This window comes from Pelobates fuscus, chromosome 8 (assembly GCF_036172605.1).
Source record: "Pelobates fuscus isolate aPelFus1 chromosome 8, aPelFus1.pri, whole genome shotgun sequence".
Lineage (NCBI taxonomy): Eukaryota > Metazoa > Chordata > Amphibia > Anura > Pelobatidae > Pelobates > Pelobates fuscus.
In genome coordinates, this window is record NC_086324.1 from 178187827 (window position 1) to 178259915 (window position 72089).

The window sequence follows — 72089 nt, forward strand, 5'->3', positions numbered from 1 at the left end:
ACTCAGCTAGAGCAACATACTACTCCTGATCTTCCCAGTGCTACATAACCCTAACTCAGCTAGAGCAACATACTACTCCTGATCTTCCCAGTGTTACATAACCCTAACTCAGCTAGAGCAACATACTACTCCTGATCTTCCCAGTGTTACATAACCCTAACTCAGCTAGAGCAACATACTACTCCTGATCTTCCCAGTGCTACATAACCCTAACTCAGCTAGAGCAACATACTACTCCTGATCTTCCCAGTGTTACATAACCCTAACTCAGCTAGAGCAACATACTACTCCTGATCTTCCCAGTGCTTCATAACCCTAACTCAGCTAGAGCAACATACTACTCCTGATCTTCCCGGTGTTACATAACCCTAACTCAGCTAGAGCAACATACTACTCCTGATCTTCCCAGTGTTACATAACCCTAACTCAGCTAGAGCAACATACTACTCCTGATCTTCCCAGTGCTACATAACCCTAACTCAGCGAGAGCAACATACTACTCTTGATCTTCCCAGTGTTACATAACCCTAACTCAGCTAGAGCAACATACTACTCCTGATCTTCCCAGTGCTACATAACCCTAACTCAGCGAGAGCAACATACTACTCCTGATCTTCCCAGTGCTACATAACCCTAACTCAGCTAGAGCAACATACTACTCCTGATCTTCCCAGTGCTTCATAACCCTAACTCAGCTAGAGCAACATACTACTCCTGATCTTCCCAGTGCTTCATAACCCTAACTCAGCTAGAGCAACATACTACTCCTGATCTTCCCAGTGCTACATAACCCTAACTCAGCTAGAGCAACATACTACTCCTGATCTTCCCAGTGTTACATAACCCTAACTCAGCTAGAGCAACATACTACTCCTGATCTTCCCAGTGCTTCATAACCCTAACTCAGCTAGAGCAACATACTACTCCTGATCTTCCCAGTGTTACATAACCCTAACTCAGCTAGAGCAACATACTACTCCTGATCTTCCCAGTGTTACATAACCCTAACTCAGCTAGAGCAACATACTACTCCTGATCTTCCCAGTGTTACATAACCCTAACTCAGCTAGAGCAACATACTACTCCTGATCTTCCCAGTGCTTCATAACCCTAACTCAGCTAGAGCAACATACTACTCCTGATCTTCCCAGTGTTACATAACCCTAACTCAGCTAGAGCAACATACTACTCCTGATCTTCCCAGTGCTACATAACCCTAACTCAGCGAGAGCAACATACTACTCCTGATCTTCCCAGTGCTTCATAACCCTAACTCAGCTAGAGCAACATACTACTCCTGATCTTCCCAGTGCTACATAACCCTAACTCAGCTAGAGAAACATACTACTCCTGATCTTCCCAGTGTTACATAACCCTAACTCAGCTAGAGCAACATACTACTCCTGATCTTCCCAGTGCTTCATAACCCTAACTCAGCTAGAGCAACATACTACTCCTGATCTTCCCAGTGCCACATAACCCTAACTCAGCTAGAGAAACATACTACTCCTGATCTTCCCAGTGTTACATAACCCTAACTCAGCTAGAGCAACATACTACTCCTGATCTTCCCAGTGCTACATAACCCTAACTCAGCTAGAGCAACATACTACTCCTGATCTTCCCAGTGCTACATAACCCTAACTCAGCTAGAGCAACATACTACTCCTGATCTTCCCAGTGTTACATAACCCTAACTCAGCTAGAGCAACATACTACTCCTGATCTTCCCAGTGTTACATAACCCTAACTCAGCTAGAGCAACATACTACTCCTGATCTTCCCAGTGTTACATAACCCTAACTCAGCTAGAGAAACATACTACTCCTGATCTTCCCAGTGTTACATAACCCTAACTCAGCTAGAGCAACATACTACTCCTGATCTTCCCAGTGCTTCATAACCCTAACTCAGCTAGAGCAACATACTACTCCTGATCTTCCCAGTGCTTCATAACCCTAACTCAGCTAGAGCACTCTGGGCCTTATTCTAATTAATCCCTCTTCACATTTTAGCCTCGGATGCAGAATCCCCACTCGCCCATGCAGCATCCTTTCCTCCCCTCGGATACAGAATCCCCCTCTCCCCCCGGATACAGAATCCCCCATGCCCTCACCTCGGATACAGAATCCCCCATCGCCTATGCTGCCGCCCTGGATACGGAATCCCCCCCTCCCTCGGATACGGAATCCCCCCCTCCCTCGGATACAGAATCCCCCCCTCCCTCGGATACAGAATCCCCCATGCCCTCACCTCGTATACAGAAATCCCACCTCCCCCGCGGATACTGAATCCCCCTCCCAACACTGCAACCACTAGTAGTGAAATTAACTTTTTGGTCCCATAACCTATGCATTAATAAAGTGCAACACACAGTCCATGAAAGACTTATTCTGATATGGACCCCTTACAAAGCACAGGACTTCACCCTAATTTAACAGCCTCAACTCACTCATGAAAAGGTCTTCACTGAACCTCCATCTGGCCGGGCTCTCATCTATCCTTCCATCACTTCATTCCACCCTGCTCTCCACTGCGTATCACACTCCCCCCTACAAACTCTCGTCCCTGAGCCTCCCGCACACGCCCTCACTGCTACCCTCTAATTGTATTAGTATCCTCTTACTTGTCACCTTCTTGTGTGCCTTTTGCGTGCCAGTGTGCCTCCATTCCTCCATTTGCCCCTTCACCCTGTCCCCTTAGTGTTCTAGCCCTGCACCCCTGCCCAGTGGTTTCTTCCAGGTGGCCCAGTACTGAACACATACACAGAGAGTTCCGATCTAACCAAATAGTCCAGTTCTACCCAGATCCAACCCCTCTCCAGCGGGTCAGGGTTAGCAGCATCTCTTCACATGTGGTTTCCTCTTAGTCTTGGTTATGGTCACCACTTCGCTCGGCCGCAGCCTGGCCAGGTTCTCCCTCTTCATGTGCAAGACCAGGCGCGTAACAGACAGGAACATCTGCCGAAAAACATGCAATAACGTGAGCGGGTGCAATTGTCATTTTACTAATAAGAAACTCCTGTTACTATAATATTCTATGCAGCATCAAAATATGAATATCGAGTATCGAGAATACTAGGCTGAAATGAAATTACTTGTTCTGGCCTTACTCCAGCTAGTTTTCAGACACCCCACAGCACCAATACCGAATCACTGTTTAGCCATTATACCCCAAATGAAAATATTGTTGTATTTACTTTTAATTGTTTTTGGGGGCAGGTTGTGATGGATAAGGCCCAGCATCCATTTTGTATAGAAAAACTGGATTACACGTAGTCGGCATCTGCTATTTTGCTTTCTAGATAAATCCCTGACAAAAACACAATGTTCTAAAGAAATTCGCCTCCACACACTGTCCTTGAAAAGTAACAGCATCCTGTCCCAGGATACCAGGAACGTTATGTGCCAACTATGACGAGATAAGCTTGTGATGTCCTGCTTCAATATGTAGAGTCAGCTAACGCGTTTTGCCTTCTTTGTGTAAATTGCTTAAATAATAATTGCTCTCCCAAGTAAAAGGTAGGAAATCTACTGACTTGGTGTCTGTTTGAGTTATTTGCTCCTGAGCGCTCTTCTCCAATACAGATCTTGAAACACATTTCATACACTCTCAGGTGATTTCCCTGACCCGGTTTATTTAAAAATAGCTCATTAAAGCTGCATATCTCATGTCTGCAGCCTATGTAAGCCCTCCCCTTCTAGCCCCGCCCAGACTTTGTGACTGTCCAATCACAGACTTCCCAATGCAGCTCAATGAGAAGTCTTTGCAAGGCAGGTGCTCTTTGCAATTACTGCCTCTTGAGTTTATCTCCACTGAGATAACCAACCAGGAAGTAACCAGACCTGTTGTCTGATTAGAAAAATACCAATTTCTATTGAAATCTGCACTTTATGTCAAATTAAAAAAATCAATCAATAAATAAGTGAATAAATAAGGAGGACTCTTCACACACAGAGCTTTTCAGCAAGACAAAGTACTTTAGGTAGTGTATATTTCACAGTACTAAGACCGCTCTCAGCACACGATATATTTCACAGTACTATGACCGCTCTCAGCGCACGATATATCTCACAGTACTATAACCACTCTCTGTGCGCGATATATTTCACAGTACTATGACCGCTCTCAGCACACGATATATTTCACAGTACTATGACCGCTCTCAGCGCACGATATATTTCACAGTACTATAACCACTCTCTGTGCGCGATATATTTCACAGTACTATGACCGCTCTCAGCACACGATATATTTCACAGTACTATGACCGCTCTCAGCGCACGATATATTTCACAGTACTATAACCACTCTCTGTGCGCGATATATTTCACAGTACTATGACCGCTCTCAGCACACGATATATTTCACAGTACTAAGACCGCTCTCAGCGCACGATATATTTCACAGTACTATAACCACTCTCTGTGCACGATATATTTCACAGTACTATGACCGCTCTCAGCACACGATATATTTCACAGCACTATGACCGCTCTCAGCACACGATATATTTCACAGTACTATGACCGCTCTCAGCGCACGATATATTTCACAGCACTATGACCGCTCTCAGCGCACGATATATTTCACAGTACTATGACCGCTCTCAGCGCACGATATATTTCACAGCACTATGACCACTCTCTGTGCGCGATATATTTCACAGCACTATGACCGCTCTCAGCACACGATATATTTCACAGTACTATGACTGCTCTCAGCGCACGATATATTTCACAGCACTATAACCACTCTCTGTGCGCGATATATTTCACAGTACTATGACCGCTCTCAGCGCACAGTATTCCTTTTTTGAAAAATATATGCCACAGGCAGGCAGTCGCATGGCCAATATTATACACTCTGAAACAAAAAGTGTGCTATGCCTTTAAAACAATAAATTATATAAAATGTACACTATCATTGTCAAAAATAAAGTGCATATCATATATATATAAGTTCTTGTTGAAGTGCACTCACAGGACTCAATAATATTTCTAATCGTGCTGTTTATTCAAGCATCAAGTAATACAAAGAAGTATCAAGTCCGGCAAGGACTGAAACGTCGATACTTCTTTGTATTACTTGAGTGCACTTCAACAAGTACCTATATCTACTTATGGTCGGAGTTTGCACCGAGGCATTAACAAGACCGTGAGCAGTGAGTGCGGGACACGTGGAAAGTTATATATATATAGTGTGTGATACAAATATACTAGAAAAAAATGCATATAATAAATATTAGAAATGGATATAATACAATCTGTGCAATATCTGGAATGAGGGACTTATTAACCCTATAGTGCCAGGAAACAGCTTTGTTTTCCTGGCACTATAGGATCCCTTTAATAAAATTCACATAATTATGTTTACATTTACTTTAAAGAAATGCACAAAGAATAAAAAAAAATAATAATAAATAATTGCAAGAGAACCTACCTGCCCAGCCTGCAAATCTTTAACCCAACAGGGTCACTTACTGAAGAGAGAACTATTGGAAACGCAAAGTGAATTTCAAAAAGAAACTGTCCAAAATGGGAAATTCACACTGAATTCCTAACAGCATGCAGTGAATCTGACACGGTGTAACCGCACGCTCTCTGCATGCAGTGAATCTGACACGGTGTTACCGCACGCTCTCTGTATGCAGTGAATCTGACACGGTGTAACCGCACGCTCTCTGCATGCAGTGAATCTGACACGGTGTAACCGCACGCTCTCTGCATGCAGTGAATCTGACACGGTGTTACCGCACGCTCTCTGCATGCAGTGAATCTGACACGGTGTAACCGCACACTCTCTGCATGCAGTGAATCTGACACGGTGTAACCGCACACTCTCTGCATGCAGTGAATCTGACACGGTGTAACCGCACACTCTCTGCATGCAGTGAATCTGACACGGTGTAACCGCACACTCTCTGCATGCAGTAAATCTGACACGGTGTAACCGCACGCTCTCTGCATGCAGTGAATCTGACACGGTGTAAACGCACACTCTCTGCATACAGTGAATCTGACACGGTGTAACCGCACACTCTCTGCATGCAGTGAATCTGACACGGTGTAACCGCACACTCTCTGCATACAGTGAATCTGACACGGTGTAACCGCACGCTCTCTGCATGCAGTGAATCTGACACGGTGTAACCGCACACTCTCTGCATGCAGTGAATCTGACACGGTGTAACCGCACGCTCTCTGCATGCAGTGAATCTGACACGGTGTAACCGCACGCTCTCTGCATACAGTGAATCTGACACGGTGTAACCGCACGCTCTCTGTATGCAGTGAATCTGACACGGTGTAACCGCACGCTCTCTGCATACAGTGAATCTGACACGGTGTAACCGCACACTCTCTGCATGCAGTGAATCTGACACGGTGTAACCGCACACTCTCTGCATGCAGTGAATCTGACACGGTGTTACCGCACACTCTCTGCATACAGTGAATCTGACACGGTGTAACCGCACGCTCTCTGCATGCAGTGAATCTGACACGGTGTAACCGCACACTCTCTGCATACAGTGAATCTGACACGGTGTAACCGCACGCTCTCTGCATGCAGTGAATCTGACACGGTGTTACCGCACGCTCTCTGTATGCAGTGAATCTGACACGGTGTAACCGCACGCTCTCTGCATGCAGTGAATCTGACACGGTGTAACCGCACGCTCTCTGCATGCAGTGAATCTGACACGGTGTTACCGCACGCTCTCTGCATGCAGTGAATCTGACACGGTGTAACCGCACACTCTCTGCATGCAGTGAATCTGACACGGTGTAACCGCACACTCTCTGCATGCAGTGAATCTGACACGGTGTAACCGCACACTCTCTGCATGCAGTGAATCTGACACGGTGTAACCGCACACTCTCTGCATGCAGTAAATCTGACACGGTGTAACCGCACGCTCTCTGCATGCAGTGAATCTGACACGGTGTAAACGCACACTCTCTGCATACAGTGAATCTGACACGGTGTAACCGCACACTCTCTGCATGCAGTGAATCTGACACGGTGTAACCGCACACTCTCTGCATACAGTGAATCTGACACGGTGTAACCGCACGCTCTCTGCATGCAGTGAATCTGACACGGTGTAACCGCACACTCTCTGCATGCAGTGAATCTGACACGGTGTAACCGCACGCTCTCTGCATGCAGTGAATCTGACACGGTGTAACCGCACGCTCTCTGCATACAGTGAATCTGACACGGTGTAACCGCACGCTCTCTGTATGCAGTGAATCTGACACGGTGTAACCGCACGCTCTCTGCATACAGTGAATCTGACACGGTGTAACCGCACACTCTCTGCATGCAGTGAATCTGACACGGTGTAACCGCACACTCTCTGCATGCAGTGAATCTGACACGGTGTTACCGCACACTCTCTGCATACAGTGAATCTGACACGGTGTAACCGCACGCTCTCTGCATGCAGTGAATCTGACACGGTGTAACCGCACACTCTCTGCATACAGTGAATCTGACACGGTGTAACCGCACGCTCTCTGCATGCAGTGAATCTGACACGGTGTAACCGCACACTCTCTGCATGCAGTGAATCTGACACGGTGTAACCGCACGCTCTCTGCATGCAGTGAATCTGACACGGTGTAACCGCACACTCTCTGCATACAGTGAATCTGACACGGTGTAACCGCACGCTCTCTGCATACAGTGAATCTGACACGGTGTAACCGCACGCTCTCTGTATGCAGTGAATCTGACACGGTGTAACCGCACACTCTCTGCATACAGTGAATCTGACACGGTGTAACCGCACGCTCTCTGCATACAGTGAATCTGACACGGTGTAACCGCACACTCTCTGCATGCAGTGAATCTGACACGGTGTAACCGCACACTCTCTGCATGCAGTGAATCTGACACGGTGTTACCGCACACTCTCTGCATACAGTGAATCTGACACGGTGTAACCGCACGCTCTCTGTATGCAGTGAATCTGACACGGTGTAACCGCACGCTCTCTGTATGCAGTGAATCTGACACGGTGTAACCGCACGCTCTCTGCATACAGTGAATCTGACACGGTGTTACCGCACACTCTCTGCATACAGTGAATCTGACACGGTGTAACCGCACACTCTCTGCATACAGTGAATCTGACACGGTGTTACCGCACGCTCTCTGCATACAGTGAATCTGACACGGTGTTACCGCACGCTCTCTGCATACAGTGAATCTGACACGGTGTAACCGCACGCTCTCTGCATACAGTGAATCTGACACGGTGTAACCGCACACTCTCTGCATGCAGTGAATCTGACACGGTGTAACCGCACACTCTCTGCATGCAGTGAATCTGACACGGTGTTACCGCACACTCTCTGCATACAGTGAATCTGACACGGTGTAACCGCACGCTCTCTGTATGCAGTGAATCTGACACGGTGTAACCGCACGCTCTCTGTATGCAGTGAATCTGACACGGTGTAACCGCACGCTCTCTGCATACAGTGAATCTGACACGGTGTTACCGCACACTCTCTGCATACAGTGAATCTGACACGGTGTAACCGCACACTCTCTGTATGCAGTGAATCTGACACGGTGTAACCGCACGCTCTCTGTATGCAGTGAATCTGACACGGTGTAACCGCACGCTCTCTGTATGCAGTGAATCTGACACGGTGTAACCGCACACTCTCTGTATGCAGTGAATCTGACACGGTGTAACCGCACACTCTCTGCATACAGTGAATCTGACACGGTGTAACCGCACACTCTCTGCATGCAGTGAATCTGACACGGTGTAACCGCACGCTCTCTGCATACAGTGAATCTGACACGGTGTAACCGCACACTCTCTGCATACAGTGAATCTGACACGGTGTAACCGCACGCTCTCTGCATACAGTGAATCTGACACGGTGTAACCGCACACTCTCTGCATACAGTGAATCTGACACGGTGTAACCGCACACTCTCTGCATACAGTGAATCTGACGCGGTGTAACCGCACGCTCTCTGCATACAGTGAATCTGACACGGTGTAACCGCACACTCTCTGCATACAGTGAATCTGACACGGTGTTACCGCACGCTCTCTGCATGCAGTGAATCTGACACGGTGTAACCGCACACTCTCTGCATACAGTGAATCTGACACGGTGTAACCGCACGCTCTCTGCATACAGTGAATCTGACACGGTGTAACCGCACACTCTCTGCATACAGTGAATCTGACACGGTGTTACCACACGCTCTCTGCATGCAGTGAATCTGACACGGTGTAACCGCCCGCTCTCTGCATGCAGTGAATCTGACACGGTGTAACCGCACGCTCTCTGCATACAGTGAATCTGACACGGTGTAACCGCACGCTCTCTGCATGCAGTGAATCTGACACGGTGTAACCGCACGCTCTCTGCATACAGTGAATCTGACACGGTGTAACCGCACGCTCTCTGTATGCAGTGAATCTGACACGGTGTAACCGCACGCTCTCTGCATACAGTGAATCTGACACGGTGTTACCGCACGCTCTCTGCATGCAGTGAATCTGACACGGTGTAACCGCACACTCTCTGCATACAGTGAATCTGACACGGTGTAACCGCACGCTCTCTGCATACAGTGAATCTGACACGGTGTAACCGCACACTCTCTGCATGCAGTGAATCTGACACGGTGTAACCGCACACCCTATGCATGCAGTGAATCTGACACGGTGTAACCGCACACCCTATGCATGCAGTGAATCTGACACGGTGTTACCGCACACTCTCTGCATGCAGTAAATCTGACACGGTGTAACCGCACGCTCTCTGTATGCAGTGAATCTGACACAGTGTTACCGCACGCTTTCTGCATGCAGTGAATCTGACACGGTGTTACCGCACACCCTATGCATGCAGTGAATCTGACACGGTGTAACCGCACGCTCTCTGCATACAGTGAATCTGACACGGTGTAACCGCACGCTCTCTGCATACAGTGAATCTGACACGGTGTAACTGCACACTCTCTGCATGCAGTGAATCTGACACGGTGTAACCGCACACTCTCTGCATGCAGTAAATCTGACACGGTGTAACCGCACACTCTCTGCATACAGTGAATCTGACACGGTGTTACCGCACACCCTATGCATGCAGTGAATCTGACACGGTGTAACCGCACGCTCTCTGTATGCAGTGAATCTGACACGGTGTAAACGCACACTCTCTGCATGCAGTGAATCTGACACGGTGTAACCGCACGCTCTCTGCATACAGTGAATCTGACACGGTGTAACCGCACACTCTCTGCATGCAGTGAATCTGACACGGTGTAACCGCACACTCTCTGCATGCAGTAAATCTGACACGGTGTAACCGCACACTCTCTGCATGCAGTGAATCTGACACGGTGTTACCGCACACCCTATGCATGCAGTGAATCTGACACGGTGTAACCGCACGCTCTCTGTATGCAGTGAATCTGACACGGTGTAACCGCACACTCTCTGCATACAGAGAATCTGACACGGTGTTCCCGCACGCTTTCTGCATGCAGTGAATCTGACACGGTGTTACCGCACACCCTATGCATGCAGTGAATCTGACACGGTGTAACCGCACGCTCTCTGCATACAGTGAATCTGACACGGTGTAACCGCACGCTCTCTGTATGCAGTGAATCTGACACGGTGTAACCGCACGCTCTCTGCATACAGTGAATCTGACACTGTGTTATCGCACGCCCTCTGCATGCAGTGGATCTGACACGGTGTAACCGCACGCTCTCTGCATGCAGTGGATCTGACACGGTGTTACCGCACACCCTATGCATGCAGTGAATCTGACACGGTGTTACCGCACACCCTATGCATGCAGTGAATCTGACACGGTGTTACCGCACACCCTATGCATGCAGTGAATCTGACACGGTGTTACCGCACACCCTATGCATGCAGTGAATCTGACACGGTGTAACCGCACACCCTATGCATGCAGTGAATCTGACACTGTGTAACCGCACGCTCTCTGCATGCAGTGGATCTGACACGGTGTTACCGCACACCCTATGCATGCAGTGAATCTGACACGGTGTTACCGCACGCTCTCTGCATGCAGTGAATCTGACACGGTGTTCCCGCACGCTCTTTGCATGCAGTGAATCTGACACGGTGTTCCCGCACGCTCTTTGCATGCAGTGAATCTGACACTGTGTTACCGCACGCTCTCTGCATGCAGTGAATCTGACACGGTGTTACCGCACGCTCTCTGCATACAGTGAATCTGACACGGTGTAACCGCACACTCTCTGCATACAGTGAATCTGACACGGTGTAACCGCACACTCTCTGCATGCAGTGAATCTGACACGGTGTAACCGCACGCTCTCTGCATACAGTGAATCTGACACGGTGTAACCGCACACTCTCTGCATACAGTGAATCTGACACGGTGTAACCGCACGCTCTCTGCATGCAGTGAATCTGACACGGTGTAACCGCACGCTCTCTGCATGCAGTGAATCTGACACGGTGTAACCGCACGCCCTCTGCATGCAGTGAATCTGACACGGTGTAACCGCACGCTCTCTGCATGCAGTGAATCTGACACGGTGTAACCGCACGCTCTCTGCATGCAGTGAATCTGACACGGTGTAACCGCACGCTCTGTGCATGCAGTGAATCTGACACGGTGTAACCGCACGCTCTCTGCATACAGTGAATCTGACACTGTGTTATCGCACGCCCTCTGCATGCAGTGAATCTGACACGGTGTAACCGCACGCTCTCTGCATGCAGTGAATCTGACACTGTGTTACCGCACGCTCTCTGCATGCAGTGAATCTGACACGGTGTTACCGCACGCTCTCTGCATACAGTGAATCTGACACGGTGTAACCGCACACTCTCTGCATACAGTGAATCTGACACGGTGTAACCGCACACTCTCTGCATGCAGTGAATCTGACACTGTGTAACCGCACGCTCTCTGCATGCAGTGAATCTGACACTGTGTAACCGCACGCTCTCTGCATGCAGTGAATCTGACACGGTGTAACCGCACGCCCTCTGCATGCAGTGAATCTGACACGGTGTAACCGCACGCTCTCTGCATACAGTGAATCTGACACGGTGTAACCGCACGCTCTCTGCATGCAGTGAATCTGACACGGTGTAACCGCACGCTCTCTGCATGCAGTGAATCTGACACGGTGTAACCGCACGCTCTCTGCATGCAGTGAATCTGACACGGTGTTATCGCACGCCCTCTGCATGCAGTGAATCTGACACGGTGTAACCGCACGCTCTCTGCATGCAGTGAATCTGACACGGTGTAACCGCACGCTCTCTGCATGCAGTGAATCTGACACGGTGTAACCGCACGCTCTCTGCATGCAGTGAATCTGACACTGTGTAACCGCACGCTCTCTGCATACAGTGAATCTGACACTGTGTTATCGCACGCCCTCTGCATGCAGTGAATCTGACACGGTGTAACCGCATGCTCTCTGCATGCAGTGAATCTGACACGGTGTAACCGCACACCCTATGCATGCAGTGAATCTGACACTGTGTTATCGCACGCCCTCTGCATGCAGTGAATCTGACACTGTGTTACCGCACGCTCTCTGCATGCAGTGAATCTGACACTGTGTGACCGCACGCTCTCTGCATGCAGTGAATCTGACACGGTGTAACCGCACACCATTCACATACAGTAAATCTGACACTGTGTAAACGCACGCTCTGTGCATGCAGTGAATCTGACACGGTGTTACCGCACGCTCTCTGCATGCAGTGAATCTGACACGGTGTTACCGCACGCTCTCTGCATGCAGTGAATCTGACACGGTGTTACCGCACGCTCTCTGCATGCAGTGAATCTGACACGGTGTAACCGCACACTCTCTGTATGCAGTGAATCTGACACGGTGTAACCGCACGCTCTCTGTATGCAGTGAATCTGACACGGTGTAACCGCACGCTCTCTGTATGCAGTGAATCTGACACGGTGTAACCGCACACTCTCTGTATGCAGTGAATCTGACACGGTGTAACCGCACACTCTCTGCATACAGTGAATCTGACACGGTGTAACCGCACACTCTCTGCATGCAGTGAATCTGACACGGTGTAACCGCACGCTCTCTGCATACAGTGAATCTGACACGGTGTAACCGCACACTCTCTGCATACAGTGAATCTGACACGGTGTAACCGCACGCTCTCTGCATACAGTGAATCTGACACGGTGTAACCGCACACTCTCTGCATACAGTGAATCTGACACGGTGTAACCGCACGCTCTCTGCATACAGTGAATCTGACACGGTGTAACCGCACACTCTCTGCATACAGTGAATCTGACACGGTGTTACCGCACGCTCTCTGCATGCAGTGAATCTGACACGGTGTAACCGCACGCTCTCTGCATGCAGTGAATCTGACACGGTGTAACCGCACGCTCTCTGCATACAGTGAATCTGACACGGTGTAACCGCACGCTCTCTGCATGCAGTGAATCTGACACGGTGTAACCGCACGCTCTCTGCATACAGTGAATCTGACACGGTGTAACCGCACGCTCTCTGTATGCAGTGAATCTGACACGGTGTAACCGCACGCTCTCTGCATACAGTGAATCTGACACGGTGTTACCGCACGCTCTCTGCATGCAGTGAATCTGACACGGTGTAACCGCACACTCTCTGCATACAGTGAATCTGACACGGTGTAACCGCACGCTCTCTGCATACAGTGAATCTGACACGGTGTAACCGCACACTCTCTGCATGCAGTGAATCTGACACGGTGTAACCGCACACCCTATGCATGCAGTGAATCTGACACGGTGTAACCGCACACCCTATGCATGCAGTGAATCTGACACGGTGTTACCGCACGCTCTCTGCATGCAGTAAATCTGACACGGTGTAACCGCACGCTCTCTGTATGCAGTGAATCTGACACGGTGTTACCGCACACTCTCTGCATGCAGTGAATCTGACACGGTGTTACCGCACGCTCTCTGCATACAGTGAATCTGACACGGTGTAACCGCACACTCTCTGCATACAGTGAATCTGACACGGTGTAACCGCACGCTCTCTGCATACAGTGAATCTGACACGGTGTAACCGCACACTCTCTGCATGCAGTGAATCTGACACGGTGTAACCGCACACCCTATGCATGCAGTGAATCTGACACGGTGTAACCGCACACCCTATGCATGCAGTGAATCTGACACGGTGTTACCGCACGCTCTCTGCATGCAGTAAATCTGACACGGTGTAACCGCACGCTCTCTGTATGCAGTGAATCTGACACGGTGTTACCGCACACTCTCTGCATGCAGTGAATCTGACACGGTGTTACCGCACGCTCTCTGCATACAGTGAATCTGACACGGTGTAACCGCACACTCTCTGCATGCAGTGAATCTGACACGGTGTAACCGCACACTCTCTGCATGCAGTAAATCTGACACGGTGTAACCGCACACTCTCTGCATGCAGTGAATCTGACACGGTGTTACCGCACACCCTATGCATGCAGTGAATCTGACACGGTGTAACCGCACGCTCTCTGTATGCAGTGAATCTGACACGGTGTAACCGCACACTCTCTGCATACAGAGAATCTGACACGGTGTTCCCGCACGCTTTCTGCATGCAGTGAATCTGACACGGTGTTACCGCACACCCTATGCATGCAGTGAATCTGACACGGTGTAACCGCACGCTCTCTGCATACAGTGAATCTGACACGGTGTAACCGCACGCTCTCTGTATGCAGTGAATCTGACACGGTGTAACCGCACGCTCTCTGCATACAGTGAATCTGACACTGTGTTATCGCACGCCCTCTGCATGCAGTGAATCTGACACGGTGTAACCGCACGCTCTCTGCATGCAGTGAATCTGACACGGTGTTACCGCACGCTCTCTGCATACAGTGAATCTGACACGGTGTAACCGCACACTCTCTGTATGCAGTGAATCTGACACGGTGTAACCGCACGCTCTCTGTATGCAGTGAATCTGACACGGTGTAACCGCACGCTCTCTGTATGCAGTGAATCTGACACGGTGTAACCGCACACTCTCTGTATGCAGTGAATCTGACACGGTGTAACCGCACACTCTCTGCATACAGTGAATCTGACACGGTGTAACCGCACACTCTCTGCATGCAGTGAATCTGACACGGTGTAACCGCACACTCTCTGCATACAGAGAATCTGACACGGTGTTCCCGCACGCTTTCTGCATGCAGTGAATCTGACACGGTGTTACCGCACACCCTATGCATGCAGTGAATCTGACACGGTGTAACCGCACGCTCTCTGCATACAGTGAATCTGACACGGTGTAACCGCACGCTCTCTGTATGCAGTGAATCTGACACGGTGTAACCGCACGCTCTCTGCATACAGTGAATCTGACACTGTGTTATCGCACGCCCTCTGCATGCAGTGAATCTGACACGGTGTAACCGCACGCTCTCTGCATGCAGTGAATCTGACACGGTGTTACCGCACGCTCTCTGCATACAGTGAATCTGACACGGTGTAACCGCACACTCTCTGTATGCAGTGAATCTGACACGGTGTAACCGCACGCTCTCTGTATGCAGTGAATCTGACACGGTGTAACCGCACGCTCTCTGTATGCAGTGAATCTGACACGGTGTAACCGCACACTCTCTGTATGCAGTGAATCTGACACGGTGTAACCGCACACTCTCTGCATACAGTGAATCTGACACGGTGTAACCGCACACTCTCTGCATGCAGTGAATCTGACACGGTGTAACCGCACACTCTCTGCATACAGTGAATCTGACACGGTGTAACCGCACACTCTCTGCATACAGTGAATCTGACACGGTGTAACCGCACGCTCTCTGCATACAGTGAATCTGACACGGTGTAACCGCACACTCTCTGCATACAGTGAATCTGACACGGTGTAACCGCACACTCTCTGCATACAGTGAATGTGACACGGTGTAACCGCACGCTCTCTGCATACAGTGAATCTGACACGGTGTAACCGCACACTCTCTGCATACAGTGAATCCGACACGGTGTTACCGCACGCTCTCTGCATGCAGTGAATCTGACACGGTGTAACCGCACACTCTCTGCATACAGTGAATCTGACACGGTGTAACCGAACGCTCTCTGCATACAGTGAATCTGACACGGTGTAACCGCACACTCTCTGCATACAGTGAATCTGACACGGTGTTACCGCACGCTCTCTGCATGCAGTGAATCTGACACGGTGTAACCGCACGCTCTCTGCATGCAGTGAATCTGACACGGTGTAACCGCACGCTCTCTGCATACAGTGAATCTGACACGGTGTAACCGCACGCTCTCTGCATGCAGTGAATCTGACACGGTGTAACCGCACGCTCTCTGCATACAGTGAATCTGACACGGTGTAACCGCACGCTCTCTGTATGCAGTGAATCTGACACGGTGTAACCACACGCTCTCTGCATACAGTGAATCTGACACGGTGTTACCGCACGCTCTCTGCATGCAGTGAATCTGACACGGTGTAACCGCACACTCTCTGCATACAGTGAATCTGACACGGTGTAACCGCACGCTCTCTGCATACAGTGAATCTGACACGGTGTAACCGCACACTCTCTGCATGCAGTGAATCTGACACGGTGTAACCGCACACCCTATGCATGCAGTGAATCTGACACGGTGTAACCGCACACCCTATGCATGCAGTGAATCTGACACGGTGTAACCGCACGCTCTCTGCATGCAGTAAATCTGACACGGTGTAACCGCACGCTCTCTGTATGCAGTGAATCTGACACGGTGTTACCGCACACTCTCTGCATGCAGTGAATCTGACACGGTGTTACCGCACGCTCTCTGCATACAGTGAATCTGACACGGTGTAACCGCACACTCTCTGCATGCAGTGAATCTGACACGGTGTAACCGCACACGCTCTGCATGCAGTAAATCTGACACGGTGTAACCGCACACTCTCTGCATGCAGTGAATCTGACACGGTGTTACCGCACACCCTATGCATGCAGTGAATCTGACACGGTGTAACCGCACGCTCTCTGTATGCAGTGAATCTGACACGGTGTAACCGCACACTCTCTGCATACAGAGAATCTGACACGGTGTTCCCGCACGCTTTCTGCATGCAGTGAATCTGACACTGTGTTACCGCACACCCTATGCATGCAGTGAATCTGACACGGTGTAACCGCACGCTCTCTGTATGCAGTGAATCTGACACGGTGTAACCGCACACTCTCTGCATACAGAGAATCTGACACGGTGTTCCCGCACACCCTATGCATGCAGTGAATCTGACACGGTGTAACCGCACGCTCTCTGCATACAGTGAATCTGACACGGTGTAACCGCACGCTCTCTGTATGCAGTGAATCTGACACGGTGTAACCGCACGCTCTCTGCATACAGTGAATCTGACACTGTGTTATCGCACGCCCTCTGCATGCAGTGAATCTGACACGGTGTAACCGCACGCTCTCTGCATGCAGTGGATCTGACACGGTGTTACCGCACACCCTATGTATGCAGTGAATCTGACACGGTGTTACCGCACACCCTATGCATGCAGTGAATCTGACACGGTGTTACCGCACACCCTATGCATGCAGTGAATCTGACACGGTGTTACCGCACACCCTATGCATGCAGTGAATCTGACACGGTGTAACCGCACACCCTATGCATGCAGTGAATCTGACACTGTGTAACCGCACGCTCTCTGCATGCAGTGGATCTGACACGGTGTTACCGCACACCCTATGCATGCAGTGAATCTGACACGGTGTTACCGCACGCTCTCTGCATGCAGTGAATCTGACACGGTGTTCCCGCACGCTCTTTGCATGCAGTGAATCTGACACGGTATTCCCGCACGCTCTTTGCATGCAGTGAATCTGACACTGTGTTACCGCACGCTCTCTGCATGCAGTGAATCTGACACGGTGTTACCGCACGCTCTCTGCATACAGTGAATCTGACACGGTGTAACCGCACACTCTCTGCATACAGTGAATCTGACACGGTGTAACCGCACACTCTCTGCATGCAGTGAATCTGACACGGTGTAACCGCACGCTCTCTGCATACAGTGAATCTGACACGGTGTAACCGCACACTCTCTGCATACAGTGAATCTGACACGGTGTAACCGCACGCTCTCTGCATGCAGTGAATCTGACACGGTGTAACCGCACGCTCTCTGCATGCAGTGAATCTGACACGGTGTAACCGCACGCCCTCTGCATGCAGTGAATCTGACACGGTGTAACCGCACGCTCTCTGCATGCAGTGAATCTGACACGGTGTAACCGCACGCTCTGTGCATGCAGTGAATCTGACACGGTGTAACCGCACGCTCTCTGCATACAGTGAATCTGACACTGTGTTATCGCACGCCCTCTGCATGCAGTGAATCTGACACGGTGTAACCGCACGCTCTCTGCATGCAGTGAATCTGACACTGTGTTACCGCACGCTCTCTGCATGCAGTGAATCTGACACGGTGTTACCGCACGCTCTCTGCATACAGTGAATCTGACACGGTGTAACCGCACACTCTCTGCATACAGTGAATCTGACACGGTGTAACCGCACACTCTCTGCATGCAGTGAATCTGACACTGTGTAACCGCACGCTCTCTGCATGCAGTGAATCTGACACTGTGTAACCGCACGCTCTCTGCATGCAGTGAATCTGACACGGTGTAACCGCACGCCCTCTGCATGCAGTGAATCTGACACGGTGTAACCGCACGCTCTCTGCATACAGTGAATCTGACACGGTGTAACCGCACGCTCTCTGCATGCAGTGAATCTGACACGGTGTAACCGCACGCTCTCTGCATGCAGTGAATCTGACACGGTGTAACCGCACGCTCTCTGCATGCATTGAATCTGACACGGTGTTATCGCACGCCCTCTGCATGCAGTGAATCTGACACGGTGTAACCGCACGCTCTCTGCATGCAGTGAATCTGACACGGTGTAACCGCACACCCTATGCATGCAGTGAATCTGACACTGTGTTATCGCACGCCCTCTGCATGCAGTGAATCTGACACTGTGTTACCGCACGCTCTCTGCATGCAGTGAATCTGACACTGTGTGACCGCACGCTCTCTGCATGCAGTGAATCTGACACGGTGTAACCGCACACCATTCACATACAGTAAATCTGACACTGTGTAAACGCACGCTCTGTGCATGCAGTGAATCTGACACGGTGTTACCGCACGCTCTCTGCATGCAGTGAATCTGACACGGTGTTACCGCACGCTCTCTGCATGCAGTGAATCTGACACGGTGTAACCGCACACCCTATGCATGCAGTGAATCTGACACGGTGTTACCGCACGCCCTCTACATGCAGTGAATCTGACACGGTGTAACCGCACACCCTATGCATGCAGTGAATCTGACACTGTGTGACCGCACGCTCTCTGCATGCAGTGAATCTGACACGGTGTAACCGCACACCCTATGCATGCAGTGAATCTGACACGGTGTTACCGCACGCTCTGTGCATGCAGTGAATCTGACACGGTGTTACCGCACGCTCTCTGCATGCAGTGAATCTGATACGGTGTTACCGCACGCTCTCTGCATGCAGTGAATCTGACACGGTGTTACCGCACGCTCTCTGCATGCAGTGAATCTGACACGGTGTAACCGCACACCCTATGCATGCAGTGAATCTGACACAGTGTTACCTCACACCATTCACATACAGTAAATCTGACATATCTTTGTTAAGGTGGATATAAATGTTACCTCCTCTACATTGCGGTTCTCTTTGGCACTTGTCTCAAAAAGCTTGACTCCCATCTGATCACTGAACCTTTTAGCATCCACAGACTCCACACGTTTCCGAGATGGATCGTCATCCTTGTTGCCCACTGAGGAGAGAGGAGACTATAGTTAAATGGTTACTCCATGTTTTTTGCTTTCCCTTTACCTACACGGCTAATTAGGTTTCCAGTTAAAATGCTGAAAATATAGAATTCACTTTGCTGAAATCCAGCACCAGGAGAAACTCCCTGAGCTGCTTTCGCTACCATAATCAACGTCTTAGCCTGCTTCTCCATGGTTCTCATAGCGAGTCACTCTGAGCCAGCACGTCCAGAGTCCTACCACCACGGCCACGTCTAAAAGCAGTAATAGTAATGGTTTCACTCTGCGGGGATGGCCCTCACAGGACAGAATGCAAGGGACAACGATTTGTGGATTAGAACTGGTTAAAAGAGACAAAAGGAAAGGCGACAATGATTTTGGTCTTTCGATCTTTCTTTACCACGCTCAGGTTAGGTTTTATCACTTTATACCTTCTGCAGCTTTCCTACATTTAATAATGACACGCGTCACGGTTTATCTGGATCTTTATTTTTTTTTGTCCTTTTGCAGCTAGTTTGAACTTTTTTACCTTTGCCTTTAGGTGTGTGTTATGGATGATCTTTGTGTCATTACAGACATTCCATTGACTCTGAGGAAGGTGTAAACACTTTAAGAAATGGATATGTATACCGCTTTAAGAAATGGATATGTATACCGCTTTAAGAAATGGATGTGTATACCACTTTAAGGGATGGATTTGTTTAATGCTTACCGATAGAAAGGCAGTGGTGTCCCGCTGTGAGTTACCTGGGTATTGTTCCACGTAATGGATCTTTAAACACATCTTTGGGCTGTCTGCATGTTTTTTTGAATTCTGTTTTTCTAGGACTCTGTTATATTGATACAGTTTGGGGTTTCCCTCCCTATCGTGGGGTTATATATCTCAGTGGACTGTGAAATCAGTGTATTAAGGAGATTTCCATCCTGGGGGGGGTTTTGACGGGGGCATTAGATCCGTGAGCTTGTGTGTTCAATGTGATCTGTTCGGGTTTTTAAAATTGATGGAGCCGGACAGCTCGTTGGATACTTGTCTCTGTTACTAAAGGGGGTATATTTGGAGACTGTACCTCCTTTCAGGAATGGCCGTCTCAGGGGGATGGATAAAAAGGGAACGAGTTTCTACTAAATGGGGAGGAGGCACTTCCTTTAAATGTTGTGCCCATTCACAAGAAAGGTAGTAGGGATGAGTCGGGCAACTATAGGCCAGTAAGCCTTACTTCAGTAGTGGGGAAAGTGATGGAAACCATGTTAAAGGATAGGATTGTTGAACATCTAAAAACACATGGATTTCAAGATCAGAGACAACATGGGTTTACTTCAGGGAGATCATGCCAAACTAATCTTATTGATTTTTTTGATTGGGTAACTAAAATTATAGATCAGGGTGGTGCAGTAGACATTGCTTACCTAGATTTCAGTAAGGCTTTTGACACTGTTGCACATAGAAGGCTAATCAATAAACTACAATCTTTGAGTTTGGATTCCAATATTGTTGAATGGGTAACGCAGTGGCTGAGTGACAGGCAACAGAGGGTTGTAGTCAATGGAGTATATTCGAAGCTTGGGCTTGTCACCAGTGGGGTACCTCAGGGATCTTTACTTGGACCCATTCTCTTTAATATTTTTATTAGTGATATTGCAGAAGGTCTTGATGGTAAGGTGTGTCTTTTTGCGGATGATACTAATATATGTAACAGGGTTGATGTTCCAGGAGGGATAAGCCAAATGGCAAATGATTTAGGTAAACTAGAAAAATGGTCAGAGTTGTGGCAACTGACATTTAATGTGGATAAGTGCAAGATAATGCATCTTGGACGTAAAAACCCAAGGGCAGAGTACAGAATATTTGATAGAGTCCTAACCTCAACATCTGAGGAAAGGGATTTAGGGGTGATTATTTCTGATGACTTAAAGGTAGGCAGACAATGTAATAGAGCAGCAGGAAATGCTAGCAGAATGCTTGGTTGTATAGGGAGAGGTATTAGCAGTAGAAAGAGGGAAGTGCTCATGCCATTGTACAGAACACTGGTGAGACCTCACTTGGAGTATTGTACGCAGTACTGGAGACCGTATCTTCAGAAGGATATTGATACCTTAGAGAGAGTTCAAAGAAGGGCTACTAAACTGGTTCATGGATTGCAGGATAAAACTTACCAGGAAAGGTTAAAGGATCTTAACATGTATAGCTTGGAGGAAAGACGAGACAGGGGGGATATGATAGAAACATTTAAATACATAAAGGGGATCAACACAGTAAAGGAGGAGACTATATTTAAAAGAAGAAAAACTACCACAACAACAGGACATAGTCTTAAATTAGAGGGACAAAGGTTTAAAAATAATATCAGGAAGTATTACTTTACTGAGAGGGTAGTGGATGCATGGAATAGCCTTCCAGCTGAAGTGGTAGAGGTTAACACAGTGAGGGAGTTTAAGCATGCGTGGGATAGGCATAAGGCTATCCTAACTATAAGATAAGGCCAGGGACTAATGAAAGTATTTAGAAAATTGGGCAGACTAGATGGGCCGAATGGTTCTTATCTGCCATCACATTCTATGTTTCTATGCTGCAGGGGATCCACTGCTTAGATTCGCTTTGGTTCCCGACAAAGGAACATCTTCGCGCTGAGACGTGCGTTGAAACTATGCTGCTTTTAATTTTCTTCACACCTGAGTGGACTGGAGGGGTGCAGTCTGAGCGTTGGGGCATTCACTCAGCAGCTTACAGGGTTATTGGAGTCGGCTGAGGCTGTATATCTGGTGATTGAATCTTTAGTCGAGAGATACTGTGATAGTATCCCCTGTCTAGGCTATCCTACTTTATCCTATCCTCTAAGCAGTGAGATCTATTTAGACGCCTAAACAAATTGGCCTGTACACTCTTCATCTATATCCGCCTCTTTTCTTCAACCTCTAAAAGGCTTCTATTGCTGTGGACATTGTTCCACGTGCAAATACCAAAAAAGGAAAATAACTAGCTTTGCAAGTACTCAAACTAAAAAAACATATTCTATCAAAAAACATATCCAGTGTTCCACTACTTTTGTGGTTTATTTACTTCAATGTGGTTGTGGAGCCCAATATGTGGGCCGCACCACTAGAAAACTTCACATTAGACTTTTGGAACCCTTTAATAACATCAAGAAAGGGAAACTTGACCACAGTGTTCCAAAACATTGCAATACTTGTCCTCTTTTCCATTGGGAACATTTTCAAGCTTTTGGTATAGAACATATCATATTAGGATGCAGAGGAGTGGACAAACTTCAAGAATTAATTTGTCAAGATGCTTTCTGGATATATACTTTACAAACATTACACTATGGCCTTAATGCTGAAATAGATTTACAAGGTTTGATATAATATTCAATTTGAACACTGGATTTATTGTTTGGATTTTGGGTGTATTTATTTCTCTTTTTTCTCTTTCTTTCTTTTTTGCATTTTGTGTGTTTTTTTTTATTTTCCATATACTGTCATGTATGCACATATATATTGGCAGTTTTTTTAAGTATCTCATTATGTTACTTTTTATATTACTGTATGGGTTTTACATATACCGGTAGATCTATTTATTGGATATATTTCATATTGTCCATTAGTGCATTGGCTAATTTACGTTTTTTATGTTCACATTTTGATATATACATTATCTATGTTTTTCCCTACCCTATATGCTTTTCAGATCACATATTCCATTTTTTTGTTCTATTAACCTATGTGGCGACATTTCGCCGGTTGTGTATACATTTTTCTTTGGTATTTAGGTCTCTACGCATGCGCTATGATGCGCCCGATTTTCGAGCGCCTAGAACTCTGACCTTCTTTACACATGCGCATTTTGACGGATGGACGTCACAGGAAGTGCGTCTTTGCGTTCCAGCTTGGAACGCACTCTGCCGGTGAACGGCGTTAGAGAAAATTACGATGGGTATAAGAAGTCCTTCTACACAAGAACTCGTACATATCCCTGAAGAAGTCCTCTATATATTTCGGACGAAACGCATTGGATATCGGACTTTCTTATTGTTTCTATTTGTTTTTATTATTTGTGCATTCATTTATTGTCTCTGTGGTCTCTGCTGCTCCAATTGGATTTGTGCCTCCAGTTTCTACACTGCCATCCAGTTCCACCGAGAGTGGAGTCATGCCTACCACTTATTTATGTCTGTAAGTGATACCAATAAATCTCTTTTGTATAATTTTATACGTACTTCACCATATGTGGCTCTTTTTATCCATTTCTTTGAAGATACACATATGTTTGGATCTACTATGAAGTCCAACACTACATATACCCCAGGGGGGTGAGAGGCCTGATTTTCACTTCCGTTTGTGAGTTTATTACTTGCATCACATTTCCACTACTATATTTGTACTGTGTTACGCTATGATATATATGCTTTATCATTCCAGATTTCACTATATTCTCACATAGAATATTCGTATTTTGGATATATTTTCCAGGTTGTATTTTTTATTGTATGCTTATTTCAATGTGGTTTCCACTTTTTTGTTTCTTGTTTTACTACTTTGGGTGTTAGTGAGGTTCACCTGGGACCCTTTCAATCTAGCAGATTAACTATTTGTGGTTAGTTGGTATACTACTAATCATACATTTTATCCCTGTGATATAATTATGGCTTCTAAAAATGTATATGACGAAATAAGAAATGAGAGAAAAAAAGAGAATTGACTCCTTATTTAAGGGGTTCTCCCCCTACAGAAAGTTCACTAAACAGAAAATGTGTTCAATTCGAACATCTTTTAGAAAAAGAAACCCGTAAGTGGTGGGAAATAACTTCATTAGAGCAATACTTGGCTTCAAACATTATACCTCGAGGACTGAGGGTTTTAAAGGTTCCAGCTTTTGGTTTAGAGGACCAATTATTGTTAAAGGACCACTCTAGGCACCCAGACCACTTCAGCTTAATGAGGTGGTCTGGGTGCCAGGTCCAGCTAGGGTTAACCCAATTTTTTTATAAACATAGCATTTTCAGAGAAACTGTTATGTTTATTAATGGGTTAAGCCTTCCCCAAATCCTCTAGTGGCTGTCTCACTGTGAGAGCACGCAAGCGTCCATAGGAAAGCATTATAAATGCTTTCCTATGCGACCGGCTGAATGCGCGCGCAGCTCTTGCCGCGCATGCGCATTCAGCCGACGGGGCTGAACGGAGGAGGATCGGAGGAGGAGAGCTCCCCGCCCAGCGCTGGAAAAAGGTAAGTTTTACCCCTTTCCAGAGCCGGGCGGGAGGGGGTCCCTGAGGGTGGGGGCACCCTCAGGGCACTATAGTGCCAGGAAAACAAGTGTTTTCCTGGCACTATAGTGGTCCTTTCAGTCAATGTTCTACCCAAGAACAAGAATATTCATCTAGACCAATTTCTTTTAGTTTGAAGACTAACCTATTGTGAGGAACCGTATCAAATGCCTTGGCAAAATCCAAGTAGATCACATCCACTGCAACACCCTGATCTATATTTCTACTTACTTCTTCGTAGAATGCAATTAGGTTAGTTTGACATGACCTATGTTTCATAAAACCATGCTGATTATTGCTAATAACACAGTTCTTCCCAATGAATTCCTGAATATTATCCCTTAATAGCCGTTCAAATTATTTCCCAGTCACAGAAGTTAAGCTCACAGGTCTATAATTTCCAGGCAAGGATTTTGAACCCTTTTTAAATATAGGAACAACATCTGCATTCCTCAAATCCTCCGGTAAAATACCTGAAACAAAAGAATCTTGAAAAAGTAAATACAGAGGTTCACTTATTTCCCCACTTAGCTCCTTAAGTACTCGTGGGTGGATACCGTCAGGCCCCGGAGCTTTATTTACATTAATTTTCTTTAATAGCTATAGCACCTTGTCTCGAGTTATCCAATCACAAGTTATCTGCAAGTTTGTTGCAGCAATCATATGCATATCTCTTGCCATAGGATCCTCATTAATATATACCGAAGAAAAATAGTTATTTAAAATTTCTGCCTTTTCCTGGTCTTCATTGACTACCAGACCCATCTCTGTTTTCAGTGTACCTACACTTTCATTTTTTGTTTTTTTAGAATTGATGTACTTGAAAAAATGTTTGGGGTTGGTTTTGCATTCTTTGGCTATCAATTTCTCATTTTGTAGTTTAGTCACTTTAACTGCCTTTTTGCAAGCGTTATTTGCTTCCTTATATCTTATATAGGATGCCTCTGCTTTGTCAGATTTAAATGCTTTAAAAGCCCTTTTCTTATTTTTAATCTCTTTTTTACTTCTCTACTAATCCACATTGGTTTTAATTTGTTTCTTTTATATTTATTACCCAATGGTACATACTGAGAAATGTACCTTTCTAATATTTGTTTCCATTTATCCTCAGTGTTTTTATCACTAAGGCGTTTATGCCAGTCGATATGTTGTAGAGCTGCCCTAATCTTATTAAAATTGGCTTTTTTTAAATTATACGTTTTAGTATACCCCACGTGCATTTGCTTTTTTGAGTTTATTTCAAAAGTTACCATATTGTGATCACTATTTCCCAAATGCTCCCCTACTTGAATGTTGGTTAAAAGATTAACATTGTTTGTTATAACGAGATCCAGACAAGCGTCCTTTCTAGTTGGTGCTTGTACCAGTAGTGACATAAAGGTGTCATTTAACATTCAAAAAACGGATTCCCCTAGCTGAAGTACTAGTCCCTCTATCCCAATTTATGTCCGGGTAATTAAAATCTCCAATAATTAACGTGTTACCCAGATTTGCAGCTTCACCAATTTGCTCTAACAGCAGTTCTTCCTCATTAATATTAACATTAGGTGGTTTATAACATATCCCAACCAATAGTTGTTTTCCCTTCTTTTTCCCCAAGCAGATATTTACCCATAAAGCCTCCACATTTTCCTCGTCACACTCCACATGCCTAAGATTTGGCTTTCACTCATGGTTGACATACAAACATACCCCACCACCCTTCTTGTTTTTCCTATCCTTCCTAAATAACGTGTACCCATTTAAGTTAACTGCCCAGTCATGTGTCTCATCCCACCATGTTCCAGTTATGCCTATTATATCATATTGTTTAGTGTATGCTATTGCCTCTAGTTCCCCCATTTTGTTATTTAGGCTCCTTGCATTAGTAAGCATACATTTAATATCATGAGTCACTTGTACTTCTTGTGAATTATCAATATTACATAGCTTCTAAGCTTCCCCCTCCCCCCATCTCCACCCTCCTTATACTGAGCTAAAGCCCATCTCATTTCTATCCTATCTCCATTTTCTAGAGCAATATCAGTAATAAACATGGCAGGCCTGGTCCAAGCAATGTCAGTAATAAACATGGCAGGTATGGTCCAAGCAATGTCAGTAATAAACATGGCAGGTATGGTCCAAGCAATGTCAGTAATAAACATGGCAGGTATGGTCCAAGCAATGCCAGTAATAAACATGGCAGGTATGGTCCAAGCAATGCCAGTAATAAACATGGCAGGCCTGGTCCAAGCAATGTCAGTAATAAACATGGCAGGCCTGGTCCAAGCAATGCCAGTAATAAACATGGCAGGTATGGTCCAAGCAATGCCAGTAATAAACATGGCAGGCCTGGACCAAGCAATGTCAGTAATAAACATGGCAGGTATGGTCCAAGCAATGCCAGTAATAAACATGGCAGGTATGGTCCAAGCAATGCCAGTAATAAACATGGCAGGCCTGGTCCAAGCAATGTCAGTAATAAACATGGCAGGCCTGGTCCAAGCAATGCCAGTAATAAACATGGCAGGTATGGTCCAAGCAATGCCAGTAATAAACATGGCAGGCCTGGACCAAGCAATGCCAGTAATAAACATGGCAGGTATGGTCCAAGCAATGTCAGTAATAAACATGGCAGGCCTGGTCCAAGCAATGTCAGTAATAAACATGGCAGGTATGGTCCAAGCAATGTCAGTAATAAACATGGCAGGCCTGGTCCAAGCAATGTCAGTAATAAACATGGCAGGCCTGGTCCAAGCAATGTCAGTAATAAACATGGCAGGCCTGGTCCAAGCAATGCCAGTAATAAACATGGCAGGCCTGGTCCAAGCAATGTCAGTAATAAACATGGCAGGCCTGGTCCAAGCAATGCCAGTAATAAACATGGCAGGCCTGGTCCAAGCAATGTCAGTAATAAACATGGCAGGCCTGGTCCAAGCAATGTCAGTAATAAACATGGCAGGTATGGTCCAAGCAATGCCAGTAATAAACATGGCAGGCCTGGTCCAAGCAATGTCAGTAATAAACATGGCAGGCCTGGTCCAAGCAATGTCAGTAATAAACATGGAAGATCTGGTCCAAGCAATGCCAGTAATAAACATGGCAGGTATGGTCCAAGCAATGCCAGTAATAAACATGGCAGGCCTGGTCCAAGCAATGTCAGTAATAAACATGGCAGGTCTGGTCCAAGCAATGTCAGTAATAAACATGGCAGGTATGGTCCAAGCAATGCCAGTAATAAACATGGCAGGCCTGGACCAAGCAATGCCAGTAATAAACATGGCAGGTATGGTCCAAGCAATGTCAGTAATAAACATGGCAGGCCTGGTCCAAGCAATGCCAGTAATAAACATGGCAGGTATGGTCCAAGCAATGCCAGTAATAAACATGGCAGGTATGGTCCAAGCAATGTCAGTAATAAACATGGCAGGCCTGGTCCAAGCAATGTCAGTAATAAACATGGCAGGCCTGGTCCAAGCAATGCCAGTAATAAACATGGCAGGCCTGGTCCAAGCAATGCCAGTAATAAACATGGCAGGCCTGGACCAAGCAATGTCAGTAATAAACATGGCAGGTATGGTCCAAGCAATGCCAGTAATAAACATGGCAGGCCTGGTCCAAGCAATGTCAGTAATAAACATGGCAGGCCTGGTCCAAGCAATGTCAGTAATAAACATGGCAGGCCTGGTCCAAGCAATGTCAGTAATAAACATGGCAGGCCTGGTCCAAGCAATGTCAGTAATAAACATGGCAGGCCTGGTCCAAGCAATGTCAGTAATAAACATGGCAGGCCTGGTCCAAGCAATGCCAGTAATAAACATGGCAGGTCTGGTCCAAGCAATGCCAGTAATAAACATGGCAGGTCTGGTCCAAGCAATGCCAGTAATAAACATGGCAGGCCTGGTCCAAGCAATGCCAGTAATAAACATGGCAGGTATGGTCCAAGCAATGTCAGTAATAAACATGGCAGGTCTGGTCCAAGCAATGTCAGTAATAAACATGGCAGGCCTGGTCCAAGCAATGCCAGTAATAAACATGGCAGGTATGGTCCAAGCAATGTCAGTAATAAACATGGCAGGCCTGGTCCAAGCAATGCCAGTAATAAACATGGCAGGTATGGTCCAAGCAATGTCAGTAATAAACATGGCAGGCCTGGACCAAGCAATGCCAGTAATAAACATGGCAGGTCTGGTCCAAGCAATGTCAGTAATAAACATGGCAGGTATGGTCCAAGCAATGCCAGTAATAAACATGGCAGGCCTGGTCCAAGCAATGTCAGTAATAAACATGGCAGGTATGGTCCAAGCAATGCCAGTAATAAACATGGCAGGCCTGGTCCAAGCAATGTCAGTAATAAACATGGCAGGTATGGTCCAAGCAATGCTAGTAATAAACATGGCAGGCCTGGTCCAAGCAATGTCAGTAATAAACATGGCAGGTATGGTCCAAGCAATGTCAGTAATAAACATGGCAGGTATGGTCCAAGCAATGTCAGTAATAAACATGGCAGGTATGGTCCAAGCAATGTCAGTAATAAACATGGCAGGTATGGTCCAAGCAATGCCAGTAATAAACATGGCAGGTATGGTCCAAGCAATGTCAGTAATAAACATGGCAGGCCTGGTCCAAGCAATGTCAGTAATAAACATGGCAGGTATGGTCCAAGCAATGCCAGTAATAAACATGACAGGCCTGGACCAAGCAATGCCAGTAATAAACATGGCAGGCCTGGTCCAAGCAATGTCAGTAATAAACATGGCAGGCCTGGTCCAAGCAATGCCAGTAATAAACATGGCAGGCCTGGTCCAAGCAATGTCAGTAATAAACATGGCAGGTCTGGTCCAAGCAATGCCAGTAATAAACATGGCAGGCCTGGTCCAAGCAATGTCAGTAATAAACATGGCAGGCCTGGTCCAAGCAATGCCAGTAATAAACATGGCAGGCCTGGTCCAAGCAATGCCAGTAATAAACATGGCAGGCCTGGTCCAAGCAATGTCAGTAATAAACATGGCAGGCCTGGTCCAAGCAATGTCAGTAATAAACATGGCAGGTATGGTCCAAGCAATGCCAGTAATAAACATGGCAGGTATGGTCCAAGCAATGTCAGTAATAAACATGGCAGGCCTGGTCCAAGCAATGTCAGTAATAAACATGGCAGGCCTGGTCCAAGCAATGTCAGTAATAAACATGGCAGGCCTGGTCCAAGCAATGTCAGTAATAAACATGGCAGGCCTGGTCCAAGCAATGTCAGTAATAAACATGGCAGGCCTGGTCCAAGCAATGCCAGTAATAAACATGGCAGGTCTGGTCCAAGCAATGCCAGTAATAAACATGGCAGGCCTGGTCCAAGCAATGTCAGTAATAAACATGGCAGGTCTGGTCCAAGCAATGCCAGTAATAAACATGGCAGGCCTGGTCCAAGCAATGTCAGTAATAAACATGGCAGGCCTGGTCCAAGCAATGTCAGTAATAAACATGGCAGGCCTGGTCCAAGCAATGCCAGTAATAAACATGGCAGGTCTGGTCCAAGCAATGCCAGTAATAAACATGGCAGGTATGGTCCAAGCAATGCCAGTAATAAACATGGCAGGTCTGGTCCAAGCAATGCCAGTAATAAACATGGCAGGCCTGGTCCAAGCAATGTCAGTAATAAACATGGCAGGCCTGGTCCAAGCAATACCAGTAATAAACATGGCAGGTCTGGTCCAAGCAATGCCAGTAATAAACATGGCAGGCCTGGTCCAAGCAATGCCAGTAATAAACATGGCAGGTCTGGTCCAAGCAATGTCAGTAATAAACATGGCAGGCCTGGTCCAAGCAATGCCAGTAATAAACATGGCAGGTCTGGTCCAAGCAATGTCAGTAATAAACATGGCAGGCCTGGTCCAAGCAATGCCAGTAATAAACATGGCAGGCCTGGTCCAAGCAATGTCAGTAATAAACATGGCAGGTCTGGTCCAAGCAATGCCAGTAATAAACATGGCAGGTATGGTCCAAGCAATGTCAGTAATAAACATGGCAGGTATGGTCCAAGCAATGTCAGTAATAAACATGGCAGGCCTGGTCCAAGCAATGTCAGTAATAAACATGGCAGGCCTGGTCCAAGCAATGTCAGTAATAAACATGGCAGGTATGGTCCAAGCAATGCCAGTAATAAACATGGCAGGCCTGGTCCAAGCAATGTCAGTAATAAACATGGCAGGCCTGGTCCAAGCAATGCCAGTAATAAACATGGCAGGTCTGGTCCAAGCAATGTCAGTAATAAACATGGCAGGCCTGGTCCAAGCAATGTCAGTAATAAACATGGCAGGCCTGGTCCAAGTAATGCCAGTAATAAACATGGCAGGTATGGTCCAAGCAATGCCAGTAATAAACATGGCAGGCCTGGACCAAGCAATGCCAGTAATAAACATGGCAGGCCTGGTCCAAGCAATGCCAGTAATAAACATGACAGGCCTGGACCAAGCAATGTCAGTAATAAACATGGCAGGTATGGTCCAAGCAATGCCAGTAATAAACATGGCAGGTATGGTCCAAGCAATGCCAGTAATAAACATGGCAGGTCTGGTCCAAGCAATGCCAGTAATAAACATGGCAGGCCGGGTCCAAGCAATGCCAGTAATAAACATGGCAGGCCTGGTCCAAGCAATGTCAGTAATAAACATGGCAGGCCTGGTCCAAGCAATGCCAGTAATAAACATGGCAGGTCTGGTCCAAGCAATGTCAGTAATAAACATGGCAGGTCTGGTCCAAGCAATGTCAGTAATAAACATGGCAGGCCTGGTCCAAGCAATGCCAGTAATAAACATGGCAGGCCTGGTCCAAGCAATGCCAGTAATAAACATGGCAGGTCTGGTCCAAGCAATGTCAGTAATAAACATGGCAGGCCTGGACCAAGCAATGTCAGTAATAAACATGGCAGGCCTGGTCCAAGCAATGTCAGTAATAAACATGGCAGGTATGGTCCAAGCAATGCCAGTAATAAACATGGCAGGCCTGGTCCAAGCAATGCCAGTAATAAACATGGCAGGCCTGGTCCAAGCAATGTCAGTAATAAACATGGCAGGCCTGGTCCAAGCAATGTCAGTAATAAACATGGCAGGTCTGGTCCAAGCAATGCCAGTAATAAACATGGCAGGTATGGTCCAAGCAATGTCAGTAATAAACATGGCAGGCCTGGTCCAAGCAATGTCAGTAATAAACATGGCAGGCCTGGTCCAAGCAATGTCAGTAATAAACATGGCAGGTATGGTCCAAGCAATGCCAGTAATAAACATGGCAGGCCTGGTCCAAGCAATGTCAGTAATAAACATGGCAGGCCTGGTCCAAGCAATGCCAGTAATAAACATGGCAGGTCTGGTCCAAGCAATGTCAGTAATAAACATGGCAGGCCTGGTCCAAGCAATGTCAGTAATAAACATGGCAGGCCTGGTCCAAGTAATGCCAGTAATAAACATGGCAGGTATGGTCCAAGCAATGCCAGTAATAAACATGGCAGGCCTGGACCAAGCAATGCCAGTAATAAACATGGCAGGCCTGGTCCAAGCAATGCCAGTAATAAACATGGCAGGCCTGGTCCAAGCAATGCCAGTAATAAACATGACAGGCCTGGACCAAGCAATGTCAGTAATAAACATGGCAGGTATGGTCCAAGCAATGCCAGTAATAAACATGGCAGGTATGGTCCAAGCAATGCCAGTAATAAACATGGCAGGTCTGGTCCAAGCAATGCCAGTAATAAACATGGCAGGCCGGGTCCAAGCAATGCCAGTAATAAACATGGCAGGCCTGGTCCAAGCAATGTCAGTAATAAACATGGCAGGCCTGGTCCAAGCAATGCCAGTAATAAACATGGCAGGTCTGGTCCAAGCAATGTCAGTAATAAACATGGCAGGTCTGGTCCAAGCAATGTCAGTAATAAACATGGCAGGCCTGGTCCAAGCAATGCCAGTAATAAACATGGCAGGCCTGGTCCAAGCAATGCCAGTAATAAACATGGCAGGTCTGGTCCAAGCAATGTCAGTAATAAACATGGCAGGCCTGGACCAAGCAATGTCAGTAATAAACATGGCAGGCCTGGTCCAAGCAATGCCAGTAATAAACATGGCAGGTCTGGTCCAAGCAATGTCAGTAATAAACATGGCAGGCCTGGACCAAGCAATGTCAGTAATAAACATGGCAGGTATGGTCCAAGCAATGCCAGTAATAAACATGGCAGGCCTGGTCCAAGCAATGTCAGTAATAAACATGGCAGGTCTGGTCCAAGCAATGCCAGTAATAAACATGGCAGGTATGGTCCAAGCAATGCTAGTAATAAACATGGCAGGCCTGGTCCAAGTAATGCCAGTAATAAACATGGCAGGCCTGGTCCAAGCAATGTCAGTAATAAACATGGCAGGCCTGGTCCAAGCAATGCCAGTAATAAACATGGCAGGCCTGGTCCAAGCAATGCCAGTAATAAACATGGCAGGCCTGGTCCAAGCAATGTCAGTAATAAACATGGCAGGTCTGGTCCAAGCAATGCCAGTAATAAACATGGCAGGTCTGGTCCAAGCAATGTCAGTAATAAACATGGCAGGCCTGGTCCAAGCAATGCCAGTAATAAACATGGCAGGCCTGGTCGAAGCAATGTCAGTAATAAACATGGCAGGTCTGGTCCAAGCAATGCCAGTAATAAACATGGCAGGTCTGGTCCAAGCAATGCCAGTAATAAACATGGCAGGCCTGGACCAAGCAATGTCAGTAATAAACATGGCAGGCCTGGTCCAAGCAATGCCAGTAATAAACATGGCAGGTATGGTCCAAGCAATGTCAGTAATAAACATGGCAGATCTGGTCCAAGCAATGTCAGTAATAAACATGGCAGGTATGGTCCAAGCAATGCCAGTAATAAACATGGCAGGCCTGGTCCAAGCAATGCCAGTAATAAACATGGCAGGCCTGGACCAAGCAATGTCAGTAATAAACATGGCAGGTCTGGTCCAAGCAATGCCAGTAATAAACATGGCAGGTCTGGTCCAAGCAATGCCAGTAATAAACATGGCAGGCCTGGACCAAGCAATGTCAGTAATAAACATGGCAGGTCTGGTCCAAGCAATGCCAGTAATAAACATGGCAGGCCTGGACCAAGCAATGCCAGTAATAAACATGGCAGGCCTGGTCCAAGCAATGCCAGTAATAAACATGGCAGGCCTGGTCCAAGCAATGTCAGTAATAAACATGGCAGGTCTGGTCCAAGCAATGCCAGTAATAAACATGGCAGGTCTGGTCCAAGCAATGCCAGTAATAAACATGGCAGGTATGGTCCAAGCAATGTCAGTAATAAACATGGCAGGTCTGGACCAAGCAATGTCAGTAATAAACATGGCAGGCCTGGTCCAAGCAATGTCAGTAATAAACATGGCAGGCCTGGTCCAAGCAATGTCAGTAATAAACATGGCAGGTCTGGTCCAAGCAATGTCAGTAATAAACATGGCAGGTCTGGACCAAGCAATGTCAGTAATAAACATGGCAGGTCTGGTCCAAGCAATGTCAGTAATAAACATGGCAGGTCTGGTCCAAGCAATGCCAGTAATAAACATGGCAGGTCTGGTCCAAGCAATGCCAGTAATAAACATGGCAGGTCTGGACCAAGCAATGTCAGTAATAAACATGGCAGGCCTGGACCAAGCAATGTCAGTAATAAACATGGCAGGCCTGGTCCAAGCAATGTCAGTAATAAACATGGCAGGCCTGGTCCAAGCAATGTCAGTAATAAACATGGCAGGTCTGGTCCAAGCAATGCCAGTAATAAACATGGCAGGTATGGTCCAAGCAATGCCAGTAATAAACATGGCAGGTCTGGTCCAAGCAATGCCAGTAATAAACATGGCAGGTCTGGACCAAGCAATGTCAGTAATAAACATGGCAGGCCTGGACCAAGCAATGTCAGTAATAAACATGGCAGGTCTGGTCCAAGCAATGCCAGTAATAAACATGGCAGGTCTGGTCCAAGCAATGCCAGTAATAAACATGGCAGGTCTGGTCCAAGCAATGCCAGTAATAAACATGGCAGGTCTGGACCAAGCAATGTCAGTAATAAACATGGCAGGTCTGGTCCAAGCAATGCCAGTAATAAACATGGCAGGTCTGGTCCAAGCAATGCCAGTAATAAACATGGCAGGTCTGGTCCAAGCAATGCCAGTAATAAACATGGCAGGTCTGGACCAAGCAATGTCAGTAATAAACATGGCAGGCCTGGACCAAGCAATGTCAGTAATAAACATGGCAGGCCTGGTCCAAGCAATGTCAGTAATAAACATGGCAGGCCTGGTCCAAGCAATGTCAGTAATAAACATGGCAGGTCTGGTCCAAGCAATGTCAGTAATAAACATGGCAGGTCTGGTCCAAGCAATGCCAGTAATAAACATGGCAGGCCTGGTCCAAGCAATGTCAGTAATAAACATGGCAGGTCTGGTCCAAGCAATGCCAGTAATAAACATGGCAGGTCTGGTCCAAGCAATGCCAGTAATAAACATGGCAGGTCTGGTCCAAGCAATGTCAGTAATAAACATGGCAGGCCTGGTCCAAGCAATGTCAGTAATAAACATGGCAGGTCTGGTCCAAGCAATGTCAGTAATAAACATGGCAGGTCTGGACCAAGCAATGCTAGTAATAAACATGGCAGGTCTGGTCCAAGCAATGTCAGTAATAAACATGGCAGGCCTGGTCCAAGCAATGTCAGTAATAAACATGGCAGGTCTGGACCAAGCAATGCTAGTAATAAACATGGCAGGTCTGGACCAAGCAATGTCAGTAATAAACATGGCAGGTCTGGACCAAGCAATGTCAGTAATAAACATGGCAGGCCTGGTCCAAGCAATGTCAGTAATAAACATGGCAGGTCTGGTCCAAGCAATGTCAGTAATAAACATGGCAGGTCTGGTCCAAGCAATGCCAGTAATAAACATGGCAGGTCTGGTCCAAGCAATGTCAGTAATAAACATGGCAGGCCTGGTCCAAGCAATGCCAGTAATAAACATGGCAGGTCTGGTCCAAGCAATGTCAGTAATAAACATGGCAGGCATGGTCCAAGCAATGTCAGTAATAAACATGGCAGGCATGGTCCAAGCAATGTCAGTAATAAACATGGCAGGTCTGGACCAAGCAATGTCAGTAATAAACATGGCAGGTATGGTCCAAGCAATGCCAGTAATAAACATGGCAGGTCTGGACCAAGCAATGCTAGTAATAAACATGGCAGGTCTGGACCAAGCAATGTCAGTAATAAACATGGCAGGTCTGGACCAAGCAATGTCAGTAATAAACATGGCAGGCCTGGTCCAAGCAATGTCAGTAATAAACATGGCAGGCCTGGTCCAAGCAATGTCAGTAATAAACATGGCAGGTATGGTCCAAGCAATGCCAGTAATAAACATGGCAGGTCTGGACCAAGCAATGCTAGTAATAAACATGGCAGGTCTGGACCAAGCAATGTCAGTAATAAACATGGCAGGTCTGGACCAAGCAATGTCAGTAATAAACATGGCAGGCCTGGTCCAAGCAATGCCAGTAATAAACATGGCAGGCCTGGTCCAAGCAATGCCAGTAATAAACATGGCAGGCCTGGTCCAAGCAATGTCAGTAATAAACATGGCAGGTCTGGTCCAAGCAATGTCAGTAATAAACATGGCAGGTCTGGACCAAGCAATGTCAGTAATAAACATGGCAGGTCTGGACCAAGCAATGTCAGTAATAAACATGGCAGGCCTGGTCCAAGCAATGCCAGTAATAAACATGGCAGGCCTGGTCCAAGCAATGTCAGTAATAAACATGGCAGGTCTGGTCCAAGCAATGCCAGTAATAAACATGGCAGGTATGGTCCAAGCAATGTCAGTAATAAACATGGCAGGCCTGGTCCAAGCAATGTCAGTAATAAACATGACAGGCCTGGTCCAAGCAATGCCAGTAATAAACATGGCAGGCCTGGTCCAAGCAATGCCAGTAATAAACATGGCAGGCCTGGTCCAAGCAATGTCAGTAATAAACATGGCAGGCCTGGACCAAGCAATGTCAGTAATAAACATGGCAGGCCTGGTCCAAGCAATGTCAGTAATAAACATGGCAGGTCTGGTCCAAGCAATGTCAGTAATAAACATGGCAGGTATGGTCCAAGCAATGCCAGTAATAAACATGGCAGGTCTGGACCAAGCAATGCTAGTAATAAACATGGCAGGTCTGGACCAAGCAATGTCAGTAATAAACATGGCAGGTCTGGACCAAGCAATGTCAGTAATAAACATGGCAGGCCTGGTCCAAGCAATGTCAGTAATAAACATGGCAGGCCTGGTCCAAGCAATGTCAGTAATAAACATGGCAGGTCTGGTCCAAGCAATGTCAGTAATAAACATGGCAGGTCTGGTCCAAGCAATGTCAGTAATAAACATGGCAGGTCTGGACCAAGCAATGTCAGTAATAAACATGGCAGGTCTGGACCAAGCAATGTCAGTAATAAACATGGCAGGCCTGGTCCAAGCAATGCCAGTAATAAACATGGCAGGCCTGGTCCAAGCAATGTCAGTAATAAACATGGCAGGTATGGTCCAAGCAATGCCAGTAATAAACATGGCAGGCCTGGTCCAAGCAATGTCAGTAATAAACATGGCAGGTCTGGACCAAGCAATGTCAGTAATAAACATGGCAGGTCTGGACCAAGCAATGTCAGTAATAAACATGGCAGGTCTGGACCAAGCAATGTCAGTAATAAACATGGCAGGCCTGGTCCAAGCAATGTCAGTAATAAACATGGCAGGCCTGGTCCAAGCAATGCTAGTAATAAACATGGCAGGTCTGGTCCAAGCAATGCCAGTAATAAACATGGCAGGTATGGTCCAAGCAATGTCAGTAATAAACATGGCAGGCCTGGTCCAAGCAATGTCAGTAATAAACATGGCAGGCCTGGTCCAAGCAATGCCAGTAATAAACATGGCAGGCCTGGTCCAAGCAATGCCAGTAATAAACATGGCAGGCCTGGTCCAAGCAATGTCAGTAATAAACATGGCAGGCCTGGACCAAGCAATGTCAGTAATAAACATGGCAGGCCTGGACCAAGCAATGTCAGTAATAAACATGGCAGGCCTGGTCCAAGCAATGTCAGTAATAAACATGGCAGGTCTGGTCCAAGCAATGTCAGTAATAAACATGGCAGGTCTGGTCCAAGCAATGTCAGTAATAAACATGGCAGGTCTGGTCCAAGCAATGTCAGTAATAAACATGGCAGGCCTGGTCCAAGCAATGTCAGTAATAAACATGGCAGGCCTGGTCCAAGCAATGTCAGTAATAAACATGGCAGGCCTGGTCCAAGCAATGTCAGTAATAAACATGGCAGGCCTGGTCCAAGCAATGTCAGTAATAAACATGGCAGGCCTGGTCCAAGCAATGCCAGTAATAAACATGGCAGGCCTGGTCCAAGCAATGCCAGTAATAAACATGGCAGGTATGGTCCAAGCAATGTCAGTAATAAACATGGCAGGTATGGTCCAAGCAATGTCAGTAATAAACATGGCAGGTCTGGTCCAAGCAATGTCAGTAATAAACATGGCAGGCCTGGTCCAAGCAATGTCAGTAATAAACATGGCAGGTCTGGTCCAAGCAATGTCAGTAATAAACATGGCAGGTCTGGTCCAAGCAATGTCAGTAATAAACATGGCAGGTCTGGTCCAAGCAATGTCAGTAATAAACATGGCAGGTATGGTCCAAGCAATGTCAGTAATAAACATGGCAGGTATGGTCCAAGCAATGCCAGTAATAAACATGGCAGGTCTGGTCCAAGCAATGCCAGTAATAAACATGGCAGGTATGGTCCAAGCAATGTCAGTAATAAACATGGCAGGTATGGTCCAAGCAATGTCAGTAATAAACATGGCAGGTCTGGTCCAAGCAATGTCAGTAATAAACATGGCAGGCCTGGTCCAAGCAATGTCAGTAATAAACATGGCAGGTCTGGTCCAAGCAATGTCAGTAATAAACATGGCAGGTCTGGTCCAAGCAATGTCAGTAATAAACATGGCAGGCCTGGTCCAAGCAATGTCAGTAATAAACATGGCAGGCCTGGTCCAAGCAATGTCAGTAATAAACATGGCAGGCCTGGTCCAAGCAATGCCAGTAATAAACATGGCAGGCCTGGTCCAAGCAATATCAGTAATAAACATGGCAGGTATGGTCCAAGCAATGTCAGTAATAAACATGGCAGGTATGGTCCAAGCAATGTCAGTAATAAACATGGCAGGCCTGGACCAAGCAATGTCAGTAATAAACATGGCAGGCCTGGTCCAAGCAATATCAGTAATAAACATGGCAGGTATGGTCCAAGTAATGCCAGTAATAAACATGGCAGGTCTGGTCCAAGCAATGTCAGTAATAAACATGGCAGGTCTGGTCCAAGCAATGCCAGTAATAAACATGGCAGGTCTGGACCAAGCAATGTCAGTAATAAACATGGCAGGTATGGTCCAAGCAATGCCAGTAATAAACATGGCAGGTCTGGTCCAAGCAATGTCAGTAATAAACATGGCAGGTCTGGTCCAAGCAATGCCAGTAATAAACATGGCAGGCCTGGTCCAAGCAATGTCAGTAATAAACATGGCAGGTATGGTCCAAGCAATGTCAGTAATAAACATGGCAGGCCTGGTCCAAGCAATGTCAGTAATAAACATGGCAGGCCTGGTCCAAGCAATGTCAGTAATAAACATGGCAGGTCTGGTCCAAGCAATGTCAGTAATAAACATGGCAGGCCTGGTCCAAGCAATGTCAGTAATAAACATGGCAGGTCTGGTCCAAGCAATGCCAGTAATAAACATGGCAGGTCTGGACCAAGCAATGTCAGTAATAAACATGGCAGGTCTGGACCAAGCAATGTCAGTAATAAACATGGCAGGCCTGGACCAAGCAATGCCAGTAATAAACATGGCAGGTCTGGTCCAAGCAATGTCAGTAATAAACATGGCAGGCCTGGACCAAGCAATGCCAGTAATAAACATGGCAGGTCTGGTCCAAGCAATGTCAGTAATAAACATGGCAGGTCTGGTCCAAGCAATGTCAGTAATAAACATGGCAGGTCTGGTCCAAGCAATGTCAGTAATAAACATGGCAGGTCTGGTCCAAGCAATGTCAGTAATAAACATGGCAGGCCTGGTCCAAGCAATGTCAGTAATAAACATGGCAGGTATGGTCCAAGCAATGCCAGTAATAAACATGGCAGGTATGGTCCAAGCAATGTCAGTAATAAACATGGCAGGTATGGTCCAAGCAATGCCAGTAATAAACATGGCAGGTCTGGTCCAAGCAATGTCAGTAATAAACATGGCAGGTATGGTCCAAGCAATGCCAGTAATAAACATGGCAGGCCTGGACCAAGCAATGTCAGTAATAAACATGGCAGGCCTGGTCCAAGCAATGTCAGTAATAAACATGGCAGGCCTGGTCCAAGCAATGTCAGTAATAAACATGGCAGGCCTGGTCCAAGCAATGTCAGTAATAAACATGGCAGGCCTGGTCCAAGCAATGTCAGTAATAAACATGGCAGGCCTGGACCAAGCAATGCCAGTAATAAACATGGCAGGCCTGGTCCAAGCAATGTCAGTAATAAACATGGCAGGCCTGGACCAAGCAATGCCAGTAATAAACATGGCAGGCCTGGTCCAAGCAATGCAGTAATAAACATGGCAGGCCTGGTCCAAGCAATGTCAGTAATAAACATGGCAGGTATGGTCCAAGCAATGCCAGTAATAAACATGGCAGGTCTGGACCAAGCAATGTCAGTAATAAACATGGCAGGCCTGGTCCAAGCAATGCCAGTAATAAACATGGCAGGCCTGGTCCAAGCAATGTCAGTAATAAACATGGCAGGCCTGGTCCAAGCAATGTCAGTAATAAACATGGCAGGTCTGGTCCAAGCAATGTCAGTAATAAACATGGCAGGTCTGGTCCAAGCAATGTCAGTAATAAACATGGCAGGTCTGGTCCAAGCAATGTCAGTAATAAACATGGCAGGTCTGGTCCAAGCAATGTCAGTAATAAACATGGCAGGTCTGGTCCAAGCAATGTCAGTAATAAACATGGCAGGTCTGGTCCAAGCAATGTCAGTAATAAACATGGCAGGCCTGGTCCAAGCAATGTCAGTAATAAACATGGCAGGTATGGTCCAAGCAATGCCAGTAATAAACATGGCAGGTATGGTCCAAGCAATGTCAGTAATAAACATGGCAGGTATGGTCCAAGCAATGCCAGTAATAAACATGGCAGGTCTGGTCCAAGCAATGTCAGTAATAAACATGGCAGGTCTGGTCCAAGCAATGTCAGTAATAAACATGGCAGGTATGGTCCAAGCAATGCCAGTAATAAACATGGCAGGCCTGGACCAAGCAATGTCAGTAATAAACATGGCAGGCCTGGTCCAAGCAATGTCAGTAATAAACATGGCAGGCCTGGTCCAAGCAATGTCAGTAATAAACATGGCAGGCCTGGTCCAAGCAATGTCAGTAATAAACATGGCAGGCCTGGTCCAAGCAATGTCAGTAATAAACATGGCAGGCCTGGACCAAGCAATGCCAGTAATAAACATGGCAGGCCTGGTCCAAGCAATGTCAGTAATAAACATGGCAGGCCTGGTCCAAGCAATGCAGTAATAAACATGGCAGGCCTGGTCCAAGCAATGTCAGTAATAAACATGGCAGGTATGGTCCAAGCAATGCCAGTAATAAACATGGCAGGTCTGGACCAAGCAATGTCAGTAATAAACATGGCAGGCCTGGTCCAAGCAATGTCAGTAATAAACATGGCAGGTATGGTCCAAGCAATGCCAGTAATAAACATGGCAGGTCTGGACCAAGCAATGTCAGTAATAAACATGGCAGGTATGGTCCAAGCAATGCCAGTAATAAACATGGCAGGTCTGGTCCAAGCAATGTCAGTAATAAACATGGCAGGTCTGGTCCAAGCAATGCCAGTAATAAACATGGCAGGCCTGGTCCAAGCAATGTCAGTAATAAACATGGCAGGTATGGTCCAAGCAATGTCAGTAATAAACATGGCAGGCCTGGTCCAAGCAATGTCAGTAATAAACATGGCAGGCCTGGTCCAAGCAATGTCAGTAATAAACATGGCAGGTCTGGTCCAAGCAATGTCAGTAATAAACATGGCAGGCCTGGTCCAAGCAATGTCAGTAATAAACATGGCAGGTCTGGTCCAAGCAATGCCAGTAATAAACATGGCAGGTCTGGACCAAGCAATGTCAGTAATAAACATGGCAGGTCTGGACCAAGCAATGTCAGTAATAAACATGGCAGGCCTGGACCAAGCAATGCCAGTAATAAACATGGCAGGTCTGGTCCAAGCAATGTCAGTAATAAACATGGCAGGCCTGGACCAAGCAATGCCAGTAATAAACATGGCAGGTCTGGTCCAAGCAATGTCAGTAATAAACATGGCAGGTCTGGTCCAAGCAATGTCAGTAATAAACATGGCAGGTCTGGTCCAAGCAATGTCAGTAATAAACATGGCAGGTCTGGTCCAAGCAATGTCAGTAATAAACATGGCAGGCCTGGTCCAAGCAATGTCAGTAATAAACATGGCAGGTATGGTCCAAGCAATGCCAGTAATAAACATGGCAGGTATGGTCCAAGCAATGTCAGTAATAAACATGGCAGGTATGGTCCAAGCAATGCCAGTAATAAACATGGCAGGTCTGGTCCAAGCAATGTCAGTAATAAACATGGCAGGTATGGTCCAAGCAATGCCAGTAATAAACATGGCAGGCCTGGACCAAGCAATGTCAGTAATAAACATGGCAGGCCTGGTCCAAGCAATGTCAGTAATAAACATGGCAGGCCTGGTCCAAGCAATGTCAGTAATAAACATGGCAGGCCTGGTCCAAGCAATGTCAGTAATAAACATGGCAGGCCTGGTCCAAGCAATGTCAGTAATAAACATGGCAGGCCTGGACCAAGCAATGCCAGTAATAAACATGGCAGGCCTGGTCCAAGCAATGTCAGTAATAAACATGGCAGGCCTGGACCAAGCAATGCCAGTAATAAACATGGCAGGCCTGGTCCAAGCAATGCAGTAATAAACATGGCAGGCCTGGTCCAAGCAATGTCAGTAATAAACATGGCAGGTATGGTCCAAGCAATGCCAGTAATAAACATGGCAGGTCTGGACCAAGCAATGTCAGTAATAAACATGGCAGGCCTGGTCCAAGCAATGCCAGTAATAAACATGGCAGGCCTGGTCCAAGCAATGTCAGTAATAAACATGGCAGGCCTGGTCCAAGCAATGTCAGTAATAAACATGGCAGGTCTGGTCCAAGCAATGTCAGTAATAAACATGGCAGGTCTGGTCCAAGCAATGTCAGTAATAAACATGGCAGGTCTGGTCCAAGCAATGTCAGTAATAAACATGGCAGGTCTGGTCCAAGCAATGTCAGTAATAAACATGGCAGGTCTGGTCCAAGCAATGTCAGTAATAAACATGGCAGGCCTGGTCCAAGCAATGTCAGTAATAAACATGGCAGGTATGGTCCAAGCAATGCCAGTAATAAACATGGCAGGTATGGTCCAAGCAATGTCAGTAATAAACATGGCAGGTATGGTCCAAGCAATGCCAGTAATAAACATGGCAGGTCTGGTCCAAGCAATGTCAGTAATAAACATGGCAGGTATGGTCCAAGCAATGCCAGTAATAAACATGGCAGGCCTGGACCAAGCAATGTCAGTAATAAACATGGCAGGCCTGGTCCAAGCAATGTCAGTAATAAACATGGCAGGCCTGGTCCAAGCAATGTCAGTAATAAACATGGCAGGCCTGGTCCAAGCAATGTCAGTAATAAACATGGCAGGCCTGGTCCAAGCAATGTCAGTAATAAACATGGCAGGCCTGGACCAAGCAATGCCAGTAATAAACATGGCAGGCCTGGTCCAAGCAATGTCAGTAATAAACATGGCAGGCCTGGTCCAAGCAATGCAGTAATAAACATGGCAGGCCTGGTCCAAGCAATGTCAGTAATAAACATGGCAGGTATGGTCCAAGCAATGCCAGTAATAAACATGGCAGGTCTGGACCAAGCAATGTCAGTAATAAACATGGCAGGCCTGGTCCAAGCAATGCCAGTAATAAACATGGCAGGCCTGGTCCAAGCAATGCCAGTAATAAACATGGCAGGTCTGGTCCAAGCAATGTCAGTAATAAACATGGCAGGTCTGGTCCAAGCAATGCCAGTAATAAACATGGCAGGTCTGGACCAAGCAATGTCAGTAATAAACATGGCAGGTATGGTCCAAGCAATGCCAGTAATAAACATGGCAGGTCTGGTCCAAGCAATGTCAGTAATAAACATGGCAGGTATGGTCCAAGCAATGTCAGTAATAAACATGGCAGGTCTGGTCCAAGCAATGCCAGTAATAAACATGGCAGGTCTGGTCCAAGCAATGTCAGTAATAAACATGGCAGGTCTGGTCCAAGCAATGTCAGTAATAAACATGGCAGGTCTGGTCCAAGCAATGCCAGTAATAAACATGGCAGGTCTGGTCCAAGCAATGTCAGTAATAAACATGGCAGGTCTGGTCCAAGCAATGTCAGTAATAAACATGGCAGGTCTGGTCCAAGCAATGTCAGTAATAAACATGGCAGGCCTGGTCCAAGCAATGCCAGTAATAAACATGGCAGGCCTGGTCCAAGCAATGCCAGTAATAAACATGGCAGGTATGGTCCAAGCAATGTCAGTAATAAACATGGCAGGCCTGGTCCAAGCAATGTCAGTAATAAACATGGCAGGTATGGTCCAAGCAATGTCAGTAATAAACATGGCAGGCCTGGACCAAGCAATGCCAGTAATAAACATGGCAGGTCTGGTCCAAGCAATGTCAGTAATAAACATGGCAGGTCTGGTCCAAGCAATGTCAGTAATAAACATGGCAGGTCTGGTCCAAGCAATGCCAGTAATAAACATGGCAGGTATGGTCCAAGCAATGCCAGTAATAAACATGGCAGGTATGGTCCAAGCAATGTCAGTAATAAACATGGCAGGCCTGGTCCAAGCAATGCCAGTAATAAACATGGCAGGCCTGGTCCAAGTAATGCCAGTAATAAACATGGCAGGTCTGGTCCAAGCAATGTCAGTAATAAACATGGCAGGTCTGGTCCAAGCAATGTCAGTAATAAACATGGCAGGTATGGTCCAAGCAATGTCAGTAATAAACATGGCAGGCCTGGTCCAAGCAATGTCAGTAATAAACATGGCAGGTATGGTCCAAGCAATGCCAGTAATAAACATGGCAGGTATGGTCCAAGCAATGTCAGTAATAAACATGGCAGGTATGGTCCAAGCAATGCCAGTAATAAACATGGCAGGTATGGTCCAAGCAATGCCAGTAATAAACATGGCAGGTCTGGACCAAGCAATGTCAGTAATAAACATGGCAGGCCTGGTCCAAGCAATGCCAGTAATAAACATGGCAGGCCTGGTCCAAGCAATGTCAGTAATAAACATGGCAGGTATGGTCCAAGCAATGCCAGTAATAAACATGGCAGGCCTGGTCCAAGCAATGCTAGTAATAAACATGGCAGGTATGGTCCAAGCAATGTCAGTAATAAACATGGCAGGCATGGTCCAAGCAATGTCAGTAATAAACATGGCAGGTATGGTCCAAGCAATGCCAGTAATAAACATGGCAGGCCTGGTCCAAGCAATGTCAGTAATAAACATGGCAGGCATGGTCCAAGCAATGTCAGTAATAAACATGGCAGGCATGGTCCAAGCAATGTCAGTAATAAACATGGCAGGTATGGTCCAAGCAATGCCAGTAATAAACATGGCAGGTATGGTCCAAGCAATGCCAGTAATAAACATGGCAGGCCTGGTCCAAGCAATGCTAGTAATAAACATGGCAGGTATGGTCCAAGCAATGTCAGTAATAAACATGGCAGGCATGGTCCAAGCAATGTCAGTAATAAACATGGCAGGTATGGTCCAAGCAATGCCAGTAATAAACATGGCAGGCCTGGTCCAAGCAATGCTAGTAATAAACATGGCAGGTATGGTCCAAGCAATGCTAGTAATAAACATGGCAGGTATGGTCCAAGCAATGTCAGTAATAAACATGGCAGGTATGGTCCAAGCAATGCCAGTAATAAACATGGCAGGTATGGTCCAAGCAATGCCAGTAATAAACATGGCAGGCCTGGTCCAAGCAATGCTAGTAATAAACATGGCAGGTATGGTCCAAGCAATGTCAGTAATAAACATGGCAGGCCTGGTCCAAGCAATGCTAGTAATAAACATGGCAGGTATGGTCCAAGCAATGTCAGTAATAAACATGGCAGGTATGGTCCAAGCAATGCCAGTAATAAACATGGCAGGCCTGGTCCAAGCAATGCTAGTAATAAACATGGCAGGTATGGTCCAAGCAATGTCAGTAATAAACATGGCAGGCCTGGTCCAAGCAATGTCAGTAATAAACATGGCAGGTATGGTCCAAGCAATGTCAGTAATAAACATGGCAGGTATGGTCCAAGCAATGTCAGTAATAAACATGGCAGGCCTGGTCCAAGCAATGTCAGTAATAAACATGGCAGGCCTGGTCCAAGCAATGCCAGTAATAAACATGGCAGGCCTGGTCCAAGCAATGTCAGTAATAAACATGGCAGGTCTGGTCCAAGCAATGTCAGTAATAAACATGGCAGGCCTGGTCCAAGCAATGCCAGTAATAAACATGGCAGGCCTGGTCCAAGCAATGTCAGTAATAAACATGGCAGGTATGGTCCAAGCAATGCCAGTAATAAACATGGCAGGCCTGGTCCAAGCAATGTCAGTAATAAACATGGCAGGCATGGTCCAAGCAATGTCAGTAATAAACATGGCAGGCCTGGTCCAAGCAATGTCAGTAATAAACATGGCAGGTATGGTCCAAGCAATGCCAGTAATAAACATGGCAGGCCTGGTCCAAGCAATGTCAGTAATAAACATGGCAGGCATGGTCCAAGCAATGTCAGTAATAAACATGGCAGGCCTGGTCCAAGCAATGTCAGTAATAAACATGGCAGGTCTGGTCCAAGCAATGCCAGTAATAAACATGGCAGGCCTGGTCCAAGCAATGCCAGTAATAAACATGGCAGGCCTGGTCCAAGCAATGCCAGTAATAAACATGGCAGGCCTGGTCCAAGCAATGCCAGTAATAAACATGGCAGGTATGGTCCAAGCAATGTCAGTAATAAACATGGCAGGCCTGGTCCAAGCAATGCCAGTAATAAACATGGCAGGCCTGGTCCAAGCAATGTCAGTAATAAACATGGCAGATCTGGTCCAAGCAATGCCAGTAATAAACATGGCAGGTAAATCAGTGGTCCCAGGCAGTGATATATTATATTCAGTCCCAGAGGCACATGGTCTCACCTAGCACGGTGCACACAGTGTCACAGTTCTGAGCGATCTCATGCAGCCAGCGCTTCACATTAACAAAGGATTCAGGGTTGGTGACATCATAGACCACAATGACTCCATGAGTGTTTCTGTAATATCTAAAGAGGGAAAATACAGCATTAGACAACTGTGGTGAACACCATCTCCTTCACATGGGATGCTACAAGCCATCTCTTCACCCCATCTCCTTCATATGGAGAGCTATAACCCGTCTCCTCACCCGACCTCCTTCACATAGGATGCTACAGGCTGTCTCCTCACCCCATTTCCCTCACATGGGATGCTACAAGCCATCTCCTCACCCTGTCTCCTTCACATGGGACGCTATGGGCCGTCTCCACACCCCAGCTCCTTCTCGTGGAGAGCTGCAAGCCTTCTCCTCATCCTATCTCCTTCACATTGGATGCTACAGTTCGTCTCCTCACCCCATCTCCTTCACATGGGACGCTACAAGCCATCTCCTCACCCCACCTCCTACACATGGGATGCTAGAAGCCGTCTGCTCACCCCATCTCCTTTACCTGGAATGCTACAAGCCGTCTCTTACATTGGAGGTTACAGGCCAATGTCTCATTATCTGCCTCCCCCACCTAACTTTCTTACGTGGAAGTGATGGTGCGGAAACGCTCCTGACCAGCTGTGTCCCAGATTTGTAGTTTCACTCGTTCCCCGTCAAGAACCAAAGTTCTAATCTTAAAGTCAACTCCAATTGTGGTAATATAACTCCCTGCAACCAACAAACAGGACATAGATCAAACCATCAAAATAGGAACGATAGAATGGAAATCCTGGTGCAAACAATGGAGAAAAGACGGACATCATTAACACCAGCAGCCTCACCAGCTTCATTCTTAAATAACAAGGAACCCCGGCAGTCATGATGTTGCTGTATAGCTGGGCAATGCAGTTATAGTGGGCCACAACTGTACTCAGATTTCACACTTACCAGAAAAAGAGCTGTCTGAGAACCGAAGTAGCAGGCTGCTCTTCCCAACACCTGGAGGAAGAGGAAACTTTAGTTAGTGAAAATAATGGAAGAAAACAAAAAATGTTATGAGAAGGGGTTACGACAGACTCACATATTTATATTACAGATTTAATCCGGAGCACTTTACCAGCACTTCATCAGATCCATAATGAACTTTTCTATAGATCACCAGTGTCTGATGAAGTGCCATTAGGCATGAACTGCATCCGTGGTGGTAGCCGCATGTCTACACTATCTGAATAAAGGTCATTTAGCGTCATCTTTGGATCGAGGCAGTTTTTCTTCCAATTCAGCTTATTTTAGTGAGTTCTGCAGAGCCTACATGCCTCTCCGAAGATAAAGGTATATTCGGTTGTACATCATAGATTTTATGCAAGTACTTTTATTGTCTCCACAAAGTTACCTAGAAATCTCCATTGTGAAAAAAAGACAAGTTTATCAAGTTCACCTTTAAACACAGTTTAAAAGGTGCTGATCCAAAAGAAGGCAAACACACACGCTACAAATGTAGCCATTTCCAAGTATGGCACAAAAAGGGGAAAAATAATCATCCTTCTTGGACGCTATCCACAACCTGTTTCATACAAATCACTTATATTTTTCAATATTAAATTTTTGCAAAAAAGCATCCAAGCCTTTAAAAAAATTTCTATAGGATCTGATAACACAACCTGTTTATGCAAAGAGGACCGCAGCGTGTGCCAGTGCCCAGCAAGGGGAGGAAGGCAGCTTGTGCCAGTGCCCAGCAGGTGGAGGACCGCAGCGTGTGCCAGTGCCCAGCAGATGGAGGACCGCAGCGTGTGCCAGTGCCCAGCAGGTGGAGGAACGCAGCGTGTGCCAGTGCCCAGCAAGGGGAGGACCGCAGCATGTGCCAGTGCCCAGCAGGTGGAGGGCCGCAGCGTGTGCCAGTGCCCAGCAAGGGGAGGACCGCAGCATGTGCCAGTGCCCAGCAGGTGGAGGGCCGCAGCGTGTGCCAGTGCCCAGCAAGGGGAGGAAGGCAGCTTGTGCCAGTGCCCAGCAGGTGGAGGACCGCAGCGTGTGCCAGTGCCCAGCAAGGGGAAGACCGCAGCGTGTGCCAGTGCCCAGCAGGTGGAGGACCGCAGCGTGTGCCAGTGCCCAGCAGGTGGAGGACCGCAGCGTGTGCCAGTGCCCAGCAAGGGGAGGACCGCAGCATGTGCCAGTGCCCAGCAGGTGGAGGGCCGCAGCGTGTGCCAGTGCCCAGCAGATGGAGGACCGCAGCGTGTGCCAGTACCCAGCAGGTGGAGGACCGCAGCGTGTGCCAGTGCCCAGCAGGTGGAGGACCAAAGCGTATGCCAGTGCCCAGCAGGTGGAGGACGGCAGCGTACGCCAGTGCCCGGCAGGTGGAGGTCCGCAGCGTGTGCCAGTGTCTAGCGATGGAGGACGGCAGCATACGCCAGTACTCAGCCTGTGGAGGACAGTAGCGTGCGGCAGTGCCAGGCGCGCAGAGGACCGCAGCGTGTGCAAGTGCCCGGCGCGTGGAGGACGGCAGCGTGAGGCAGTGCCCGGCGGTGGGAGGACGGCAGCGTGCGGCAATGCCCGGCGCGTGGAGGACGGCAGCGTGCGGCAATGCCCAGCGCGTGGAGGATGGCAGCGTGCGGCAGTGCCCGGCGCGTGGAGGACGGCAGCGTGCGTCAGTGCCCGGCGCGTGGAGGACGGCAGCGTGCGGCATTGCCCGGCGCGTGGAGGACGGCAGCGTGCGGCATTGCCCGGCGCGTGGTGGACGGCAGCGCGCGGCATTGCCCGGCGCGTGGAGGACGGCAGCGTGCGGCATTGCCCGGCGCGTGGAGGACGGCAGCGTGCGGCATTGCCCGGCGCGTGGAGGACGGCAGCGTGCAGCAATGCCCGGTGCGTGGAGGATGGCAGCGTGCGGCAATGCCCGGCGCGTGGAGGACGGCAGTAGTGCTCAGTGAAGATATGTACTGTGTGCATTACACCGATTGCAGTGTGGATGAAGATTAAGGTTTATACTCAAAATACTGCGAGTGTGAGTGAAGATACTAACCTGAGCCTGCAGTCAGCCAATGTTATTAATAAATTTGGGTTTGCTGGGAATTGACCGAGGCTTCAACTGGAAGATTCTCAGCTACTTGGGCTATTTTGGCCTAAAATGGGAAATTCACCCAAATTCCTGTTTTAGTGAGTGCATTGTCACACTGCATTCTATACGTTCACTCACCTGAATCCCCAATAAGAAGCAGTTTAAACAAATGATCGTAATCTTTAACAGCCATTTTGCTCCTGACGTGACACGTTTTAAGGTTTCCTCTCAGTCTGCTTTAGTGGCTCCTTCCGTGCGCCGTGGCCTGCCTTAGCGGCTCCTTCAGTAGTGGCCTGCCTTAGCGGCTCCTTCAGTAGTGGCCTGCCTTAGCGGCTCCTTCAGTAGTGGCCTGCCTTAGCGGCTCCTTCAGTAGTGGCCTGCTTTAGTGGCTCCTTCCGTGCGGCGTGGCCTGCCTTAGCGGCTCCTTCAGTAGTGGCCTGCCTTAGCGGCTCCTTCAGTAGTGGCCTGCCTTAGCGGCTCCTTCAGTAGTGGCCTGCCTTAGCGGCTCCTTCAGTAGTGGCCTGCCTTAACGGCTCCTTCCGTGCGGCGTGGCCTGCCTTAGCGGCTCCTTCAGTACTGGCCTGCTTTAGCGGCTCCTTCCGTGCGGCGTGGCCTGCCTTAGCGGCTCCTTCAGTAGTGGCCTGCCTTAGCGGCTCCTTCAGTAGTGGCCTGCCTTATTGGCTCCTTCAGTAGTTGCCTGCCTTAGCGGCTCCTTCAGTAGTGGCCTGCCTTAACGGCTCCTTCCGTGCGGCGTGGCCTGCCTTAGCGGCTCCTTCAGTACTGGCCTGCTTTAGCGGCTCCTTCAGTAGTGGCCTGCCTTAGCGGCTCCTTCAGTAGTGGCCTGCTTTAGCGGCTCCTTCAGTAGTGGCCTGCCTTAGCGGCTCCTTCAGTAGTGGCCTGCCTTAGCGGCTCCTTCAGTAGTGGCCTGCCTTAGCGGCTCCTTCAGTAGTGGCCTGCCTTAGCGGCTCCTTCAGTAGTGGCCTGCCTTAGCGGCTCCTTCAGTAGTGGCCTGCCTTAGCGGCTCCTTCAGTAGTGGCCTGCCTTAGCGGCTCCTTCAGTAGTGGCCTGCCTTAGCGGTTCCTTCAGTAGTGGCCTACCTTAGCGGTTCCTTCAGTAGTGGCCTGCCTTAGCGGCTCCTTCCGTGCTCCGGTTTAAGGATTCCTTCGATCGGGATCACTCACTAAGCTGTGACTTGTTTTTGAGCCTCGTCGCTCACTTTGTTCCAGACTCACTTTCACTTGCACGTTATATCCAGTCTGTGCCCATCTCCCTGTTTATGTTCTCCCAACTGTTGGAGGAAGGAAATCCAGCTGCTTCCGAGAGAGAGAGAGAGAGAGAGAGAGATTTAGTGACGGCACATACTGACAGACATACATAGCAAAAGCCTGTACAGAGAGAGAGAGAGAGAGAGAGAGAGAGAGAGAAACTCACTGACAGAACGTCCGGAGACATACACAGTAAGAGCTCGTATTGAGAGACACACACACAGTAACAGAGAGTACACAAGAGACAGACAGTGAGAGAGAGCTCACACACACACAGTGAGAGAGAGCATGCGAGAGAGACAGTGAGAGAGTGCATGTGAGAGCGACAGTGAGAGCTCGTATTGAGAAACACACACACACAAAGTGAGAGAGAGCATGTGAGAGACAGAGTAAGAGAGAGCTCACACACACAGTGAGAGAGAGCATGCGAGAGAGACAGTGAGAGAAGCATGCGAGAGACACACACAAAGTGAGAGAGAGTATGCGAGTGACAAACAGTGAGAGAGAGCTCACACACACAGTGAGAGAGAGCATGTGAGAGACAGAGTAAGAGACAGCTCACACACACAGTGAGAGAGAGCATGCGAGAGACAGTGAGGGCTTGTATTGAGAGACACACACACACACAAAGCGAGAGAGAGTATGCGAGTGACAAACAGTGAGAGAGAGCTCTCACACACAGTGAGAGAGAGCATGTGAGAGAGACAATGAGAGCTTGTATTGAGAGACTCACACAGTGAGAGAGAGCACACAAGAGATACAGTGAGAGAGAGTATGTGAGAGACACGCAGTGAGTACAAATGGCACACAAGAGACAGACAGTAAGAGCTTGTACTAAGACACACAAACAGTGAGAGAGAGCAAGCGACACAGTAACAACGTGTAGACACGCGCGCACACTCACATATTGAGTAAGACAGTATAAATAGGACGGAATGTCTGTCCAATGTAGATACAATGTCTGATGGAATATGTTAATGTAATGAGCGAAGTAGTGATGGTGTGTTAAGAGGTGAATTTAGTAACAGTGATTTAGTAATGGGGGGATTCGGTGGGGGTATTTATAGCGGGTATTGGTAGCGATTTAGTAATAGGGGGATCCGGTGGGGGAGTTTATAGCGGGTATTGGTATTGATTTAGTAATAGGAGGGGGATCCGGTGAAAGTGTTTATAGCGGGTATTGGTAGCGATTTAGTAATAGGAGGGGGATCCGGAGGGGTTGTTTATAGCGGGTATTGGTAGCGATTTAGTAATAGGGGGGATCCGGTGGGGGTGTTTATAGCGGGTATTGGTAGTGATTTATTAATAGGGGGATCCGGTGGGGGTGTTTATAGCGGGTATTGGTAGTGATTTAGTAATGGGGGGGATCCGGTGGGGGTGTTTATAGCGGGTATTGGTAGTGATTTATTAATAGGGGGATCCGGTGGGGGTGTTTATAGCGGGTATTGGTAGCGATTTAGTAATAGGGGGGATCCGGTGGGGGTGTTTATAGCGGGTATTGGTAGCGATTTAGTAATGGGGGGATTCGGTGGGGGTGTTTATAGCGGGTATTGGTAGCGATTTAGTAATAGGAGGGGGATCCGGTGAAAGTGTTTATAGCGGGTATTGGTAGTGATTTAGTAATAGGAGGGGGATCCGGTGGGGGTGTTTATAGCGGGTATTGGTAGCGATTTAGTAATAGGAGGGGGATCCGGTGGGGGTGTTTATAGCGGGTATTGGTAGCGATTTAGTAATAGGGGGGATCCGGTGGGGGTGTTTATAGCGGGTATTGGTAGCGATTTAGTAATGGGGGGATTCGGTGGGGGTGTTTATAGCGGGTATTGGTAGTGATTTAGTAATAGGGGGGATCCGGTGGGGGTGTTTATAGCGGGTATTGGTAGCGATTTAGTAATAGGGGGGATCCGGTGGAGGTGTTTATAGCGGGTATTGGTAGTGATTTAGTAATAGGAGGGGGATCCGGTGGGGGTGTTTATAGCGGGTATTGGTAGCGATTTAGTAATAGGGGGATCCGGTGGGGGTGTTTATAGCGGGTATTGGTAGCGATTTAGTAATAGGGGGGATCCGGTGGGGGTGTTTATAGCGGGTATTGGTAGCGATTTAGTAATAGGGGGGATCCGGTGGGGGTGTTTATAGCGGGTATTGGTAGCGATTTAGTAATAGGGGGGATCCGGTGGGGGTGTTTATAGCGGGTATTGGTAGCGATTTAGTAATAGGGGGGATCCGGTGGGGGTGTTTATAGCGGGTATTGGTAGCGATTTAGTAGTAGGGGGGGATCTGGTGGGGGTGTTTATAGCGGGTATTGGTAGCGATTTAGTAATAGGAGGGGGATCCGGTGGGGGTGTTTATAGCGGGTATTGGTAGTGATTTAGTAATAGAGTGTGGGTGCGGCGTCTTCTAACACTGACACACTATCACACTCTCACTCACTCCCATCACTCACTCAGTGACTGCACTCACTCTCACTCCTATCACTCACTCAGTGACTGCACTCACTCTCACTCCCATCACTCAGTCAGTGACTGCACTCTCACTCCCATCACTCACTCAGTGACTGCACTCACTCTCACTCCCATCACTCCCACTCCTCACTCAGTGCACTCACTCCCATCACTCACTCAGTGCACTCACTCCCATCACTCACTCAGTGCACTCTCTCTCACTCACTGACTGCACTCACTCCCATCACTCACTCAGTGCACTCACTCCCACTCCCATCACTCACACTCCTCACTCAGTGCACTCACTCCCATCACTCCATGACAGACAGATACTCACTCCCTGCAGTTTGCGGTCTGAGCTCCTCCTCTTCCTCTTCGGCCTCCTCCCCCCCCCCGTCACTGAGTGTGAGTGCGGCCTCCTCCCCTCCCCCCGGTCACTGAGTGTGAGTGCGGCCCCCTCCCCTCCCCCCGTCACTGAGTGTGAGTGCGGCCTCCTCCCGTCACTGAGTGTGAGTGCGGCCCCCTCCCCTCCCCCCGTCACTGAGTGTGAGTGCGGCCCCCTCCCCTCCCCCGTCACTGAGTGTGAGTGCGGCCTCCTCCCGTCACTGAGTGTGAGTGCGGCCCCCTCCCCTCCCCCCGTCACTGAGTGTGAGTGCGGCCCCCTCCCCCCGGTCACTGAGTGTGAGTGCGGCCTCCCCCCGTCACTGAGTGTGAGTGCGGCCCCCTCCCCCGTCACTGAGTGTGAGTGCGGCCTCCTCCCCCCGTCACTGAGTGTGAGTGCGGCCCCCTCCCCTCCCCCCGTCACTGAGTGTGAGTGCGGCCTCCTCCCCTCCCCCCGTCACTGAGTGTGAGTGCGGCCTCCTCCCCTCCCCCCGTCACTGAGTGTGAGTGCGGCCCCCTCCCCTCCCCCCGTCACTGAGTGTGAGTGCGGCCCCCTCCCCTCCCCCCGGTCACTGAGTGTGAGTGCGGCCTCCCCCCGTCACTGAGTGTGAGTGCGGCCCCCTCCCCCGTCACTGAGTGTGAGTGCGGCCCCCTCCCCTCCCCGCGTCACTGAGTGTGAGTGCGGCCCCCTCCCCTCCCCCCGGTCACTGAGTGTGAGTGCGGCCCCCTCCCCTCCCCCCGTCACTGAGTGTGAGTGCGGCCTCCTCTCCTCCCCCCGTCACTGAGTGTGAGTGCGGCCTCCTCCACTTCCCTGTCACTGAGTGTGAGTGGGGCCTCCTCCCCTCCCCCCGGTCACTGAGTGTGAGTGCGGCCTCCTCCCCTCCCCCCGTCACTGAGTGTGAGTGCCACCTCCTCCCCTCCCCCCGTCACTGAGTGTGAGTGCGGCCTCCTCCCCCCGTCACTGAGTGTGAGTGCCACCTCCTCCCCTCGTCACTGAGTGTGAGTGCGGCCTCCTCCCCTCCCCCCGTCACTGAGTGTGAGTGCGGCCCCCTCCCCCGTCACTGAGTGTGAGTGCGGCCCCCTCCCCCGTCACTGAGTGTGAGTGCGGCCCCCTCCCCCGTCACTGAGTGTGAGTGCCACCCCCTCCCCCCGTCACTGAGTGTGAGTGCGGCCTCCTCCCCTCCCCCCGTCACTGAGTGTGAGTGCGGCCCCCTCCCCCGTCATTGAGTGTGAGTGCGGCCTCCTCCCCTCCCCCGTCACTGAGTGTGAGTGCCACCTCCTCCCCTCCCCCCGTCACTGAGTGTGAGTGCGGCCTCCTCCCCTCCCCCCGTCACTGAGTGTGAGTGCGGCCTCCTCCCCTCCCCCCGTCACTGAGTGTGAGTGCGGCCTCCTCCCCTCCCCCCGTCACTGAGTGTGAGTGCGGCCTCCTCCCCTCCCTCGTCACTGAGTGTGAGTGCGGCCTCCTCCCCTCCTCCCGTCACTGAGTGTGAGTGCGGCCTCCTCCCCTCCCCCGTCACTGAGTGTGAGTGCGGCCCCCTCCCCTCCCCCCGTCACTGAGTGTGAGTGCGGCCTCCTCCCCTCCCCCCGTCACTGAGTGTGAGTGCGGCCCCCTCCCCGTCACTGAGTGTGAGTGCGGCCCCCTCCCCCGTCACTGAGTGTGAGTGCGGCCTCCTCCCCTCCCCTCCCCCCTTCACTGAGTGTGAGTGCGGCCTCCTCCCCTCCCCCGTCACTGAGTGTGAGTGCCACCTCCTCCCCTCCCCCCGTCACTGAGTGTGAGTGCGGCCTCCTCCCCTCCCCCCGTCACTGAGTGTGAGTGCGGCCCCCTCCCCCCGTCACTGAGTGTGAGTGCGGCCTCCTCCCCTTCCCCGTCACTGAGTGTGAGTGCCACCTCCTCCCCTCGTCACTGAGTGTGAGTGCGGCCTCCTCCCCTCCCCCCGTCACTGAGTGTGAGTGCGGCCTCCTCCCCCCGTCACTGAGTGTGAGTGCGGCCTCCTCCCCTCCCTCGTCACTGAGTGTGAGTGCGGCCTCCTCCCGTCACTGAGTGTGAGTGCGGCCCCCTCCCATCCCCCCGTCACTGAGTGTGAGTGCTGCCTCCTCCCCTCCCTCGTCACTGAGTGTGAGTGCGGCCTCCTCCCGTCACTGAGTGTGAGTGCGGCCCCCTCCCCTCCCCCGTCACTGAGTGTGAGTGCGACCTCCTCCCCTCCCCCCGTCACTGAGTGTGAGTGTGGCCTCCTCCCCTCCCCCCTAACACTGACACACTATCATACACTAACACTATCATACTGTCACACTATTATGCACTAACACTATCATACACTGACACGCTATCATATACTAACACTATCATACTCTAACACTGACACACTATCATACACTAACACTGTCATACACCAACACTGTCATACTCTCACACTATCATACACTGACACACTATCATACACTAGCACTATCATACTCTAACACTGACACACTATCATACACTAACACTATCATATACTAACACTATGATACACTAACACTGTCATACTCTCACACTATCATACACTGGCACGCTATCATATACTAACACTATCATACTCTAACAATATCATACTCTCACACTGACACTGTCATACACTATCATACACTAACACTATCATACTCTCACACTATAATGCACTAACACTATCATACCCTCACACTATGATACACTAACACTGTCATACTCTCACACTATCATACACTGACACACGATCATATACTAACACTATCATACTCTAACACTGACACACTATCATACACTAACACTGTCATACACTAACACTATCATACTGTCACACTATTATGCACTAACACTATCATACCCTCACACTATCATACTCTCACACTATCATACACTGACACACTATCATATACTAACACTATCATACTCAAACACTGACACACTATCATACACTAACACTATCATATACTAACACTATCATACTGTCACACTATCATGCACTAACACTATCATACTCTAACACTGACACACTATCATACACTAACACTATAATATACTAACACTATCATACCCTCACATTATCATACACTAACACTGTCATACTCTCACACTATCATATACTAACACTATCATACTCTCACAATGACACACTATCATACACTAACACTGGCGTACTATCATACACTAACACTGTCACACCCTCACACTATCATACTCTCACACTATTATGCACTAACACTATCATACTCTCACACTATCATACACTAACACTGTCATACTCTCACACTATCATACACTAACACTGTCATACCCTCACACTATCATACTCTCACACTATTATGCACTAACACTATCATACTCTCACACTGACACACTGTCATACTCTCACACTATCATACACTGACACACTATCATATACTAACACTATCATACTCTCACACTGTCATACACTATCATACTCTCACACTATTATGCACTAACACTATCATACTCTCACACTATCATACCCTCACACTATGATACACTAACACTGTCATACACTGACACACGATCATATACTAACACTATCATACTCGAACACTGACACACTATCATACACTAACACTGTCATACACTATCATACACTAACACTGTCATACACTATCATACACTAACACTATCATACTGTCACACTATTATGCACTATCATACCCTCACACTATCATACACTAACACTATCATACTCTCACACTATCATGCACTAACACTATCATACTCTAACACTATCATACTCTAACACTGACACACTATCATACACTAACACTGTCATACACTAACACTATCATACCCTCACATTATCATACACTAACACTATCATACTCTCACACTGACACACTATCATATACTAACACTATCATACTCTCACACTGACACACTATCATACACTAACACACTATCATATACTAACACTATCATACTCTCACAATGACACACCATCATACACTAACACTGGCATACTCTCACACTATCATACACTAACACTGTCATACCCTCACACTATCATACTCACACTATTATGCACTAACACTGTCATACTCTCACACTATCATACACTGACACACTATCATATACTAACACTGTCATACACTAACACTGACACACTATCATACACTAACACTGTCATACACTAACAATATCATACTCTCACACTGACACTGTCATACACTATCATACACTAACACTATCATACTCTCACACTATTATGCACTAACACTATCATACCCTCACACTATGATACACTAACACTGTCATACTCTCACACTATCATATACTGACACACGATCATATACTAACACTATCATACTCTAACACTGACACACTATCATACACTAACACTGTCATACACTATCATACACTAACACTATCATAGTGTCACACTATTATGCACTTTCATACACTAACACTGTCATACTCTCACACTATCATACACTGACACGCTATCATATACTAACACTATCATACTCTAACACTGACACACTATCATACTCTAACACTATCATACTCTCACACTGACACACTACCATACACTAACACTATCATACTCTCACACTATCATGCACTAACACTGTCATACACTAACACTATCATACCCTCACATTATCATACACTAACACTGTCATACTCTCACACTATCATATACTCACACTATCATACTCTCACACTGACACACTGTCATACACTAACACTGTCATACACTGACACACTATCATATACTAACACTATCATACTCTCACAATGACACACTATCATACACTAACACTGGCATACTCTCACACTATCATACACTAACACTGTCATACCCTCACACTATCATACTCTCACACTATTATGCACTAACACTATCATACTCTCACACTATCATACACTAACATACTCTCACACTGACACACTATCATACACTAACACTGTCATACACTAACACTATCATACTCTCACACTATCATACACTAACACTAACATACTCTCACACTGACACACTATCATACACTAACACTGTCATACACTGACACACTATCATATACTAACACTATCATACTCTCACAATGACACTATCATACACTAACACTGTCATACACTAACACTATCATACTCCAACACTATCATACACTCACATTATCATACACTAACACTGTCATTCTCTCACACTATCATACACTGACACGCTATCATATACTAACACTATCATACTCTAACACTGACACACTATCATACACTAACACTATCATACTCTCACACTGACACACTATCATACACTAACACTATCATATACTAACACTATCATACTCTCACACTACCATGCACTAACACTATCATACCCTCACATTATCATACACTAACACTATCATACTCTCACACTATCATACACTAACACTAACATACTCTCACACTGACACACTATCATACACTAACACTGTCATACACTAACACTATCATACTCTCACACTAACATACTCTCACACTGACACACTATCATACACTAACACTGTCATACACTAACACTATCATACTCTCACACTGACACACTATCATACTCTCACACTGACACACTATCATACACTAACACTGTCATACACTGACACACTATCATATACTAACACTATCATACTCTCACAATGACACTATCATACACTAACACTATCATACTCCAACACTATCATACACTCACATTATCATACACTAACACTGTCATTCTCTCACACTATCATACACTGACACGCTATCATATACTAACACTATCATACTCTAACACTGACACACTATCATACACTAACACTATCATACTCTCACACTATCAGACACTGACACGCTATCATATACTAACACTATCATACTCTAACACTGACACACTATCATACACTAACACTATCATACTCTCACACTGACACACTATCATACACTAACACTATCATACTCTCACACTACCATGCACTAACACTATCATACCCTCACATTATCATACACTAACACTGTCATACTCTCACACTATCATATACTAACACTATCGTACTCTCACACTGACACACTATCATACACTAACACTGACACTATCATATACTAACACTATCATACTCTACAATGACACACTGTCATACCCTCACACTATCATACTCTCACACTATTATGCACTAACACTATCATACTCTCACACTATCATACACTGACACACTATCATATACTAACACTATCATACTCTCACAATGACACACTATCATACACTAACACTGGCATACTCTCACACTATCATACACTAACACTGTCATACCCTAACACTATCATACTCTCACACTATTATGCACTAACACTATCATACCCTCACACTATGATACACTAACACTGTCATACTCTCACACTATCATACACTGACACACGATCATATACTAACACTATCATACTCTAACACTGACACACTATCATACACTAACACTGTCATACACTATCATACACTAACACTATCATACTGTCACACTATTATGCACTATCATACCCTCACACTATCATACACTAACACTGTCATACTCTCACACTATCATACACTAAAACTATCATACTCTAACACTGACACACTATCATACACTAACACTATCATACTCTCACACTAACACACTACCATACACTTACACTATCATACTCTCACACTATCATGCACTAACACTATAATACCCTCACATTATCATACACTAACACTGTCATACACTAACACTATCATACCCTCACATTATCATACACGAACACTGTCATACTCTCACACTATCATATACTAACACTATCATACTCTCACACTGACACACTATCATACACTAACACTGTCATACACTGACACACTATCATATACTAACACTATCATACTCTCACAATGACACACTATCATACACTAACACTGTCATACCCTCACACTATCATACTCACACTATTATGCACTAACACTATCATACTCTCACACTATCATACACTAACACTATCATACTCTCACTCTGACACACTATCATACACTAACACTGTCATACACTAACACTATCATACTCTCACACTGACACACTATCATACACTAACACTATCATACTCTCACACTGACACACTAACACTGTCATACACTAACACTATCATACTCTAACATTATCATACACTAACACTGTCATACTCTCACACTATCATACACTGACACACTATCATACACTAACACTATCATACTCTCACACTGACACACTATCATACACTAACACTGTCACACACTAACACTATCATATACTAACCTTATCATACTCTCACACTATCATGCACTAACACTATCATACCCTCACATTATCATACACTAACACTGTCATACTCTCACACTATCATATACTAACACTATCATACTCTCACACTGACACACTATCATACACTAACACTATCATACTCTCACAATGACACACTATCATACACTAACACTATCATACTCTCACACTATCATGCACTAACACTGTCATACACTAACACTATCATACCCTCACATTATCATACACTAACACTGTCATACTCTCACACTATCATACTCTCACACTGACACACTATCATACACTAACACTGTCATACACTGACACACTATCATATACTAACACTATCATACTCTCACAATGACACACTATCATACACTAACACTGGCATACTCTCACACTATCATACACTAACACTGTCATACCCTCACACTATCATACTCTCACACTATTATGCACTAACACTATCATACTCTCACACTATCATACACTAACACTAACATACTCTCACACTGACACACTATCATACACTAACACTGTCATACACTAACACTATCATACTCTCACACTATCATACACTAACATACTCTCACACTGACACACTATCATACACTAACACTGTCATACACTAACACTATCATACTCTCACACTGACACACTATCATACACTAACACTATCATACTCTCACACACTGACACACTATCATACACTAACACTGTCATACACTGACACACTATCATATACTAACACTATCATACTCTCACAATGACACTATCATACACTAACACTGTCATACACTAACACTATCATACTCCAACACTATCATACACTCACATTATCATACACTTACACTGTCATTCTCTCACACTATCATACACTGACACGCTATCATATACTAACACTATCATACTCTAACACTGACACACTATCATACACTAACACTATCATACTCTCACACTATCAGACACTGACACGCTATCATATACTAACACTATCATACTCTAACACTGACACACTATCATACACTAACACTATCATACTCTCACACTGACACACTATCATACACTAACACTATCATATACTAACACTATCATACTCTCACACTACCATGCACTAACACTATCATACCCTCACATTATCATACACTAACACTGTCATACTCTCACACTATCATATACTAACACTATCGTACTCTCACACTGACACACTATCATACACTAACACTGACACTATCATATACTAACACTATCATACTCTACAATGACACACTATCATACACTAACACTGGCATACTCTCACACTATCATACACTAACACTGGCATACTCTCACACTATCATACACTAACACTGTCATACCCTCACACTATCATACTCTCACACTATCATGCACTGACACACTATCATATACTAACACTATCATACTCTCACAATGACACACTATCATACACTAACACTGGCATACTCTCACACTATCATACACTAACACTGTCATACCCTAACACTATCATACTCTCACACTATTATGCACTAACACTATCATACCCTCACACTATGATACACTAACACTGTCATACTCTCACACTATCATACACTGACACACGATCATATACTAACACTATCATACTCTAACACTGACACACTATCATACACTAACACTGTCATACACTATCATACACTAACACTATCATACTGTCACACTATTATGCACTATCATACCCTCACACTATCATACACTAACACTGTCATACTCTCACACTATCATACACTGACACTATCATACTCTAACACTGACACACTATCATACACTAACACTATCATACTCTCACACTGACACACTACCATACACTAACACTATCATACTCTCACACTATCATGCACTAACACTATAATACCCTCACATTATCATACACTAACACTGTCATACCCTCACATTATCATACACTAACACTGTCATACTCTCACACTATCATATACTAACACTATCATACTCTCACACTGACACACTATCATACACTAACACTGTCATACACTGACACACTATCATATACTAACACTATCATACTCTCACAATGACACACTATCATACACTAACACTGTCATACCCTCACACTATCATACTCACACTATTATGCACTAACACTATCATACTCTCACACTATCATACACTAACACTATCATACTCTCACTCTGACACACTATCATACACTAACACTGTCATACACTAACACTATCATACTCTCACACTGACACACTATCATACACTAACACTGTCATACACTAACACTATCATACTCTAACATTATCATACACTAACACTGTCATACTCTCACACTATCATACACTGACACACTATCATACACTAACACTATCATACACTAACACTATCATACTCTCACACTACCATGCACTAACACTATCATACCCTCACATTATCATACACTAACACTGTCATACTCTCACACTATCATATACTAACACTATCGTACTCTCACACTGACACACTATCATACACTAACACTGACACTATCATATACTAACACTATCATACTCTACAATGACACACTATCATACACTAACACTGGCATACTCTCACACTATCATACACTAACACTGTCATACCCTCACACTATCATACTCTCACACTATTATGCACTAACACTATCATACTCTCACACTATCATACACTGACACACTATCATATACTAACACTATCATACTCTCACAATGACACACTATCATACACTAACACTGGCATACTCTCACACTATCATACACTAACACTGTCATACCCTAACGCTATCATACTCTCACACTATTATGCACTAACACTATCATACCCTCACACTATGATACACTAACACTGTCATACTCTCACACTATCATACACTGACACACGATCATATACTAACACTATCATACTCTAACACTGACACACTATCATACACTAACACTGTCATACACTATCATACACTAACACTATCATACTGTCACACTATTATGCACTATCATACCCTCACACTATCATACACTAACACTGTCATACTCTCACACTATCATACACTGACACTATCATACTCTAACACTGACACACTATCATACACTAACACTATCATACTCTCACACTGACACACTACCATACACTAACACTATCATACTCTCACACTATCATGCACTAACACTATAATACCCTCACATTATCATACACTAACACTGTCATACCCTCACATTATCATACACTAACACTGTCATACTCTCACACTATCATATACTAACACTATCATACTCTCACACTGACACACTATCATACACTAACACTGTCATACACTGACACACTATCATATACTAACACTATCATACTCTCACAATGACACACTATCATACACTAACACTGTCATACCCTCACACTATCATACTCACACTATTATGCACTAACACTATCATACTCTCACACTATCATACACTAACACTATCATACTCTCACTCTGACACACTATCATACACTAACACTGTCATACACTAACACTATCATACTCTCACACTGACACACTATCATACACTAACACTATCATACTCTCACACTGACACACTATCATACACTAACACTGTCATACACTAACACTATCATACTCTAACATTATCATACACTAACACTGTCATACTCTCACACTATCATACACTGACACACTATCATACACTAACACTATCATACTCTCACACTGACACACTATCATACACTAACACTGTCACACACTAACACTATCATATACTAACCTTATCATACTCTCACACTATCATGCACTAACACTATCATACCCTCACATTATCATACACTAACACTGTCATACTCTCACACTATCATATACTAACACTATCATACTCTCACACTGACACACTATCATACACTAACACTATCATACTCTCACAATGACACACTATCATACACTAACACTGGCATACCCTCACACTATCATACTCTCACACTATTATGCACTAACACTATCATACACTGACACACTATCATATACTAACACTATCATACTCTCACAATGACACACTATCATACACTAACACTGGCATACTCTCACACTATCATACACTAACACTGTCATACCCTAACACTATCATACTCTCACACTATTATGCACTAACACTATCATACCCTCACACTATGATACACTAACACTGTCATACTCTCACACTATCATACACTGACACACTATCATACACTAACACTATCATACTCTCACACTGACACACTATCATACACTAACACTGTCACACACTAACACTATCATATACTAACCTTATCATACTCTCACACTATCATGCACTAACACTATCATACCCTCACATTATCATACACTAACACTGTCATACTCTCACACTATCATATACTAACACTATCATACTCTCACACTGACACACTATCATACACTAACACTATCATACTCTCACAATGACACACTATCATACACTAACACTATCATACTCTCACACTATCATGCACTAACACTGTCATACACTAACACTATCATACTCTAACATTATCATACACTAACACTGTCATACTCTCACACTATCATACACTGACACACTATCATACACTAACACTATCATACTCTCACACTGACACACTATCATACACTAACACTGTCACACACTAACACTATCATATACTAACCTCATCATACTCTCACACTATCATGCACTAACACTATCATACCCTCACATTATCATACACTAACACTGTCATACTCTCACACTATCATATACTAACACTATCATACTCTCACACTGACACACTATCATACACTAACACTATCATACTCTCACAATGACACACTATCATACACTAACACTATCATACCCTCACATTATCATACACTAACACTGTCATACTCTCACACTATCATACTCTCACACTGACACACTATCATACACTAACACTGTCATACACTGACACACTATCATATACTAACACTATCATACTCTCACAATGACACACTATCATACACTAACACTGGCATACTCTCACACTATCATACACTAACACTGTCATACCCTCACACTATCATACTCTCACACTATTATGCACTAACACTATCATACTCTCACACTAACATACTCTCACACTGACACACTATCATACACTAACACTGTCATACACTAACACTCTCATACTCTCACACTATCATACACTAACATACTCTCACACTGACACACTATCATACACTAACACTGTCATACACTAACACTATCATACTCTCACACTGACACACTATCATACACTAACACTATCATACTCTCACACACTGACACACTATCATACACTAACACTGTCATACACTGACACACTATCATATACTAATTGAAAAAGAGGAGTGGGTGTAGTTGGACTCACCAGCTCCCACACACTCCAAATAGGTTACTAGAGGTATATACAAGGGGCTTAACCCCAGAGAAGTCAGAAAAAGAAAAAAATAATGAAAACTGAATATGGGGAACACTCACATACAATGAGTGTAGACCAGATCCGTCTTCATGGGTTATATACCTCAAAATAGTGGAAGTCACATATAAAGGAAGGGGGGAAAAGAAAAAAACAGAAAAAAAAACCGGGTAAACCTTTATTAAGAAGACAGATGCAATTAAAAGTTAAAAAAGGCCGTAAAAAAATGGCCACAAGTAGGTGCCAATGCACACTGAAACCTAAACGGTGGGCAAATAAATTGTCATAGAGTAGATACTCATAAGGGGCCAGAAGCTCCAAGGTATAGGTATCTAGACAAAGAGGAGGTCAAGAGAGCAAAAAATATATTATATCCTTGTGGGTACTCAGTGCCCCTGTCTCCAGGGTATATTAACTCAATATAGCACTATTATTATACATAAAAGTGCAAAAACTTGTGGTACTCAGTGCCCCTGTCTCCAGGGTATATTAACTCAATATAGCACTATTATTATACATGAAAGTGCAAAAACTTGTGGTAAGGGGTATAGAGGGCTATTATTACTGCAAAAGGAGGGTGTGTAGAGGGTGGGATACACAGGAGCGAGGGAGGTACTCCAACAAAAGGAGATACAATCTTGCTGCTACACAATGCTGCCCGTGTCCATACCTATCCCATAAACCCCACAAAACGTCTCAAGCTTGCCCTAGGATAGCTGTCTAGCTCACATCAGTGAGTGTCAGGACTAACTGCTACTTCAAGGCAGCCTCAAGATATCCCTATATCCCCAAACCAAAACGATATGAACAAATGTATCACAATCTCTCCCACCCCTTAGTAGATGAGCCACATAGTGGAAGCTTCAAACATACAAAGCATTTGCCCATCCGGATAGGAAATGAAAAAAGTTAAATAAGGTTATAGACTCAGTCTAAGGAGTAAGCATCGGCTTAAATCATTCCAGGTTTCAGGTAGAGAGTCTAAGTGTGAGCATTGGCTCAATGTTTAAACGCTCAACGCGCGTTTCGGCGTATCTACACGCCTTTGTCAAGAGCTGAGAAGTCGGCAGTCCAGTTGCCGGTTTTAAAGGGAGAAACTGTGCTTCTATTGGCGGAAAAACCGCCAATCACTGTGCAGGGGGCGTTCCCAAAGCGCCCCACGTGGGTTCCCTCACACCTGCCCTCCTATTGGTGGAAGCTTCACCAATCAGTATGTAGGGGGCGTTGCCGGGTTGCACCACGGTGTGCTGGTCCCCTCCTCCATTAGATGTCAGCCACTCCGAGGAAAAAAGGGGGGGGCAGGGGAGGAGAGATCAGGAGCTCCGTTTGGATCCAAAGTTAGAATAAGTTAATCAGTAAGTCCCAATACATTATACATATTCAGCATTGTATCTAAAGTTAGGATACATTTACCAGTAAATCCCCATATATTATACACATTTTGGATTGATTAAAATCGCATTAGATGCGTATTGGACTCGATATGAGCAGCCATAACGAAGGTCTCAGTGTATAAATAGTGATTCAAAGTAAAACTGACCAAAATTGTGCATAGGGGACACCAGTAAAGATCTCCTAAACAGTGCTGATCAAGCCAATCCTCAGATGTTGTATTAATTCCCCCTTAATGGGGTTAATCTTTTCTGGTAAGGAAAACTGTCTCAGTATAATGCCTGATGCCATCATACAGATGGTATAATACAGTACAAATAAGTACCCCGGTGGTTATATAGTATATAATGTAAGCGGGATTTAATAGACTTGGAAAATGTTCATAAACGGTGCATAAATATGACTTTATTAAAGCGCACAATGTGGATGTGCCAAACCCATAAGCGACAAATGGATGCTGTTATTCCCATATTTACTGTTATTTGTACTTTCAATAGAGGGTAACAGTAATGCTCAAAGGAAAGAAAGTAGGAAATAAACAGAGGTTTGAATATTATGTCGCTAAAAAATATATGTATATGGGAGACGGGAACCAAACGACTCCCACTAATTATAGTGAGAGAAGACAAAAATCCCCCCACAAGAGAAAGAGAAATATGATGTGTACAAAAATTAATTATAATAAGACAGTACAAAAATACATTAATTTGACGGGTCTTCCATCCAAGGAAGTATACCTAATGAGGACGTTAATGTAATGAAATTCTTGAAAATAAGCATAGTCATAACAGATCCTTCAATATAATAGAGTTTCAGATACTGGATTCAACCAGGAGATAAATGGCTGCTCCAAAAGGGTATTAATATATGGAGCCGATTGCGAGACGGTGCCCAGGATCCTATAGGGTGTTTATTAATATGAAAAAAGAGGGGTGTCTTTGAGCGGATGGAAAGAGAGAGCAAAGGAAGCAAAAAGGTGGCTATCATACTCAGATAAATGGAGCAAAGGAAAAGCCCTCATTGAGCCCCTTGGGATTTAGAGTCTTCAAATTGAAAATCCACCTGCATTCCTTCTGGCGCAGGATTTTATCAAAATCCCCCCGTCTCTGTTCTCGCTTTACCAGTTCAAGCCCGCAGAAACGTATATCTTTGGATGAGCCCCCATGTTTATCTTTGAGATGTCTGGAGATTGGTGTCTCCATGCGGTTTTTTGTGCATCTCGCATGTTCCTTCATGCGTTCCTTGAAGGGGCGGAAGGTCTTGCCAACATACATTAGTTTACAGCTGCAAGTAAGGAGATATACTACCCCCATAGAGTTGCAGTTGAAAAAATGTTTAATTTGAAAAGACTGTTTTCCTTCGCTATCCTGGACTCTCTTGGAGTCTCTTAAGATGAGTCTGCAGGCTACACATCTGCCGCATTTGTAAGTGCCAACTGGGATGGAGCTGCTTAACCAAGTGGTCTGGGGGTTCTGTTTGGCCACGTAGTGGCTGGGGACCAAGATGTCACGTAGGTTTTTCCCCCTGCGAGCAGTGATAGTGACCTGCGGCGTCAGTACTGATTTCAAGTGGGTGTCTTTGAGTAAAATGGGCCAAAATTTTTGGAGAGACTCTTTTACTACGTCCCAGCCGGTGTCGAATGTACCAATCATTCGAATGATTTTATTCGGAGTGGTTTTGGAGTTGAATGTTTCTAATAGGAGGTCCTTCCTATTGGTGAGAAGGGCCCTTTTGTATGCCTTCTTCAAACACTTGTTTGGATACCCCTTTTCCTTAAATTGTGCTCTCAGGGCTCTAGCTTTAATTTGGAAGTCTTCTAGGTCCGAACAATTTCGTCGGAGTCTAAGATATTGTCCGGTCGGGATCCCCTGTTTCAGGACTCTCGGATGGTAGCTCTCCCATTTGAGGAGGGAGTTGGATGCTGATGGCTTCCTAAATAAAGTAGTATTAAGGGAACCATCCTCGCATATCGAGATTGTTAAATCCAAAAAAATTAAGGGAAGACCCACCAAATTCAGCGGTGAATCTAAGATTGTCCTCGTTGACGTTGAGAAGAGAGACAAATTGGTCAAATTCAAAACTGTCACCTTGCCAGACTAGTAAGATATCGTCGATATATCTATACCAAGTTTTTGCACTTTTATGTATAATAATAGTGCTATATTGAGTTAATATACCCTGGAGACAGGGGCACTGAGTACCCACAAGGATATAATATATTTTTTGCTCTCTTGACCTCCTCTTTGTCTAGATACCTATACCTTGGAGCTTCTGGCCCCTTATGAGTATCTACTCTATGACAATTTATTTGCCCACCGTTTAGGTTTCAGTGTGCATTGGCACCTACTTGTGGCCATTTTTTACGGCCTTTTTTAACTTTTAATTGCATCTGTCTTCTTAATAAAGGTTTACCCGGTTTTTTTTCTGTTTTTTTCTTTTCCCCCCTTCCTTTATATGTGACTTCCACTATTTTGAGGTATATAACCCATGAAGACGGATCTGGTCTACACTCATTGTATGTGAGTGTTCCCCATATTCAGTTTTCATTATTTTTTTCTTTCACTATCATATACTAACACTATCATACTCTCACAATGACACTATCATACACTAACACTGTCATACACTAACACTATCATACTCCAACACTATCATACACTCACATTATCATACACTTACACTGTCATTCTCTCACACTATCATACACTGACACGCTATCATATACTAACACTATCATACTCTAACACTGACACACTATCATACACTAACACTATCATACTCTCACACTATCAGACACTGACACGCTATCATATACTAACACTATCATACTCTAACACTGACACACTATCATACACTAACACTATCATACTCTCACACTGACACACTATCATACACTAACACTATCATATACTAACACTATCATACTCTCACACTACCATGCACTAACACTATCATACCCTCACATTATCATACACTAACACTGTCATACTCTCACACTATCATATACTAACACTATCGTACTCTCACACTGACACACTATCATACACTAACACTGACACTATCATATACTAACACTATCATACTCTACAATGACACACTATCATACACTAACACTGGCATACTCTCACACTATCATACACTAACTGTCATACCCTCACACTATCATACTCTCACACTATTATGCACTAACACTATCATACTCTCACACTATCATACAC

General features: G+C 46.1%; 1 protein-coding gene across 1 annotated transcript; it reads right to left on the minus strand.

Annotated features, from left to right (window-relative positions):
• Positions 1-2254: 2254 nt before the first annotated feature.
• Positions 2255-51584, minus strand: LOC134572095 (ras-related protein Rab-35-like). The gene is made up of 7 exons (XM_063430910.1): positions 51455-51584; positions 50808-50902; positions 48569-48619; positions 48226-48349; positions 47596-47720; positions 19815-19939; positions 2255-2960 (listed from the first exon to the last, which is right to left on the minus strand). The coding sequence occupies exons 2-7, from the start codon at positions 50860-50862 to the stop codon at positions 2835-2837; spliced, it is 606 nt and encodes a 201-aa protein (XP_063286980.1). The 5' UTR covers positions 50863-50902; positions 51455-51584; the 3' UTR covers positions 2255-2834.
• Positions 51585-72089: the final 20505 nt, after the last annotated feature.

What these genes read in the sequence shown, in the direction of transcription:
- LOC134572095 (XM_063430910.1), bottom strand. Translation starts at nt 50,862, where the DNA reads ATGGCTGTTAAAGATTACGATCATTTGTTTAAACTGCTTCTTATTGGG. An exon ending in CTCAGACAGCTCTTTTTCTG is followed by an intron (nt 48,350 to 48,568) that starts GTAAGTGTGAAA and finishes TGTTGGTTGCAG; the next exon opens with GGAGTTATATTACCACAATT. An exon ending in AGAACCGCAATGTAGAGGAG is followed by an intron (nt 2,961 to 19,814) that starts GTAACATTTATA and finishes GTTTTTCGGCAG; the next exon opens with ATGTTCCTGTCTGTTACGCG.